Consider the following 72,089-nt stretch of genomic DNA (forward strand, 5'->3'; position numbering starts at 1 on the left):
GCGTTTTCTGCTTCTTTTGTCCACTCAAACTTCACCCCTTTTTTCAACAAACGAGTGATGGGAGTGATAGTTTTAGAAAAACTGGATATGAATCTTCGATAAAAATTGGCAAATCCCAAGAAACTCTGAATTTCTTTGACATTACTGGGAGAAGGCCAATTTTGAACAGTCAATATCTTAGCAGAGTCCATGCTCACTCCTTCAGGCGACAAAATGAATCCAAGGAACTTGACTTGTTCCCATGGAATGCACATTTTTCCAGTTTTAAATAAAGATGATGCTCCAGCAAACTTGTGAGAATGGAACGAACATGTGAAACATGTTCTTGCAAACTGTTGGAAAAAATGAGAATATCATCTATATATACCACAGCGAATCTATCAAGATATTCTTGTAAAATATCATTGACAAAATGCTGAAAAGCTGCAGGAGCGTTGCATAATCCATATGGCATCACTTGATATTCGAATAATCCATATGGAGTTCGGAAGGCGGTTTTCCACTCATCTCCAGTTGCCACTCTTATCAAATGGTATGCTCCTCGCAGTTCTAATTTGGCGTAAATTTTAGCATTCTTTACTTGATCTAGAAGAACTGACACCAAAGGCAACAGGTATAGATTCTTGATAGTCACCTGATTGAGAGCTTGATAATCTATACAATTTCTGAGTCCTCCATCCTTCTTGGAAATGAAAAACAACAGAGAGGAAACTGGAGACTGAGATGGGCGAATAAAACCTTTAGCAAGATATTGATCCAAATATTCCTTCAAATGTTGGTTCTCCGCTTCAGTCAAAGCATAAATGCGACTACACGGCAATGTTGCTCCAGGCCCCAATTCTATCTTGCAGTCATATGGTCTGCGGTGGTAATTTCTCTGCTTCCCTCTTGTCAAAAACTGTAGCTAAATCTTCATATTCCTTGGGGATTTCCATTGTTTCATTGGCGCAAATCATTGGGGAATGCGATATAAAACAGGTCGCTTGAGACTCTGTGAAAGCTCGTTCTTCCCCTTTAAAGCAATTCTCTATGCAATAGGAGGAACTCATTGTTACTGATGTTTTGCTCCAATCAATTTGAGGATTGTGCTCAGTGACCCAAGGCAGACCTACAATTAATTGAAATTGTGGGGCATCTGTTAAATTGAAAACAATTTGTTCCTGATGCCCTCCGAAGCCTCGTAACTGAATCGGTTCGGTCTCATGAGTAATTGGTCCTGAAGAGAGACTGGTACCATCAACTGATCTTACAACTTCCAAAGCTGATTTTTTGACAAATCGAATTCCCATCGTTTGAGCGTATTTGATGTCACAATAATCGCCAGTAGCTCTGGAATCAGTCATAACTGATATTCCTTGAATTTCTTTCTCAGAAGCCTTGACCGAAACAGTTTGTATCAAATGTGGTGCTGCTGACTGTAAAGTATTTGCCAGTCGCTGCTCTGCAGGAGTTGTCTTAGATTCCTCTTTCATCAGGGCAACTCCCCCTACTGATGAAGCTGTTCTTTTCCCAACAACCCAATTTTTGGCGTCTTGGGGCATTCTTTAACAAAATGTCCAGATGGACCACAGTATAAGCACAGTTGATTCTTTCTTTGTTTCTCCTTTTCTTCCTTAAACAACGGACCTCAAATGGAACTAATTTGCATTGGTTCTTCCACTGTTATCCCTTCTCCTATTCTTATATGATCACTTTTTACTCGATTAAATTTTGGCAGAAGGGGACGATATTCTCTTCTTCTTTCTGCTCTTCGTTCCGTTAGTCGATGGTCAATTTGTATCTCCAGATCAATTCATTCTGAAAACTCAGTAGGTCTATTTGGAACTTGCACCAATGCATCTTTTAACTAATCCTTCAACCCGCAATAGAATATGGCAGCTCTCTTTGCCTCTGGCCGATTGGTTTCCACTATGAGTATATTAAAATGGGCCGAATGAGCTACTAAATCTTTATTGCCTTGCTTAATTTCCAACAGCTCATTGTCTGTGGCCTGGGCTGCAGTTCGGCGATCAAATATTCTTAAAAATTCTTCGTTAAAGTTTTGAAAGTTATACAGAACTGGGTCATTTCCAGAAACAATTGGCATGGACCATGCTGCTGCGTCACCAGTCAGATAAGACAATATAAATGCCACCTTGGATTGGTCTTCAGAAAAAATGATGTGTCGATAAAGAAAATGCAATGAACATTGGGTTAAAAAAAATTGCGCTTTATTTGGATCTCCACCAAAACGCTCTGGTTGAGCTATAGGAATTATAGGGGAAACAGCATGAATTACTTGGGTAGATATGCCTGGGGACATGGAGTGGCCAGGGTCTCTGAAAATGCTGAGCTACTAGACTTGGAAGTGTTTCCTAACTCATTTATTCGCTGTATTATTTGGACTGTTTCTTCTATGGTATTATTTAATTGTTTTTGCAGCCCTTCTAATATGGTGGCTAATGCTTTTAAATCTATTACTTCTGCCATTCTGCACAGGAGGTAATCTGATTTCCCCGTAAATTAGAGAAGGCACTTCAATCTGTCAGATACCTGGAGTTGATTTCCTCAGGAGCAGAAGATTGGTCCTCTATCCCAACCCAGACTACTCACAACGAAATTAATCTCTGTATTGAGCACCCTGGAAGGGGAAAGGGGAATGGGATTCAGAGAGACTGCCTCAGAGATGATGCTTCATCAAGGTGCGGACTGCCACCTCACTGTTGGTTTAACTGGTAAACGGCACCTGAAAAATTATTGTCACAATTAACAGGGACACATTATTATATACTAATTAACTTAATAATTAATTGTTTCTAACCAGCAATGCTATAATCACTCACCCTGAGCTCTCTGGGAAATTTGCCTCTCTCTCAGTTTGTCTTACTGTTGTTATTGAAATGGAAATAAGTTTCTTAGAAAATAAACTCTCTCAGTTCAATAGAATTGTCCGCTACTTAACTGAGAAATTTCTGAGTCTTTTTTCCTCTGCGTCCTTTTCTTTTCCTTTGCTAAGAATGTTGTTATATATATATATATATATATATATATAGTTATTTATTATTTTGAATTCAGGCGAAGAGGAATGACCTTTTAGTTAACTGTCTCTTATTAGCTTCTTCGTAATGTAAATAAGCGTAAATATTGTCTGTGTAGCTTTTCATGTGTTTAGTTGGTTATATCAAGCATGCTATATTATTTGAGTCGTTAATATATTTATATTCTCTAAATGCTCTTTGAATTGTCGTTTATTTTCTTACCACAGAATTTTCATGAACCTTCAATAAAAGTTTGCTTTCAGAATTTGCTTTCTGCTTCCTGGGTTTTCGTTCGCTGTGATGCTTGTGTTTTCTTTCTTTATCAAGATGTTTGCGAAGACAAATTGTCTTCATAGAATGTTTCTTCACAGATGCACTCTCTCTCTGAACACCTGACTCCTGTCAAATCGCAGTTGAAGTGCGAAGCTCTCAAGCTTTGCGCCCGTATCCTAGCAACTAGACTAATGCAACACTAGAGCAGCAACTTCGTTGTCTGCCTAAACGGCAGACATCTTGGATTCCTGTTCTCGACTTCCTTTCTGTAAAAGTTGCAACACGACTTGGCAGATCTTCCTCCAGCCTGGACGACGCTGTCTCCACTAAGGATACTTCTTCATCTGCATTCTGATTACTTTCCTGGCACCTTTCGTAGTTATGGCATGACAGGTTTAAAGGGTCTTGACACATGCCCCTGAGAATATTACAAAAAAAATCCGATGTCTGATTCCTGCACTCTGGCATAGGGCACTGGCTTGCCCAGCTCACGCACCAATTCTGAAAAGACGCTAAATGAAGCAGGATGGGACACCAATCCTCCACAGATCTTATGATCTGTCATCTACGCTACTGCATGTAAGTGGAACCTTAAAAAATCCTGTAGCTTGGAACGAGACAATCTATCAGCTGCATTACTGTGAATTCCAGGAACATGTTTGGCTTTAATCACTTTAAGTTTCAAGCAAAGAAGGACCAAGTGTTTCATCGGTCTCAAAACCAGCATGCAAGATAACGGCACCAACCACTGACATGTTGTCAGACTAAAAGATGACACTCTTGTTGCTGATGACGTTTGACCACATTGTTACTGCCACAATAATGGGAAACAATTCTAAGAAAGCAATGTTTTTTGTCACTCCTGACTTGTGCGAAGACAGTACCTCCACCACCACACGATGGGTTAGCTAAGACTGGCCCGAAAGCAATACGGCCTGCCATATCATTTACAGACCCAGCATCTGGTTAAAGATGGGAGGAGGCCAGACTACTGTACTGTTGAAATGTGCCAAGAAACTGCACCAGACTCTTAAGTCCTCATTGTTTCTGACGACAACTGTGTGCGATGATGCTTCTGGGTGAGGCTAGCCACTGACCTAGTAGTAGACCTGAGTAATAATCGGGCCATTAGGATAATCCAAAGGGGAATATTCTACTGAACTACCAGTACTTGAAACTGGTATAGAGTCACTTTTGTATGTGACAATACTGTATCAATTGACTGATTGAAAGCAGTGAATTTCTCCAGCAGGTGGCGACACTAACCGGCTACGGAGTCAATCTGAATCCCCAGGCAAGTAATGCAGGTGGATGGGCCACCTGTCTTTTTGGACTTTAGGGGAACCCACAAATCCTGCATCAAGGCCACACAAGCTCCCAAGGCATGCCTGCATTCAGCAGAAGTAGGCAACACCATAAAGAGAAAGTGATCCGAGAGGACTTTCTATTTATGGAACCAAGGTGTTCCACTCCAGGTACAACTTGAACTGTTTGAAATAGATGCAGGACACAGCACAAGCCATTGGCATGCATATGCCATAATTATACATGTTCCTGTGTTGAAATTCCAGAAGACAATCTTCTGGGTGTGTGGACTGTGTAGGAGCATCCTGAAGACTGACTCAATGTCAGTCTTGGCAAGTAATGCTCCTGATCTCAACTTCCTCAATCTTGCCAGTGCATGGTCAACAAATGTATACCTAACTGAGCATACCTGCAGGTCTATGGCATCATTGACTGGGGACTCTTTTAGAGAAGAGAGGTTATGGATCAATTTGAACTGAAGGTGAAGCAAGGAAGGAGCCCACAACCCATCCTAAAGAGGTTGTGAACTTTCTTACTAACCACATTGGCATAAATATCAATTCATATTTGGCATTTACAGGGCTGGGATACCAAACCCCTGTAAGAAACAAAGGTACAAATCTAGTGCTGCTTTTTTGTTTGGGTATAAGTTAAGCCAAAACAGCTACTTATCTACTGGTACTGGTTTGAGTAACATGAGGATAGCTGAGCAATTTGCTAGACTCCGTGCCTTTTTCTCTAGACTTCATAATGCATTTGAATATGGGGTGTGAGGCCAGAAGGAACACATGTTTGAATTTGCAAGACCCGGCAGGGTGTCTATACAGTTTTCTATTGAAGGCCTCAGTGGATTCTTGAGATTGATTGACTCCAACCCTACATTCACCACAGTGTGGCCTCATCTGATGTCAGGATCTTCAAACTTCGCTCATCTGAACTCACAACCATAACCATGCAGTACCCCCATATTCATGATGAGCTTTGGGGGTCTTATTGGTATAAAATATCAATGACCATGCTATCTCAGACTTCTTATCTAATATTACTGTCATATAAACATTAAAACCAAACAACCAAATAACGATTTTCTTTTCAACCTTCGGCCTTTTGTCTTGAGCTGACCCTTTCCTTTATTCCTCTTTTGTCTCAAATTCCCTTCTCATAACAAAATTCCCCTTACAAATTTTCTCTTCCCTTTCTCTTCACCAAATAATTGCTAACCCCAGATATCTTGCATTTTACCACAGTTGAAAGATGCAGTCTTGCTGAACAGAACTACAATCAATTGAAATAAGGCAATATACAGAAAACGACCTGCACAAAACATGATAACTCACAATCTTGCACAAATTGCACAAAATTACAATGAATCAAGGTTATGATTAACTAGAGGCTCTGCAGCTCCCTCCCCCCAACCACCCTACCAAGCTCCATCAAGGTATATCAGGATGCAAATCTAATTCTTTTTCCAGTGCAGCTGCCCTTTCTGTTCAGTGCAAAGTGCTCCAAGAACAACGGCACCAAATGAGCTCTCGGGCACCCTACATTTTGATTGGGGGGAAAAACAGGTGCTACAGGTTATGATGGGAATTTCAGTGAGGGGGCCTTGTAAATTGGCTCACGGGGAAATGGTAATGTAGTGGTCCACACTGGACCGACTCTGCGATTTTAGGGCGGTTAGCAGTCCTCCAGAATTGGAAACCTACTAAAATAATTGAGTAAACTCACAATGAGAACATATCCAACTTTACTTAGAAAGTTTTGTGAATTGGCCCCTATAAAATTCCAATGCTGAAGAGACATGAACCAGGGAGACCAACAAAAAAATGTAAACTTTTAGCTGGTCATGAGGGGGCATTGGTAAAGTGGTTACTGGTATAGTGTTGGCTAACCCCTCACTGCAGCACGGCATGGAGCTGAGGAGTGTGCAGTCCACTTGGGGAAGAGCCAGCACATCTCTGGAAATCACATTACAATGAAAAGCAGCTGAATGAAAGAGATGATGGGGAAAAATAAAAATGATGGAGGGGATCAGGTCCTCCAATAAAAGATTTCATAAAGAAAGCACAGTAGTAAGAAGAAGTTGTGGAAAAACAAACGGTTTTGATAACAACATTTTACTATAAGAAAGACATTCTGCCTGGTGAATGTAATTTACTAAAACCTAAAAATGGCAAAACAAGGTCCAATTTCGTGTTTCATCACCTAACAATGCAATACATTATAATAAAAGAGAAAAACAAAATATTGCATATATCAGTTCTGAATAGTTACTGACTTATCCACTTTGCGATCATAAAGGTTGTAAAATGCCAGAACATGCATCCACAGTTTATTAAGTAAAACGTCCAGGCACACGTAAAGTTGCTGTCTTCAGGAGGAACAACTTATAACCCAATAAGAGGCCACCTTTGGCACAATACAGTCACTAAGAAACACATTTCTAGTTAATAAAGTGAAAGACTAGCAGTCAGGAGTGGCTCGTGGGGCTTTGTCGAGGCAGGGAGTGCGGGGGCACTTGGAGGGGTCTGAGGGGCATGGGAGAGTAGTAATAAAAAAATAAAAATTTGCTTCCCTGCTTTGCTCCTGCGCCGCTCCTCTCATGTCACTGCTGCAGGCTCCCAGCCTGCCCTGCGCCAATCCTGATGCTGCTCAGAGCAGCATCAGGATTGGCTCCTCCCATGCAGTCTGGGAGCCTGTGCAGGTTCTCTCCAGCCCAGCAACCGTGTTGCTGGGCTGGAGAAAGCCTTGTGCGCATGTGTGTTTGGCCGGCTCGAGACGGCCGGCCAAACACACATGCGCTCTGAGGGGAGTGCACAGTGCACTCCCCTCTGCTTGTCTACACTAATGTCCCACCCCTTTTACACAGAAAGGATAATACACAGGGTTTATTATCCTTTCCTTGTAAAAAGGATTTGCAGCTGTTGCTGCTGGCGCAGGGGGTGATGCTCCTCCGCCAAACGGAGAAGCCGCACCTGCTAGTAGTGTAGAACATAGTAATACGATATGTCGTAACTCCAGAATGCATTTGACTACAATTATGGCATCTATGCAATAACCTAGCCAGCCACCATTCATTGGTCTTCAACTTCTAACTATACATCAATGGTACTATTTCTACTGAGTACCCCATTCAGACCTAGTTGAATTTGCAATGCAGTAAAATCGCTGCATGGTAAATTCAACTCCATCAACTTGAGACAAGGGGCTCCATAAGTCCGTTACTGGACCTTGCGTTTTCATCCTGGTAAATGTTACCTTTCAACTCTGAGTTTAACAGGCCGGAAAGGTGAATAATTTCGCAATTACTGTGTGTTTTCCCATACAAATTCTCCCGGTTTATACCAGGATGAAGCTGAATGGATAAAAGCCCAGAAAGTGTGGTTATTTTGTAAAATTGTAATTCCAAAGTAGATTTCAGGTCTACCCTGGCCAGGCGCGGCCCGTCTTTTAGGGCGGAGGGGCCACCCCCCCACCTTTTGCCCCTCATGAAGAGTGTCTTTCAGGCTGAACAAAGGTCGGCCTGACAGAAACTGTTCATTTTCAGCTCAGACAGCCAGGAGTGAGACATGCGCGATTTGCGCAGAATCCTGGCTGCCTGAGCTGAACTTTGCTGGGCTGAGGAGGTCACAGCTCCTATGGGTGTGACCTCCTCAGCTCAGCAAATGTGCCTCGAGGCCCTCCCCTGGGTGACGAGGAAAGCGTCACCCACTGACTTTTACATGGGCGCTTCAGGTTTAAGCCCTGAAGCGCCCAGTGCGAGAGTCAATCAGTGACACTTCGTCAAAGAGTGGGGTGGGTCAGCAGTCTCACTGACCCCATCCCACTCTGTAACGAGACTGGGACTACTGCCTTCCCTCATTGGCTGACCTAAGGTCGAGGGAAGGCAGCAGTCCCAACCCTCCTGGGACCTCGAGGCTGAAGGTAAGTATGTGTGTGTGTGTGTGATGTTTTAAAATGAATGTTTGGTGCGTGCAAGTTTGAATGTTATGAGTTTGTGCGTGCGTGTGTGAAAGAATGAGTGTGTGTGAACCTTTTAAAATGAATGTTTGTTGCGTGCATGCATGTTTAAATGTTATGAGTGTTAATGGATGTGCGTGGGTGCGTGTCTGTGTGTGAAAGAATGAGTGTGTGTGTGTGTGCTTCCCCCCCACCCCCCTCCCTCCTAAAGCTGCCGGCCTCCACTGACCCTGGGACTCTCAGTGAGACCTGAATGTGAGAATTTCTAATTTCAGGGTGCAGAACTATCTTGGAATTCTGAGATGTCCCCTTTGGAATGTAGAATCACTGAAGAAAACGATGTTATCGCACCTGTTTCTGCAGGTAATGCACACATTTTGGACCTTTTCTCCACAGTCATTTTTCACAAGGTTTGATCTGGTAAATATATTTCCGGAGTCAATGTAATTCTGAAAGCTGTAATACCATAATTGAGATTCCTGAATTACTCGGAATTCCCATTTGGGCAGGAAGTCAAGATTCTGCCAAATTGGGAATGTCGAGTAATTTACAGTGAGGCCGCCAGTATTTAATCATAATCTATGACGTTATGACTTGTATTTGACACAATGTTGATTTCCCTCATACATCTATCCTGCATCATCGCATCTTGTGTCGCTATGTATAACAAATTAAATACATGAACAGATCTATCAAGAAACGGCTCCTCTTACAATCCACTAATCTGAATCTCACACTGGCATGCCTGGGTTGATTTACCTACATCTAAATTGTAGTTAAATTAGGAAAAGCCAGTGCTTCACAAGCAGCAAGCAAGACTTCAGAATAGCTTTTATTGGTAGACAACAATCAAGACCCTTAGATGTGGGCTAGCTCACAATTAGTTCTGTGTAGACCTTTAGGCTCAGTTTTCCTATACCACTCTACCCACAGGAAAGGGTAAAACTGATGAACATTAAGCTGGCATCTAGATAGATTTCTCTCTATTGGTGGTTGCTGAATGTTTTATATAAATTAGCATTACAATTTCATAGGCCCTGGAGACTCCCATTATGGATCCCATGCCTCTCTAAGTCAGCCAAGTCAATGACAAAACATCTGTTTTAAAGATCTCTGTGGGCCCACACTGGTCATGTGTACTCCAACGATGCATCATAAACATAACATTCAAGAAAACCCTGCAACTATAAAATGTCCACCATGACAACGAAAATCATACATTACAGTACTGATTCATATCACCCTCAATCATACACCAATCTAAAAATGGCAATCAGGCTAAAAAATATTAAATATATACAACGACTCACACTTGTGTATTCCCTGGTGAACGGCACAACACTCAGGTCTAACATCGCCTTCATTTGACCTGTACTACACAGGTGAAGCCACCTGTACTTCTGGAGGGTGGTCCCAAAGGGGTGGTCCCATGGTTCTGGCACCCCCGACCCAAATACCGGACCGCCAGAATGCTGTGAGACGAGGGGCTACACCCTCATGCCCTGCACTGCTAGGTGAAATGGGTTCCACGGCTTCCCATCATGGTGTAAATGTCCTTCCAGAATGATGATTGCTGCCTATCAATTTATTGCTGTCCTAAAGGTATTTGGTGAAGAGTATATCTGTCCTTCAAATCATTTGCTGTTGCGTGTCACTATCACACCATTATGGCGACCAAGAAAATGAGGTAATTTGCTCTCCCTACCAATTAGTAAGGATCCTCCAAGACCCAGATGTTGTCAATGAAGAGATCAGTCCGTAGAGCAGACAAATGGATCCCATCACAATGTAACATCTGTTTGTCTCTCATTACCTTGTGAGGAATGTATCCCAAATGACACATCCATTTGGGCATTAAGATGCCTAACAGACACATTAATGGATCTAGACTTGATGCTTGTGCCTCAGACCGGTCTCGGTATCATATGGGATCAAGTAATGAAAACCTCTGGAAATGACAAACACAACCAAGAGAACTCTTTCAAGATGCATTATCTCAACTTCTCGCTCATTTTTACCAATTCATTACCATCAAAGTGAACAACCATGAGGTTCTGTTATTTGCAGCCTAGAATATCTCTCACAGCTTTGAAACCTCACACTCCGCACCACCTGACGAAGACATTCCTTAATGCCAACCGTGAAGGCATTGAAGCTGTTTCCACTGGTACATTGCCTGTCAAACAAAGGAATGATTGATGACCCAAAAGACCTTGGAGGACATCACTATAAAGAGAAAGCAAACAGTGAAACAGAGTGAATCACAGGGTAAAATGATAACAGATATAACAATTGTGGGCTGGTGTAACGCCTACAACAAGAGGATGACCAGCACCCTAAACGATGGACCTCTTCCTGTGGGAGACCCTTGCCTGTTGCAAAGGTAGCCAGGCCTACTGTTAAAAAGTGAAATTGGATGGTTTAACCCCAGTTGTCTTAAGGGCTGAACCAAAACTGTTGTGAACTGATAAACTCAATATGCAGTCCCCGTTCGGGTAAATAAAAAACATGAAAAACATCAAATGTGCGGACTGAACTTAGTAAGTTCTCATATGAGATGAACTGGATTTGCTGGACAGCATGCAGTTCAATAAGGACACTCCTACATCATTGGCCCGTTCTTGACCTTCTCAATTTGACAACCACATTGTTGTGATACATTTGAACATTTCCAGTGCAGACCTCCTCCATGATCATACCTAGATCTTCCCACTAGCTTGCTAACCCTAAAGGCTCCATAGAAAGCAACCACAAAGGCAGCACAAAAAAGCACCACCTTGCATAGTGAGCTGCAACTTTTGTGTAGATTACTATGAATCAAGTTTATGTGTGCCAAGTGGTCTCCTGACATCCTTAGCTAACATGACCCAATTAAATAATGCTTTTCTTACCAAGAAACTGTAGCCTATGATTCACACCCTAAAAGGTCCCAAAAATCCATATGGCTGACACATGAGCCCTGGCATAAAACATTGATCTATCCTGTTTGTGCAGCACATCTGGTAAAGAAAGAATGACATGAAAGCGAAAAGGATCATTATTCTTGTGCTCCACTAAATCTGACGGTGTGGGACACCAATCCTCCACACATCTTCTGGAAATCTGCTCTGCTGCACCTGGGTGGTAACTCCAGAAATGCTGTCGCCTGGAGCGAGACAAGTCTTCAGTAGCATTATTGTACAATCTATTAACATGACTGGCTTTAAACTACACACTAAACTTCAATCAGATGAGTGCCAAATGCTTCAACAACTGCAACATCTGCCTACTGCCTACATGAAGCACTTTGAGTGTTAATTGCCGCCACCACTGATATGTTGTTGGGCCAGAAGATGACACATTTGTTCCTGAACACACCTGACTAGATTGTTACAGCCACTATTATAGGAAACAGCTCCAGAAAAGCAATATTTGTTGTCATAAGAGACTTGTGCAAGACACCAACCAATCCATCCTGCACCACCGGCTACCTAAGACTGCCCAATGCATTAGTTTACAGACCAGTGCCTGACTGGAGATGAGGAGACACATTACTACATCAGATCCTCAAGTCTTCCTTGACTTCAAAAGACAGGCTTGTGTGGTGATGTTTCTGAGTGAGACTGAACATTCACCTTGTGACTGACCTGGAGAAAAGGCGAGCCATGGGGATAATCTTAAGGTTGAAATTCAACTGGCCGACTAGTAACTGGAGCTGGTTTAAGGAGTTATTTTTTGTATGACAACGCTGCATCAATTGACTGACTACAAGCTTTAACTTTATCTGGTGTCAGGTGACACTTGCCAGTGATGACTCAATCTCAGTTCCCAGGAAAGTGATGCACTTTGAGTAACCATCTGTCTTTTCACTTGCCAGGGGGACCCACAACACCTGCCATAAGGCAAAAAAAGCACCAAGGGCTCGACTTCATTCAGTATAAATTGCCGGCACCATGTGGAGGAGCTCATCAAGGTAACAAATGACATTGAGAAATCCCATTCCTTTTGTGAATGACATTCAAGAATCCCATTTCTGAACTGAACTGCTTAAATCAGGTGCAGTATATTGCACATCACATGGGCATGTCATAATAATAAATGTTCTTGTATTGAAAGCCTGGAATCCTATAATCAACTGGGTGAATGGGGAGCCGTATAAAGGCTGACTCAATATCGGCCCCAGGGCCCAGTTCCTGAATTTCACAAAAGCATGGTCAACAGATGCATGCCTAACTGCATAAACCTATGGGGCTCTGGCATCATTGACTGGCACTGCTTTTGGAGCTGAGAGGTTATAAATCAATCTAAATTGACCAGGCCTTTTGAAAAACAATGAACAGCGGAGAACAAACCCCTCCAAACACTGTGCCACAAACAGGCCTGTGATCCTTCCTATAGAGATTTCCTAATGAAGCTGCTTATCGACGACACCTGAATGGGCTTGGGTTGAAATGTGTTTTTTGCAGTCTGGGATGGGGTAAGGAACTGTGGCACTAATTGGCAAGCCTAAACCTAAATACAAACCCTAGCTGCATCTTTATTTAGGGCATACGTTAAGCTAAGGTAGTAGCCTATAAACCCTTAGGGTGTGAGAAGCACAAGACTAAGTGGCCCAATTTCCAGGTTACTTTCCATTTCCTTTGATCTTCATTTGAACTCTGGATATGAGTCCTAGATCGTAGAAGGAACTCACATGCTTGAATTTACATGATGCAGTGGGGTGGGTGTATAATTTTCTATTAGAAGCCCAGCTGGTCCTTTTCTTTTTAACACCAGTGTGTTGGTGACAAAAAAAAAGCTGTTTTATTGTAACTGACTTGACTCTAACCATGCATTCACCTTGGTCTTATCCTATCTAATATCAGGATCTTCTGCCTTTGCTCACTGGAAATAGGGGTCATAATCTAACCACACAGTGCTCCCATAATTTTGGTGAGCTTTAAGGATCTTAATGGCCTAAAAGTTTGTTAATTCACACCTCAAACTTCTTTTGCAAAATTACTATCATAGAAACGTTAAAACCAAACAACCAATTAGTGATGTGGTGTTCAATCTTAGGGTTCTTATCTGTAGTTGAATCCTTGAAATCTTTCCGTTTTGCCTTCCACTTCCCCCACTTTGCCCAAAACAACGGAAAGTCTTCAACAAATTCCCCTTTTCAGATTTATTTCCTTCAGCTGGTACATGAGCTGCAAGCTTACCTAGCTTAGACAGGATGGTCTCCTGGCCCCCTATTCCCTTTGACAGCCATAACATTTTCCTGAAGTGTCCTCAACTTTCTTAACCTTGTCTTTAGCCGGCGGTGAGTCTTTGCTCCTAGATGCTGCCCCACCACCCTCTTCGCTCACTTGCAAGGCTTGGTAGTCACCTATTTTTGCACATCAATGATGGCAAAGCCCACACTTTCGGGTGGCGCCCATGGGGACATCAAAACTATCACTGGTGTAATGCTTGTCCGCACCCCCAGCTAACTGTGAAAGCAACAATACCACCAAACCTAGCACCCCGATGTGGTATCAGGAGTCCCTTTTTTACTGACCCCTGCTTTGTGATCCTGTGGGGTCAGTAGTGGATTAATTGGAGTCTGCTTCTGGTGCCTCTTAGAAGGTTCAGGCAGTACACCCAAGCACGGAGTTCAGTTAAACCCCTCCCAACTCCTGGTTGATGAGGGTTTTTTCTCCTTAGAAATTGGGGTGAGATCCTTGAGAGACTGGTTAATCACTTAAAGACATAACACCTCATTAGACTTGCTCTCCTTACGGTTTGATGGCCCGCTTACATCTAGGGAGGGCAGAGCTACTTTGAGAAATGGTCCAGTATTCAGGTTCTCTACCTTCCTCTGACTGAAACCACCCAAAAGGCCAGGCATCCTCCCTTTACCCCCACTCAGCCACTCCAAACACAGGTTCCTGACCCAGCAGCTTGTTTCCTGTACCTCTTCTTCACAGGAGTGTTAGTAATGGGGTCTCTAGTTTGTAGTGGTATACACCCTTGTCCAAATAGGGACCACAATCATAGTCCGGGTAAGTCACAACACAATCCAAATTATCCTGTGCCTACACTCTGGTAACTTGGCACTGAGCAAGCAGGCTTAACTTAGAACGCAATATGTAAAGTATTTGTGCAATAAATCATACAGTAACAGTGACCCTGATGTGCTGGCCTGCTGCTGTTCTTCTCTTCCTTAGTGCTTCAGTGATCTCCCAGGGGCCAGCATCAGATTTCTGAGGAAGCACTGTCCTTGGCGTGACAACCATAGCGCTTGGTAAGCGTGATATCATGGGCTGGAGCACCTTGTTGCTGCTTCCCTCAGGGGATTTGGAGCGCTTTGTTGGGAGCCATTTTTGAAGTGTGGGTAGCGCGTGCTGAGCGCTACCCTCTTGTGATATGACCTGCAGAGTGAGTGCAGTGACCATGTTAGGCCCGCACTGGTGAGGAGCAGTCAGGGAGAAAGAAGGAGTACGTCGCTGGGCAGCGTCGGCGACCAGCAAGCGCAGGCGAAGTGTGCTCCCTCTGGCCCCACCAGGGCATGCACAGACCACCACCTCTGACATCAGAGCACTGAGGGTGGCTAGGCTCTCCTCAGACGTTTTTGGGACACCGTAATCCTCTCGGCTTGGGTCAAAGATCACTCCATTGACTGGGGTAGGTGTGTGGCCGACCCCATATTGGCAGAGTGTCGAGCTCCATGTTAGCGGAGCCTGGAGACTCGCCTCAAAAGTACTGCATTTCCCCTAGTTGGGGGGGTCAAAAGCAGCCATTTCAGCCCTGTACTATTCTGTTCCCAGGGAGGCTAACATGGTCTCCCCGCCAAGGTGAGGAGTGTGTAGACTCCCCCTCCTCTCCGTATGACCAACCTTGGGGGAAGCTGCTACAGTTCCGTGGACAGGACTGGAGGGAATCCTTAACGGAGCACCCATCCCGGCTGAGCCCCCTGGTGTCCGTATTCTCCAGAGTAGTTGCATAGCTGAATCCGCGCCCTACGAAATTCACCACATTCCCAAATATGAGTGGGCAGAATGCCCAGTAACGAAGGCTAGGGGATGACTTACTGTGTCATATGGAATAGCAGCGCTGTGTCTCCTGGTGAGGCTGTAGGTGCCAATATGTATATAGTGATGTTTTTGCTGATTGCTGGATATTCTACATTTCACAATTTTATTTTGTGCCCTACAGTTTCCCTGAAGTGAGCATATTTACTGTAGTAGGTGTGTAGGTATTCCTGTACCCTAAGGTTGTGCTCATATTTACCACCTATCATATAATTGAGGTGCATCCATAGCCCGGAAAATGGACTTATGGCAGAGGATCGTCATCAGAATGAACGCAGTGGGAAACCATCCATGCACAATGGACAACATTAGGAAGAGTTGGAACAACCTAAAGGGGAAGGTACGGGCCATGGCATCACAGCACCAAATCGCTGCCATGAAGACTGCTGGTAGGCCCCTACCACCTCCCCCAGAATTATCATTGTGGGAGGAGAAGGTCTTGGCCATCCAACACCCAGAGGGGCTGATGGGAATACTAAGTGGACTGGACACTGGTAGGTCAACTACACTTCCTGGCCAACATGTACCCCTGCACAGCATGTACCTCCACCACCCTGTCACCCCCCACACCACCCTAACATGCACAAACTCACCATGGACCCAATACCCACCTTTGAATGCCACAGTTACCTACTAACACCGTTCCCTCACAGGCCCACCGAGTGCATGGATTCCCCACACTGCAGCAAGTACTACAACTTCCACAATGCTACACTCCCTACCCTTGCATGACTGCCAAATCCCCTTCACACCTCTCCACCTGCATGTAAAACTATGCCATCCCCTTCACCTACAAGAAATTGGAATGCATATCAGTACATGGCAATGACAGTAGCAAGACCAATACCAACTACTGATCAAAATAGGACCATTGCAACATTCAACTGTTACAAGCAGCAGTCAAGTAACTGTCAATGCCATTACTGCTCTTCAAATCCAGACAATGATGGCATACAATCATGTGTACTACTTGTACAATACCATCATGTAACACAATAAATCTCATTCCACAGGTCTCCCAAGTACTGCCACACAGCAGAGGATGCCAGTGACAGAAAGCCCAGCCCTGGAAGTAGGTCCAATAGAGAAGGAATCACCCGAATGTCTGGATAGGGATGATGTACATGGCCCATCAGGCATGAGTGGTCAGTCCACCACCACCAGCCTCTCCCTGCCCACAACTGAACCCCCCTCCCCTGTGGCATCCATTACACAGCAGAGCCCACCTTCCCAAACCTGTGTCCCAAGGTCACATCAAACATCAGTGTGCCCCAGAGTACATGGGCATGAGTCAACATTGCAATCTCAAGACAATGACGGTCCTGGTGTCAGTGTGAGGGGGGGCACACTGCAGCAGGGGCACAGGCACTGGGTGCAAGGGCCAATGGGAAGGCAAATCATAGGCCAAAGGCAGCAAGGGGACACGACTGGCCAGGAGGCAGTCACCAGAGTCCTGGGATCCTACCAGCAATCCCAGGACAAAATGGGCGGATACTCACCACCTTGCAGGAGATCCAAAAGCTGCAGGGGGAATACCACCAGGAGCCATGCAGCAGTGGCAGGTACTCAATGCCACCATGGTCTCCATGTTAGGGGAGTCCAAAGAACTCAACAGCATCCTGCGTACGTCTTCCACCCAACAGCAGGCTCCATTCAGTAGTCACACACCTCTGCCCTCTACATCAGCACCTTCTACTGGAATGGAGGCCCAGCAGGAGGACCCACAGGCCACAAGCACCCCTGCCCCTGCAGCTGACAAACCCCTCTGTAAAAGAGGTTGACCATCCAGGCATCCTGCAGGACATGAGAAAAAGACCAATCCCCCACCAGGAAGGGATCCCTCTCCTGAACTGTCACCCTTGTGTGCCACTGTTACACCAAGTTCCATCATCCCAAGGCTAATATATACAGGACCTGTGAAACATACAGCTGGACCACCCACTCTGATCAAACCATGTCCCCACTCCTCTGGACTGTGATGTGAAACACTCAATAAACACCAATTAGCAAAAGGTATGGTGCACGTGTCTTCATTGTTTTAAATGGCATTTCTGTTTACAAGCAGCAATTCACATATCTGGTCTACAAGAATGTCACAGTGACAGATGTAGTAGGAATCTCCAGCAGGTGTGTAAGTATGCCCATATTGTAGTAACAACCAGTGGCAAGGGTGCCAACAGGCATAACAGTAATCAGCTTGCAAACAGACGTGACCTGAAGAGGGAAAATAACATGGAATAAGGCTTAATGTTGTAAGGCATGTAGTCCATATCCATACATCCACAGTTGTAGAACAAAAACACAGAATGATTGCCACAGCAGCTATGATACCACATATGTAAGGGCCTGCATTGTCACTCACACATGTGTAGTAATGTAAAGATTTCTCATCGGTGACATCCTCTACCGAGCACCTCCTTGCATAGTCAGGAACAGGTAGTTGCCACACAGCTGCTGACAATGCAGCATGATTGGCCTACATAACAGAACAAGACTGGTAAGTGTCCCTTACATTTACCAGTCAGACTGAGGATCAAAAAACTTTGGTACAACCATAAAGATGTTTCGTCATGGCACCAGCATTTCACAAGTCATTGACAGCAATGCATTTCCACTACCCCTAATGCTAAGTCAGCTACCTTTCCAGGTCGAACACCAAGATGGAAGGCAGTAGTCTCTTCACACAGTCTCCACACACACCTTGGTGCATGCAAAATCTGAGTACAGACTAGCTTTTCCAATACATAGTCCAAGTGCACATAATATCCAAATCACGAATACCTGGTAATCATCGAAAGTAGTGATGAATCAGGTCAGTCCTGTTATCATGTGCCTCATCCTCGTCAGCCCCCTCCTCAGTATCAGAGTCACCGGCCTCAACCACTGCTCCAGCATCAATGTCCCCCTCCTCCAACAGTGGGATGTGCCTTCTGAGGGCCAGATTATGGAGCATGCAGCATGCAACAAAGATCTTGCAGACTTTCCCTGGTTGGTCTTGTATGGCTCCACCAGACACATGGAGGCAACGAAATCTAGCTTTCAAGAGGCCGAAAGTCTTCTCAATCACTGGCCTCTTCCGGCCATGTGCATCATTGTACCTGTTCTCCTCTCCTGTAGTTGGTTATCTAACAGGTGTCAGGAGCCAGGGCAGGTTGGGGTATCCGGAGTCATCTGTGTGGAAAAGGAGATATGACGATATGTAACAATGCTAGGCATAGTCCAGACTGTGTAGGGAGGGATATCAAAGTCTGACATAGACAGCAGTACACATACCTATTAGCCAGGCTCCTTTTCCCTGAAGCTGTAACATAAATGCAGGGACACAGCTGTTCCTCAGGACGTAGGAATCATGTACCGAACCAGGGAATTTCACTGTTACATATGTTATGTACTTGTCTGCAAGACACACCACTTGTACACTGAGCCGAATATGTACTCTTCCGGTTTCTGTAGACCTGTTCATTGGCCCTCAGAGGTACCAAGGTGATGTGAGTCTTATCAATGGCCCCTATTACATGTGGGACATTTAAAATATTGTAAAAGCCTGCATTAACAATGTTTAATTCAGCATGTTGTGGGAACCTTATGTACCTGTTCACATGCTTGAGTAGGGCATCCAGCATACTGTAACACCTTACTGAACTTGGGCTGTGACATCCCTGCAGCCAGTCCCACAGTCACCTGAAACGAGCCTCTTGCCAGAAAATGCAGGACTTGTGATGCCACGCTCTACCGCGGCATCCCTGCTTCGAGCCGCGGTCGGGCCGCTGCTCCGAATAGCGGAGCACAAGCATCGCCGCAGCCCGCATTTTTGTGTGTCTTCTCTCGCGGCCTGGCCCAAACAGCACATTTCATGCTCCCGGTCGCGCCGCTTGCCCAGTTGGCCTCCCTGACATTTTTACTTCATTACCTGGGGGGAATCCTCTTCTTTCTTCCTTTTTTCTTCTTCTTTTTTTCACTTTACTTCTCTTCTTCTTCTGGTGTCCATGTGCTCTTCTTCTTGGTTTACCTTTTCCCAGCATGCCTTTTTTTTCTTTTACCTTTTATACTACTACTTTTTTCCCTATTCTTTGCTATGCGGCTTTCCCAATCCAAGATGGTGTCGCTCTCTTTCATCCTGTTTGTCACTTCCTGTCTCCTGGTATATAAGCCTTTCAGTTCTCACTTTCTTTGCGTTGCAAACACTTCCGCTTGGTGGTGATCCTCGCTCCTGTTCCTTTGTGTTCTTTTTCTCTAGTTCCTGTTGCTCTTGATAGAGATTATTCCATTTGTTTTCTTTTTTCATTATTTGTTTTTCCTCTTTTTCAGCAGTTCCTGTGTAGAGGTTTTTCCCACATTTTGTTTTTTTTTCCTCTGGGACTCCTTCTGGAGGGTATGGTCTGCTTAGGCGTTTGCAGTCAAGCAGCATCGTGGCTTCTAGAAAGGGCCGCTTTATCTCGGTCAATACAGAACCAGCAGAAGACCGGGTGCTCCTTCAATTTCTTCAGCCAACGGTGGGAAGCGACATGCAGACCGTGACAGAACTGCCAACACCTGGACTGTTGGAGGGATGGAATGGGGATTTCTGAAAGCCGGCAGGAGGTCTGGTTCTAACTGGGTGACCAATTCCCTGATGGATACACAGTTCAGTTGATAGGTCATGATGATGTGGCGCTCTTTCATGGTTTCAAGATGTACTAGTGGCCGGTAAACTGACGCATTCCTCATCTCTCCATTTTGGCGGTATCTAGGCAGGGAGACAAACAACAATCTGGGCACATTTCACAATGTTGTGACCCATGTATGACACATGACAATCAGGAAGTATTGGTCATGTAAATTGGCTGTCATGTTGTAGAAAGACACATTACTGCACCCTCCATTCCTACCCAGACAATGCCTCATAATGCCATACCTGTGACAAGGGACTTGTACAGGACATGTAGTGATGTACAAACAAAGATTTTTCATGTGTTCCACTATACGGATTATCAATACAAACATATGGAGTGACAAGTGTGGTGATGTCACCTCACACCCACTACATATGTGATTGTTGACAAAATGTAACCTACATTAAGCATTTTGTGACAATATGCAGGTAAAGATGCAGTGTGAACCCAGAACAGTCATGTAAATTTCTAAAATGGCATCCTCCTGTCCTGCATGCAGAGGACAGATGAACGTGACCTCATTCTGCCGGAGGCAGTCGTCATGGCGAAAGGCGGTCGGAAACGCTGTGCAACTCCTCATTGGTTAACATTGACGTCTATGGGAAACTGGGACCAATGACGATCACTGTTGGCGCTGACGGTCATGACCGCTGCGGTCGTGACCGTCATTTTGTATGGGCAAGCTCACTTAACTCCAGGCATTCGGGCAAGGAAGACCTCCACTTTGTGTGCTGCTGTGTCCAGAATCTTGGAGCCACAATGGCACGCACTGAAGGGGATAGAGCCCCAGCCTTCACAGCTGAGGAGCTCGAAAAACTGGTGGAAGGGGTTCTATCCCTGTATGGGCGGTTGTATGGGGCTCCAGAGCAACAGGTCAGTACAACGTCCTTTGTCTCACATTTCGGGTGATGCTTGACGCGAATAACTGATGTGGGGTATTGCATGTACATGATGTGTGCGGTGTTTGGTGTATTGGCAATGTGCATGGGCCGTGTATGTTGTGTCTCACCAAAGGTTGCAGCTGTATAGGTATCATTTACATTATGTCCTCCATTTTCTCAATGTTTCCCATGCAGGTTAGCGCCCACCAGAAAAAAGGGTTGTGGAGCGCCTTTGCCAAGTTAGTGCGGATCATGGGGTCAATAGCGAGCGGAGCACTCACTGCAGGAAGCGGTGGGAGGACCTGAGACGGTGGGCCCTGGAAGACCACAGAGGCCCAGCTGGGGACGGCCTCCTAACGTGGAAGGGGTGCCTGTCCGACCCTGACCCCCATAATGACCCACATACTGGCGCTGGCCTACCCAGGGTTGGATGGGCGCTTGAGGGCAGCACAGCAGCCACAAGGGGGTTAAGTGTATGACTGACATATAGTTGGGTATGTTCATGGATTAAATTGTTAGATTAATCAATTAGTCAGTGGACAGGCATGTAGGAGTTTTCAATCAGGTGTCTAGGCTGCAGGGATGAGGTAATAGGTGATAAGTTTGGATGTGACTTGCAAGACTCTATAGTTCATGACTGCAATATGGGCTCTTGTTTTCCCGACAGGGGGCAAATGTGTGTAGTTTGTATGTGAAACGGATGTATAGGTATTTACCATTTCCTCCCTTTCTTTCGCTCCCACCTTCCTTCTCTGTCCACCTCTATCTATGTGTGCATTATCATCATCTGGTGAAGGAGAAAGGCGACCGGTGAGTGGGGATGCTTCAGCCCACGGGACCCAGGAGGCTGGCACCAGCAAAGCCGAGGGGACCAGTGGGACGGCGGACGAGAGGAGCACCACGGGGGAGGCTGGAGCTACCACGACATCTCATTCAGATCCCTCCCCTGATGGTGGCTCCCTGGCGGTGTCGGACCCAACTGGGACCATCCCAGCACCATCCTTCTCTGCCACCCCCTTACCAGCACCGCCCTCCCTGTAGCTCCCCACTCAGTTGCCTGTGCCCGCTCACCCAGGAGGGTGGGCGTCTCCTTCGCCGCAGGCACCTCTGCCCTTGCCCCAGTAAGCCCTGCTGCTCTCAAAGAGGAGGCTATTAACCTCCTGAGGTCCATCTCTGGGGGGTAGACAACCGTCATAAATGCCATCCAGGGACTGGCATCTCAGATGCAGCAGACAAATGCCTACCTGTAAGGCATTCACAGTGCCTTTTCTGGCCTACAGAGATCGTTTCAGGCTCTGGCCTCCTTGTTATTGGCAGCCAGTGCCCCTTCATCTTCTGTCCCCCCTCCACTACCTGTTCCCAATCCACAACCCCTCACCCATCCAGGGCACACCTACAGACCAGCATACACCCACTACAATAGACAAGGTGTGCAAAGACAAACACAAGCACCACAAACAAGCCCACAGGCATACGTACACACAACACACATCTACATACACAACAACAGACACTTCCCACATGGCCTCCCTTACAGTCACATCACCTCTCACACCTGCCAGCACCTCATCATCACACACTGGTCCTGCCAGCATTCTTGTCAGGCCCTCAATCACCACAACAGTAGACTCACAGGCATCCACCCCACACACCATATCCACATTCACCACGACCACCTTCTCTACCACCTGCAGGACATTCACCTCACTTGCACACACCACCCCAACACTCACTCACACATCTTCCATTCCCTCTCCCTGCATCTCTACCCCCCTCTTCCCAAGACAGAGACACACACCCACTCACCCACCCAACATACACCCACCACACACATGCACACATTGCGCACACCAGCATCCACGTACAGCACACCAACACATCACACAAGCACTCCCTCTACCTCCACTCCCATCCCTCATTCATGTGACCGCCCCTGTGAACCTAAAAAAGTCTTCCTTGTTACCCTTGACCTCTTCTCTACTCCTGTCCTACCCCGTGTTGCCCATAAACATCATGTCACCCTGCCCCTTCCAGGCCCTTCCACCTCCAACTCCTCTAGTGCCCCCTCTGGTGTTTCCCCTGCTCCTCCACCCAGCAAAAACTCTACCCCTCTCAGAGCCAAAGTCCCCCATCCCAAGCCCAAAGGGAGAAACCCCCCTTTCAAATCCAAGCCCCCCCAACACCCCCAAACCCCTAAGTTGCCTGCCTGTCCAATTGATGCCCCTATGACATGGAGGCCTATCTGCAGTCAGGACTCAAGTTGGAACCATGACATGTGGACTTCTTGTTATGTGCAGTTCCGCACGTTGGACTTGCCATTTGGAACTCTCTCTATATAGTTATTTTTAATGTTCTGTATTTTATTACATCTGCCCACATTGCTGTGGTTGGCAAGATGAGATGCTTGTCCTGCTTTCCTTCTACATGGTGGTGTGACATCTGTGTGCAACGGTGTGTGAGGTTTGTGTATGGGTTGTGTCTGTGTTGTTGAATGCGCTGGGTAATTGTGCCATGTGCATGAGTATGGGGTGTTGTGTGCATCTGTGTGTATGGTGTTGCATCTGTGGATTTCTTTGTATGTCAGTTGTACGTGACGTGGCACCTGTGTCATTGTTTGGATGTGTGATCACTGATATTGATGGTTTGTCATTGCTACATACAGCTTTTTGTGTGTGTGAATGTGTCGTGTTTCACAACGTGCCTATCTATGACTGCGTTGAAGTGTTTGTGGTCTAGTCATTGTGTGATTATGGGGTGTTAAGTATGGATGTGTATGACTGTGTTGGAGTTCTTTGTGTGCATTGTGCTGTGTGTTTGGCACATATCTGCTTGGCTTTGTGTGTGTATTGGGTACTTGGCTTTTTCGTATTTTGTGTGTGCACTGTGTGTGTAGATGTGTGTGCTGGTACGGTATGTTTGTATGCATGTGTGTGTGGCTTCGCTGTCCGTGCCAGGAGTGTGTGTTATGTGTGGGTGTGTAGCACTGCCCTTTCCTCCACTATGTGGTAGGTGTACTTACGGTTGTGGTCTTCGTCGTTGGCCTTGAAGGTGTATGGCGTGATACAACGTTGGGAGGACTTGCAGTTCGTTTGACATGGCGGCCGCGGATGCGTCTGTGTACCTAGGGGTGAGTGTCTCCTTTTGAACTTTTTGTTTCTGCCAAGATTTTTGTTGCAGTCGGCCCGCCTCGGATATCTTAGCGGTCTGGTGACTAATAATATGGTGGGCGGGACATTGGTTCCCGCCAGCCTGAAGATGGCTACTGCCGCCGGCTGTTGCTCGTTGGCGGTGGCAGTACTGGCGGTAAGTTGGCTGTGTTGCATTGGGTTCACTGCCTTAGTTGTTAGATGGCGGTCTGCACCGCCGCCCTGGTGACGGTCCGGTTACCCCTGAACCCGGAATGACCACCTAAGTGCCTTGAATCTGAAGATGAACCATGTGTGCACCCTAACCTGACAGGAGGGCATCCATTACTATTGTCTTCGATGGTATGTCTTGATGGAATCTCATTTCACAAAGCAGGTTCACTGGAAAGCACCATCAACTGAGAGACTGTGCTGTGTGCAGGGTTAGAGTTTATGTTTCTTCCCATGTGCCTCAAAACAGCCCCAATGATCCTGTAGACATTGTTCCAGAGGTCTCATATTCAGCCGCTTATTTGTTACTAGGAGATGCAAGGATGCCTTTAAACCTAGAAGAGACGGTATTTGCTGTGCTGTTGCATGGATTGTTTTCTTCAGATTGTGATATTTCCCAAGGATAGATACTTGTCACTTTTTTGAAGGAAACAGTTTTGTGTTTGCAATGTTCAAAACTGATCCCAAGAGATTGTATTGGAATGAAAGCTGATTTTCCAAATACTCTCAGACCTAATGAATGCAACTTTAATACATTCTGGAAGATTTAGTAAGAAAAAAAGCCTTCAAAAGGCCTAGCTCCAAGATCCTTTCAGCAGGAGCAAGAAAAAACATGAGGTAAGTGACACCTACAAGGTATGATGGGAGGTTGGATGTTTTATGGCCCTAAAAGGCACAGTGTCCATTCTCACTCTAGCACAGCTGCAGCCTATGGAGATATGTTGCTCTGTCCTTCCTTTTCATTCACTTTTGGAGAAAATACAAAAGGTGTGCGAAGGATGTTTCAAAGTTTCTTGCTTTCTAGAGACATTTCATAACTTGCTACAGTTATCCAGTTTTTAATGCTAACTACCTCAAAGTCCTACTTCCTCAACCCAGTCATTAAAATTAGGAAAGTCACTAATCACAGGACAGGAAACAAAACAAGAATACGTTCAGTAATCCAATCCACCTTGGGCTAGGGGCTACAGTAGCACAGCATTCCCCCAGCACTTCCTGCCTTGTGGACAAAGACCAGGACTGCTCAAGTGCTAGTTGAGCTCAAACCTCCAATGTGTATTAAAATATCTTTCCCTGCTGGGCTTGTGGAGAACTCTTGTACCGTAGAGAGAGCACCATGCTGTGATGAGTATTCGGATTTGATCCCCTAGCTGCATTTAAAGTAAGACTTTTGTTTTCTATCAAATGCATCCATATCGCAAAGACACAATTAACAATTCTGCGAGGTTGAGCTTCATTTTTATTAGGGCAGTACAACACAATTTGTCATATTATAGTTGAAGTTCTTTTTAAAGGATACCTTGTTGCAGAGATGATCGGTTTGCAGGTTTAAAGGCCAAGTCTTGAGAAGAAGGCGCTGGCTTTTTATTTGATTAAGGTAATACAGGCCTCTAGATCTTCTACTCTTAAATTGTACTCTAAATATTAAGGCACTTTTGATTCTTGGTGTACCGCGCTCAATCTTTCTTTGGTGTCTTCCTCTATTTCAGATATCTACGTTTTTTTCCTAGATGGATTTAATGAAAATCTAGCCCTTTCTACACTCAAAGTGCAATGGAAGCAGAAATGTTGCTATAGACAATGTTTTAGACCTCCATATCTTGTCCTGTCTCTCATCTTCAGTTCCACTTTGGGATCTCCCCTTGGTGTTAAAATTTTGATGGCTTGCTCCCTTTCAACTTTAGGATACTGTACACTTAAAATGTCTCACTCTTAAGATTATATTTTGGTATCAGTACTTCTGCTCGATCATTGCATAAGCTGTGTGCCTTATTGTGTTGTCCTCTTTTCCTGAGGATTTTGGATGACTCTGTTGTTTTGAGGTTTGGTGCTTGCCATTTCACCCAAAGTTAACTCAAGATTTCATATTGCTCAGGAACTTATTCTTCATGTTTCTATTCTTCTCCTTCTTCTGAACATCAATCAATGTTGTTTGTTTGTTGGACATTAAGGCCCTCATTCCGACTTCGGCGGTCTTTTACAAAGACCGCCGAAGCCGCAGGTGCCAACATACTGCCAGTGCTATGTTTGGCTCCCTATTATGACTTTTCCGCTTGATCAGCGGATGGAAACAGCGTTTCCGCCCGCTGGCCCAGCGGAACACTCACCACAACATTGAAGCCACCTCATAATTCAGGCAGTGGAATGCGTGATGGGGCTGTGCATGGGGGCATGCAGTGCCCATGCCAAGTGCAGCCTGGCGCTATCGGCGGTATTACTGTCGCAGCACTGCCACGGTCATAATGACCTCCTAAGTGTGCTATGTTTGTTTATCTCACAGAGCCAAGAAATTCAGAAAGGGAGACTCTTTGTTAGGCTTAGCCTTTCTGTAAGAAGACTTCGAAGATAACTCTGAGTCAGTGGATAAAGGAAACAATGTTTCTTTCTGAAACCCCACCCTCCCAAACTAAGGCCCTCATTACAACCCTGGCGGTAAATCCCACCAACATACCGCTGAGGCCGTGGAATTCCGCTCAGGTATTACGACCCACAGCTCGGAATCCGCCACAATACAGACACCCACACAAGTCCGCCACACTAAAGGTCAGTGATAAACTGGCGATAACAAAACCCACACCGTCACGCCAACAAGAATACGCCCACACTATCACGACCCACGAATCAATGCGGCGGTCTTTCAACTGCGGTAAACCATTGGCGGTACACACCGCCGCGCTCAAAATACACACATTTACAAAACACAACCACATTGGACAATTCAGAATACACACCTACACACACCACACCCACACACTCACACCACTATAAAACACCCACCCACATTACCCACAAACCCTTACTACCAGAAATTTGAAAGCAGGCCAGAGAGAGACACTACCTAAAACAAACACCAGCATCCACAGACACACAACACCATCACTTACACAACATCCACTCACCTCAAACAACACACACCAACACATCCCCTCACACATCACAACAGACACCACCTCACACATCACCCACACCACATCACGGCACCTCAAAGACACCCTAGGTTCTCTGAGGAGGAGCTCAGGGTCATGGTGGAGGAAATCGTCCGGGTAGAGCCACAGCTATTCGGATCACAGGTGCAGCAGACATCCATTGCAAGGAAGATGGAGCTATGGTGGAGAATTGTCGACAGGGTAAACGCAGTGGGACAGCATCCAAGAACACGGGATGACATCAGGAAGAGGTGGAACGACCTATGGGGGAAGGTGCGTTCCGTGGTCTCCAGACACCAGATTGCTGTACAGAGGACTGGCGGTGGACCCCCACCTCCTCCCCCACAACTAACAACATGGGTGAAGCAGGTCTTGGCAATACTGCATCCTGAGGGCCTCACAGGAGTAGCAGGAGGACTGGACTCTGGTAATGCCATCACATACTCCCACCCTTACCCTCACTCCCATCACCCCAACAACCCACAGATACCCCACCAACACAACCCACACATCCCAGAACCAAGCCCTGAATGTAACACCAATACATGGACACCCATCACCCAAGCATGTCTAGTACAGAGACTCACTCATGCCCCAAAATCACCAATCACACAAGGACCAAGCCAATAATGCAAGCATAGGAGTAGAGGGTCACTCACCCATTGCACACGATGGCACACACACATACAATAACTATGTATTTACACCCAAACAGGACCCCTACCCAACGTCACCGGACATGTGGTGCCAGACATATCCAGTCCCCCCACAGAAGAGGCCCACAGTGATAACAGCAGCTCTGCACGCCTGGATCAAGATGACCAGCCCGGCCCATCTGGGACCTCGGGACAGTTGGTTCCCCTGCCACTGTCACAAGCCACCACAGAGCCTCCGCCCTCAGGAAACCCCAGCGGGCCCATCCCTCTGTCCCCAGGACACGTCAATCAGCAGTGTGTCCACCACTACAGGGAACCCAGGCAAACCCACTAACACAAGACAATCAGGGACCTGAGGGCAGTGGCAGTGGGAACACGGTTCAGGGGACAGAGGCACAGGATAACGGGGAAACTGGGAGGACTGCTGTGCGACAGGGGGGGACAGGCCCAGGGAACCGACACTCCACGAGGCACTCTCCAACATCATGGGAGCTTACCATCATTCCCAGGTGACCATGGCAACGATACTGGCCGAGTTTCAGGAGACCCAGCGGCTGCAGGAGGAACACTACCTTGGGATCAGGGAGGACTTGAAGTCCATTAACACCACCATGGTCACCATTGCAGGGGTGCTGGCAGACCTTCTCAGCACCAGGAGGGACACAGTGGCACAACAAGGGGCCCCTGACACTAGTCTGGACGATGAACAGCCCTCCACCTCTGCCGGCGCTAGTGGACAGGAGGCACCACCACAGGAACAACGGGACACCAGCACCCCACCCCCTGCAGATGGAGAACCACCCCGCAAACGGTCCCTGAGATCCGGGAACAAGACAGAGAACATTGCCAAGACCCCGCCAGGAAATGAGACCCCCCTGAAGGTCACCCTTCTGTCCCACTATGTCACCCTGTCCATCCTTAAACTGCCATTGCTCCACTTCCTATGCCCCTTTGGACAATGCACCTGTGAAACAAATAGGCTGGACTCTGCCATGGACATACCTCCACCATCACTCCAGCCCATTTTACAACCCCCTCCACTTATTTGCACAGGAATAAACACACTTCAATCACAAAGTGGGGTCAGTCTATGCTTTCACAAATGTGTAATTGCAATAACTATGGAATATACCAATGTCAAATTACTTGTTCACATACCAATGTAACACAGCTGTAGGCCAGGAGTAAACAGAGCAGAGGGCACAAAGTGGGACCCAGATCTGTGAAATGGAAAGTCAATGTGACAAGTCAGGGTCCATACACTGAGTGAAAATGACAGACTTATGCTAGCTCAAACAATAGTATGAGATGTGGGAAGCAGTGACATCTTCTTACCTGTGTCTCACTGGAAGTATTGCATGATGACGTTGTTTCGGTTGTCGATATCCTTTTCTTCTCCCTCCTCTTCTTCACTGTCCACAGGCTCCACAGCTGCCACAAGACCACCATCTGGCCCATCCTCCTGCAGAAAAGGCACCTGCCGTCGCAAAGCCAGGTTGTGCAGCATACAGCAGGCCACGATTATCTGGCACACCTTCTTCGGTGAGTAGTATAAGGAGCCACCTGTCAGATGGAGGCACCGGAATCTGGCCTTCAGGAGGCCGAAGGTGCATTCGATCGCCCTCCTAGTTCGCCCATGTGCCTCATTGTAGCATTCCTCTGCCCTTGTCCTGGGATTCCTCACTGGGGTCAGTAGCCATGACAGGTTGGGGTAACCAGAGTCACCTGCAAATGTCGAGGGACAACTGTTAGACACACACTAACCCTTAGGGACAGCCCCATATCCAGACACCTATGTCAACTGTATTGGGACCTTGCCCTCACCTATTAGCCACACACGGTGCCTCTGGAGTTGCCCCATCACATAAGGGATGCTGCTATTTCTCAAAATGTAAGTGTCATGCACAGAGCCAGGATACTTGGCATTGACATGGGAGATGTACTGGTCTGCCAAACACACCATCTGCACATTCATCGAGTTTCTGTTCATTCCTGCAGGGGGTACAAATGCCACATGTGTCCCATCAATGGCACCAATGATGTTGGGGATATGTCCCAGGGCATAGAAATCACCTTTCACTGTGGGCAAATCTTCTACATGAGGGAACACGATGTAGCTGCACATGTGTTTCAGCAGGGCAGACAACACTCTGGACAACACGTTAGAGAACATTGGCTGGGACATCCCTGATGCCATGGCCACCGTTGTTTGAAAAGACCCACTGGCCAGGAAATGGAGTACAGACAGGACCTACACTAGAGGGGGGATTCCTGTGGGATGGCGGATAGATGAAATCAGGTCTGGCTCCAACTGGGCACACAGTTCCTGGATTGTTGCACGATCAAGTCTGTATGTGATTAGGATGTGTCTCTCTTCCATTGTCGACAGGTCCACCAGGAGTCTATACACCAGAGGATGCAGCCATCTCATCAGCTGCCCCAGCAGACATGCCTTAGGGAGGAGAACAGTGAGCAGAGAGTCATCCAACACTGAGGTATCACAATTTGTTATTTGCAGAAATGTTATTAAGCCGCAATGTGCCGGTATCTGTCTATATTCCCTGCCTAGATAGGTATGACACAGTTAACATCCCATGTGGCCTCCTGAAATGGTGGCTGCTTGACCTGTATGGTGGGACAAGGGGATATGAGGTAACTGTGCTGGCGTTGTAGACCGACGCGGTGGGCGGTCGAAGACCGCGGCGCTATTCTTCATTGGTTAACATTGGATCCTAGGAGCCAATGACGATGTACGCCGGCAGTGACAGTACGCACCAACGCGGACGTGACCGTCATTTTCTGTCTGTTCACTCACTTGATACCTGACCTTCATCAGGAGAGGACCTACACTGCAAGTGCTGCTGTGACCTGTGTCTGGAAGCGATGATGGCTGCAGTGTCTGTGGAAAAGGCTCCTGCCTTCACTTCGGAGGAGTTGGAGAAACTAGTGGATGGGGTCCTTCCCCAGTACACGCAACTGTACGGTCCTCCAGACAAACAGGTGAGTACACTGTGAGCATGCTGCATGGGCAATGCCTGTTTTGAGTGGTGTGGATGGAAGATACATGTGCGGATGGTGAGTGTATGTGCGTCAGGGCATGCGTCAGGGCATGGGTGGGAATTGGTGGGCTATGAGTATGACGGTCCAGATGGGTAAATAATTTGCTTTCCCCCTGTACCATTCCTCTAGGTCAGCGCCCACCAGAAGAAGGGTATTTGGCGTGCCATCACCAAGGACGTCCGGACGCTGGGGGTCTACCACAGACGGAGCACCCACTGCTGTAAAAGATGGGAGGACCTGCGCCGCTGGACCAAGAAGACGGCGGAGGCCCAGCTGGGGATGGCCTCCCAACGTGGGAGGGGTGGCCGTCGTACCATGACCCCCCTGATGTTCTGGATCCTGGCGGTGGCCTATCCGGAGTTGGATGGGCGCTTTGGGCATCACAGCAGCCACAAGGGGGTGAGTACACTCTCATTTAGCTGACTCTGCGCGCATTATGAGGTGTCCGGGTGGGGGAGGTGGGCAGTGGGTTCCCCTAGGCCAGGGCGAACTTGGTAGGCAAGGTCCCTTGTGAGGCAGGCTATGTGGCACCCCAACCCCACCAGTGGTAAGAGCCATCTACACCTAGTCAGGCTCCTGTGACTTCCAGGTGTGCAGCAATTGGTCTTAGGCCTCATACCCCATGGTCAGCTGAAATTTCTAGGAACTGTCAGTGCATGGCGCAGTGCAGAGTGCTGCTCCATGTGTGTTGTGTCCGCCAACGGTAGTGGTGTTGCATGCACTGAACATGTCTTTCTTCTGTCTCCCCCCCGCTTTTTTGTGGTCTCCCTGTTCTTGTGTTCAATAGCATCATCAGACAGAGGAGCTGCAACCCACTTGGCCCTGGAGGGTGATACAATGGAGTCTGAAGCCACCAGTGGGATGGAGGGCGAGGGGAGCTCCACGGCGGGGACAGGAGCAGACAGCAGTGACAGCAACTCCTCCTCTGATGGGAGCTCCCTTGCGGTGGCGGGCACCTCTGTGCCTACCGCATCAACAGGTACAGCCGCCACCCCCCTACCAACACTGCCCTCCCAGCAGCCCCTCAGCATGTGTCCCGTGCACGCTCACCCAGAAGGGTGGGCTTCTCCTTCGCCCCAGGCATCTCAGGCCCTGCCCCATTAAGCCCTGCTACCCCCAGTGAGGAGGCTATTGACTTCCTGAGATCCCTCACTTTTGGGCAATCTACCATTGTGAATGCCATCCAGGGTGTAGAGAGGCATTTGCAACAAACAAATGCATACCTGGAGTGCATTCATTCTGGGCAGGCAGCCCAACAGAGAGCATTTCAGGCTCTGGCCTCAGCACTGATGGCATCCATTGTCCGTGTGTCCAGCCTCCCCCCTCCAACTTCCTCCACACAGACCCAATCCCCTGTACCTAGCCTATCCCAATCACACCATCAGACCAGCATGCACACACTTCAACACACAAGAGTGGACATGGCAAACATAAGCACCACACATCCCACAGGCACTCACACAAGCACCATCCCCATGCAGACACAGCAACATCCACTGCCTCCACTGTGTCTCCCTCCTCCACGTCCTCCTCCTCCTCCCTCCCTGTCTCGTCTCCACTCACACCTGCATGCACTACATCCTCAGCCACTACCTCCATCACCAGCACGCCCATCTCCACACACCGCTCACGTGCACTCACCACCCCCACTACCATTCACACATCTCCAGTGTCCTCTCCCAGTGTGTCAGTGAGCCCTCCTCCCAAAGTACACAAACGCAGGCACACACCCACCCAACAGCCATCCACCTCACAACAGCCTCCGGCCCATGCACCTTCACCCAAATTCAGCAGACGTACACCTCCTACAACCACTACCTCTACCTCCACTCCCAAACCCCCTCCATCTTCCCATCCCAGTGTGTCTAAAAAACTCTTCCTGGCTAACCTTGACCTCTTCCCTACACCTCCCCCCCGTCCTTCCCCTAGGGCCAGGCTCTCCAGGTCCCAGCCCAGCACCTCAGCCACCACATCCCCAGGCACACTGGTGCCAGCAACTGAGGGGTCATTGAGTGCGCCACCCATCAGGGCTGCCAGTGTGCCACGTAGCGAGGGCAAGGACATTACGCCACCTGCCAAGGTGAAAAAGGTGCCCACATCCCGGAGGGAGAATCCGAAACTACCAGCCACCAAGGGCTCAGCAAAAACAAAAGGGGACAGTCGCAAGACAACTGCGGCACCATCAAAGGTGGGGAAGGGCCAAAAGCAGAAGAGCAGGTCAGGAGAGGGCATGGTGGCACCGACTGAGGGACCAGTGTCACACCTTCTGTCCACGACCACGCCAACCTTTACGGCGGCGAACACCGCTAGCTGCCCGCCACCACAACCGCCACCTGTACCGTCACCTGCAACGCCACCTGCACTGCCCCCGGCACATCTACAGCCTCAGCGACAGTCCCCAGCCTCTTCCCCAGTGGGCAGCCATCCAAGGCTGCAGGAGACGTCCTGCTTTGTCCCTCAGCAGGTGCTAACCCATGCACCGCCGCCAGCACCGCCGCCACAGACAACGCCGCAAGCACGGCCGCCACAGACACTGCCGCAAGCACCACCACCGGCCCCGTGGTGTCCTCGGACACTGGCACCACCGCTGACATGGCTACCATCCCCATTGGTCAGTCGTGTGAGGCTAGAGGAGAGTTCCTGGACCCTGGGCAGCTTCCATGAGGCATGACTTCCATCACCGTTTGCACCTGCAGGTGGAAGGCGAAGCCGCAGCAGTGTGGGGTATGTCGCTGCCTCCATGGCGTATCATGCTACCTGAACCTCGCCAATCTCGTGGCACGCACACCCAGGTGAGGGAATTGTACCGCCCACACTGCACGTGGAGCACTCTGGGCACCATGCCCCCTCCAGAACCAGTGGAGAGATACAACCACTACCTCAGTCCTTGGCAGGATGAAACACCCTGGGCACCAGGCCCCCTCCAGAACCAGTGGCGAGATACATCCACTACCTCAGTCCTTGGCAGGATGAAGCACTCTGGGCACCAGGCCCCCTCCAGAACCAGTGGAGTAGCACATCCACTACCTCAGTCCTTGGCAGGATGAAGCACTCTGGGCACCATGCCCCCTCCAGAACCAGTGGAGAGATACATCCACTACCTCAGTCCTTGGCAGGATGAAGCACTCTGAGCACCAGGCCCCCTCCAGAACCAGTGGAGTATCATATCCACTACCTCAGTCCTTGGAAAGATGAAGCACTCTGGGCACCATGCCCCCTCCAGAACCAGTGGAGAGATACATCCACTACCTCAGTCATTGGCAGGATTAAGCAATCTGGGCACCAGGCCCCCTCCAGAACCAGTGGAGTATCGCATCCACTACCTCAGTCCTTGGCAGGATGAAGCACTCTGGGCACCATGCCCCCTCCAGAACCAGTGGAGTATCACTTCCACTACCTCAGTCCTTGCCAGGATGAAGCACTCTGGGCACCATGCCCCCTCCAGAACCATTGGAGAGATACATCCACTACCTCAGTCCTTGGCAGGATGAAGCACTCTGGGTACCAGGCCGCCTCCAGAACCAGTGGAGTATCACATTCACTACCTCAGTCCTTGGCAGGATGAAGCACTGTGGGCACCATGCCCCCTCCAGAACCAGTGGAGTATCACATCCACTACCTCAGTCCTTGGCAGGATGAAGCTCCCTGGGCACCATGCCCCCTCCAGAACCAGTGGAGAGATACATCCACTACCTCAGTCCTTGGCAGGATGAAGCACTGTGGGCACCAGGCCCCCTCCAGAACCAGTGGAGAGATACATCCACTACCTCAGTTCTTGGCAGGATGAAGCACTCTGGGCACCAGGCCCCCTCCAGAACCAGTGGAGACTGTTATCCACTTGAGAGACTGTGGCTTGGCACTCCCCATGATAAAGCAGTGGGCAAACCACCCACTGGAGAGACTTGAGAGACTGTGGCTTTGCTCTCCCAGGATAGAGCAGTGGGCAAACCACCCACTGGAGAGACTTGAGAGACTGTGGCTTTGCACTCCCCAGGATAGAGCAGTGGGCAAACCACCCACTGGAGAGACTTGAGAGACTGTGGCTTTGCACTCCCCAGGATAGAGCAGTGGGCAAACCACCCACTGGAGAGACTTGAGAGACTGTGGCTTTGCACTTCCCAGGATACAGCAGTGGGCATGGAGACCCCTCGTGCAACAGTGGCGTCGTGAGTTCATCAGGCTGAGGTGCCCCCCCTCCCCCTCCACCTGAGGTGCCTGTTTCATTTCGATCTGATGCCCCAGCAGCGTTCTCTCCATTTCCAGTCAGGTATCATGTGTGGGCTTCGCCCATGCATTTTGGGCCCAGTGGTCCATGGACAATGATTGGTACACTATCCGGACTTGTGTAGTTGGTGTACATATTTGTATATACTGAATTCTGACTTTTGACTAATAGATTTTTCATGATTACAATCATTGAAATCATTTCCTTTTGTCCTTGCGTTCTTCCGGGGGATGGGGGGGATGTATATGTGATGTTGATGCATGTATTTGTGTGTATGTTGTTGTGTGAGGGTGAGGGTAGGGGTGTTGCGTGATGCGTGTGTGTGTGTCACTCTCTTTCCTCCCCCCTCCCCTGTGTTGTAGGTGCAGTACTCACCGTAGTCGCCGCTGCTGCTGTTCGTACTCCTGGTAGAAGAGGAGGTAAACCAACATAGGTAACACCTGAAGTTCGGGCTCCATGGCGTTCTGGTTCCTCGTTGGGTGTCGAGAGGTGAGTGGTTTTCGTTCTGTGTACTGTTTCCGCCGTGCTTTTGATAGCGTTGGTTCCACCCCGGAAAAGGTGCTGGATAGGCGTCTTGAAATACAGTGGGCGGTACTTTGTCTTCCGCCTGTCTGTTGGCGGTTACCGCCGTGGGGTTTGTCTCTACCGCCGTGGCGGTCGGAGTGTTAAAGTGGCTGTCTATGTTGGCGGTTTCCGCCACGGTCATAATCCCATTTTTTTTCCGCCGGCCTGTTTGCGGTATTACCGTCGCTTTAACATCGACCGCCAGGGTTGTAATGAGGGCCTAAATGTTTTGAATTTGGGCCCCCCTTCAAAACTTTAAGGTAAGGAATAGTAAAGAGGGGACTGCAGGGGTGGTTTTTTTCAGACCATTTCAGGGGTACCTTTCCTGTAGCTCATAATCCACACTAAATTTGAGACTTATAAAACAGCAAATGCATCAAACAAAAATATAAATTGACCAAAAGTCAATGTTTGCCAAAACTGGAGTGTTGTGAGCACCTCACACTCCTGGGCTGCAATTAGACTGCACCCTGCAATAATGACAGCTACGACCTTGAGTATCATGCTGTCTTGTCTGCCTGTTTCACCCCTTTCCCACCATGCCTGGCCATCACCCCAATCTTGAAACAGGCTCTCTGTCTCTTTCAGAGAAAATGAGCTCTGATATGTTGCCTCCATCTTGGAAGTGAGGCTGCCCTTGCCTAATGCTAGCAAGGAAAAGGAGCCCTTATGTCTCTTTTGCAAAGTACAGTCATAATTATGATACAGTGGGCCCCATCAACACTGCACCCACTTACATATCTATAAGTACTCTTCAAGAAGAGGGCTGTCTCCTCCACCCCTTGTTAATGACGTAAGTCCCCATCTTGCCCTGTGCCCACCCTGCCATGTCTTTGAGGGCCAAGATAAGGTGTCACCTCGGCTTCAGTTTTATCCTGCCTTAGACCCTTGCTCCTAAAATCAAAGATACACTGGTGGAGGAAGGGTGCTCTCAATCAATCAATCGTTCAATCAAACATTTATAGAGCACAGCAAATCCTCAGGGTTTTGAGGCGCTGGAGCTGTATACTGCTGAGTGGAGGAATGATCATTTGAACATCCAGGTCTTTAGTTTTCTTTTTAATTGCAGGAGTGACGGTGCAGTCCTGAGGTGCAGGGGGGGGGGGTTGTTTGAAGCCTTGGCTGCCAGATGTGATAAGGAGCGTCCTCCGCTGTTGGCTAAACGACTCCGTGGGGCGTCTGCGAGGGAGAGGGAAGCTGATCGAAGGTGTCTGGTCGGTTGATGGAACCCCAGGTGTTTGTTGATGTGACCTAATGTAAGCAAGGAAGGAAAAAAACTGTCAGCAGTGCCTGTATACCTTTTGGGTGATAAGTCATGCTCTACAAATCTAAATAACAATCTTGGGGTTTAGTTGGTCCCTCCCACCCCTGGGGCCAGGTACACTGGACCTGCAGTATCTGTGATCGCTACAGCCCTACAAAGCAGACTGTCTCCTCTGTCCACTTCTCTGGGGCCATCATTACTAGAGTTAATAAACAAAACAGCCTGCCTGCACCTTAACTCACCTCCCTGTTTCTTAGGCCCTGTTCCATATGCAGCAAGGGAGATCTGAACCCTAATGCTAGCAAAGAAAATGGGTTCCTACTCCCATTTGTGAAGTTAGAAAGTCATACTTGGGGTGCAGTGGCCCCTCATAACAATGGCTCAGTGCCATTGCACTTGCTGCACTAATGGTAATGATGGCCATTTAAAATAAATAAATTAACAAGGAGCTCCCATATTTTGTCCCGTCCCCTAGGCAACTCTCTGAAGAAGCTGTCTGGGTCCGTTTGTAAACAAAAACATTAACCTTCACAGGGCACACCTTCTCTGTGCCATCTCTTTGATGCTATCTGGGGCTCTCGCTCCCTTCATCTTTCTCCTGGGTCATTACTCTGAAGCCTTAGTGGTCCACATGATCAGAGCTCTGCATCTGAATGGGACCCTGCTGGCCTCCTCTCTGCCACCCCTCTCCTCCGTGCCATACTCATCTACTCACCTAAAAAGACATCTGCTTATAAGCTGAGGTCAAAGAGGATCTTAGTGGAACAACTTGCCCATACTTGCCCAAGGGAACATGCAAATGCTAAATACATGGTCGAAATCACACACCCAACACATATTCACTTCATACTACATAAAGACCGCAAGCAAACTAGATTATGACTTTTTTTCTCCTGGGCTATGACTCTGCAGTCACCAGGAACAATAGTCTGAAAAGGAAGGGGGTTCTTACTGATGAGGAGATGGGCCATATTGTGAAATTTACAGTAAAGACTACAAAGAACTGCATGGGCTGCTTCAATTCACCCTCAGTGAAGCACAGAAGGCTGCTTTGTGGCAGGAAGTGACAGGCTCTGTCAATGCATTGGGGGAGGAGGCACACACAACAGGGAGGCTGACCTCTCTACAGTGCACCTTCACTTCTGCAGACAACACTAATGTTATTATTTAAGAATTTAAACTCCTCTCGTTCCCTAAAACTTATTCTACCAGCTCTCAACCAACTCTATCCTTCCCCCAACCTACACTGCTTTGCAAATTCCACACACATACCCCTCAAACACACGCCTATAATAGGCTCATGTTTATATGTATTTCCTTTTATACCTTCTTCCCCTCCTACAGTCAACTACAGCTGTGACAGGATTACTCCCTAAAGTGGCAGAGCTACACATATGACCTTCTGCTACTGTCACTACCAAACTATTGGTGATTTTTATAACTTTATTTTTTGTACCTTACCTATTTTTTACATTGGTGTTTTATTTTGATGAACAACTGTACTCAACTGTGACTGGACTATTCATGTTCTTAATAATACTATGCTCTTACGCTTTCTTTTTATCCACTTTTAAGACCCCTAATTGGGTGTCTAAATTATCTCTCAGTTTGTGAGCATTAGGCTAGGCATTTCATTGGTTTCCCTCATCCCCATTGCTACTAATGTCCATGATTTATTTAATTTTTATCACGATATACTTGGTCAAATGTATTTACCTTAGTCTTGGCATTGTAATTTTCAGCACTATAATATTTTCATTATTCATTGTATTTACCTGCAGTATAGGCATCTGTGTGTCACATACTTTGTATTCAACCCCTCAACATGCCATCATCATGTGCAGCTTTGGATAGCGTATTCCTCTAAATATGTTTTTTTCTTTCCTGCTGGTTACAGTGAAACAACAGCACCTGGTGTCCACATTGCAACCAACACCACAGATCACATCACTGGACATCATGGCAGCAGCAATCAGATCCTCTACCATATGTCCTGGAACATCTGATCTTTTTATCAATTTCTCATCATTGTTAATTTCTCGTCATGTTGTGTACATTATTGCAAATGTTATTAAATTGTAATTTTAAAGTGGTTGATTGCTTATCTTTCATGTATTTGTCTCTACTTTGGCATAATTTGTGTAACAAATACCACTTTCATATTTTGAGTAATACATTCTGGTTTAACGATTCACATTTTTCTTCTCCAGCTGCTGGATCAGGAAATACTATACCAACTTCAAGCTGGTATAGCTGGTTCAAAAACTGACATCAAGGAGGTTATTCAGAAAGGAAACATCTGTGTCTGAGCTGGTGAGTTGACATTGTGGACATGTAATAATTGCATGCAAGGACCAACCCCGACCTTCATAAATTCTGAATTTAAAAAGCTATTTATTTCTCAATTTATGTGCTAAGAAAATCTGTGGAATTAATGTTGCAAACCCTTTTTTATGTATTTAAACTTTCCTAACCATCTTTTTGCACGTATTGGGGACACCGAGCCTGACAATGGTGCTAGACCACCAATAAACAGTGCACAGCAGGCAATCCAAGGAGAAAATCCAATCCTCTTCAAAGCAAGTATCTCAGCATCCAACACTGCCCAAGAGGGAGAGGATGAGAATATTGATGCCAACACATAGACATCTTCAGACAAGACCTCCTTACAGCTGGGCAACAGTTTCCTTACAAGATCACTTCTGGGAAATGCCAGACACTAGCCACTGGCTAAGCAGCCATGGATGATTGCTCTACCTACACAATAATCACCTCTACACAACCTTCAACCAACCTTTGTAGAGTCATCACACTCCTCCCATGCAGCTGTATATCCAATTTATCTTAATCATCTGAGGGAGAGGACAACCATGGTGAGGAACAGTTCTTGTCCCAATCCCCTCCACCACAATCGCTCCGATAACAACCTTCTCCATGGTGGACAACCTACTGGTCATGTGAGACAGACACATGCAGGGGTGGGGGTTAGCATGTCCAAATCCTGTCCTCTAGGAGGATTAATGTTTCCAACATTCCTCACATGCGGGTGATATATTTGCAATGAGGCAACTCCCTGTGAGTTTGTGGACCAGCTCTGGACTGCTTCAGAGGGTGACAAGCAGACCAATGCCTCGGATAATGTTGTGAAATGTAAACAAGACAGATCATCTTAATGGTTTGTGGGAAGAGATTGCAAGGAACATGCCATGACCATTAAGATGATGATAGATGCAATAACAAAAAATGTAAATGTGAATCTTCAGGCCTGAGGAATGAAAAACACTCTACAGTGGCACCACAACCCATGAAGCACACCCCAACCACAAACATACCTTTGCAACACCCCCCAAACCAGCACCTCCTCCTTAAATACCTCTACCACAATCAACAACACCAATAACTCCAGTGTTCCAGTATTGGAGGACTGATACCTAAAAAATGCCTCAGTACCTTTTCTAACTGTTTTTAAAATGTTACAAAATTATGCCTTTTTGCCACACATTACCATGACAAAAGTTAATGAAAGTCAACAAAATGTCAGTCTTTCTCTTTTTTGGATGTAATAGCCAAGAAAAGTATGTGTATTTATATATTTTTTCCTTTGTCCTCATTACTTTCCAGATGACAGTCTGGCCAAACACCATCTCAGCAGGACCCTGGAATAACTCCCAGGTCGTCGACTGCAAGGTGGGCACGACACCTCCACCACCAACAACTCAGCCATCATAAACAAACTAACAACAAGGCTCACAACCAGCATTACGTGGGCACAGTAGTAAACTACACCCCCGGTAATAAACCTTGATTTCTCAGATTCACTACCCTCATAATACTACTGTCACTGAAACACACAGTTAAAACAACATCCTTATGTATCATTCTCGAAGATCAGTGACCAACTTCACAATTAAAACTTTATATTAAAGTAACCTAAAATATTATAAGTTTTCAGTTATTTGCTGACAGTATTAGTGTTGAAAATGTAAATCTATGTGAAGCAAATTTGAAACATCTATATAACTATACATTTCAATATCATGCTATAAACTGCAATTAACAACAACACCAAAAATAAAGAATAAAGAATTAAATTGTATATAATAATCAAATAAAATACATTTTAAGAAGAATTTGAAAAAATAATAAATACTGTTCTTTGGATTGAGCAGAAAGAAGATAGGGCCAGATGTAGCAAAGTTTTTGCACGTCGCAAACAGCGAATTTCACTGTTTGCGACATGCAAAAACAACATCGCGATGCCCAATCCCCATTTTGCGAGTTGGTAACCTGGTTACCGACTCCCAAAGCTGGACTGCTTGTCGCAATTAGGAAGGGGTGTTCCCCTTCCTAATTGCGAGTCGCAGCGCAATGCTGCATTGCTTTGCGACCGCGGTCGCAAAGCAATCGCAGTTACCAACAGTGTCACACTGGTGGTAACCCATTCGCAATAGGGAAGGGGTCCCCTTGGGACCCCTTCCCCTTTGTGAATGTCAGTCAGTCAGTCAGTCAGTCAGTCAGTCAAATAACTTTATTCGGCAATTGCCATAAAAGTACAAACCAAGACACATTTCACAATCTATAAATAGTAAAATAAAACTTAAAAACCATTACTGGAAGCACCAGATGAACATCCAAACTGAAACCCCTTGACATACATAGATAGATATACTAGACATGATTAAAAATCACAAAGTCAGAAAAGTACAAATGTTGGCGTTAAAAGGATATACTATACGTACATAAAATATTTAAAAAGGAATAGGCCTTTTCCTAATGCGTAAAGAAGCTGTGACAAAGTCTAATACATGGTGACAAATTTGGATATTAGGCAACCTCTGAAGGTATAGCAGGGCTTCCTTATAATGAATAGGTCTAAAAAGACGTAACGTGGGTAAAATAAAGGCCCCTCTAGGTGCAGCATATAAAGGGCAAAAAAGAAAAAAGTGCAAAGTGCTCTGGGTTGATTTGGAGTCACAGGGACAAAGCGGTAAATCCTTTTTCCAGAAACATGGTTCAGGGAAAGCTACCTTAAAATGAATTAGATTAAGTCTAAAAAGTGTTAAAAAGGAAATTATTTTAAAACTTGAAAACCAAGACAAATAGGGTTCAAGGCATGGAACAGTCACAATCCGAGAATAAGAATCAAAAGATTTCAATTTCAGGGAACTATAAAATCTCAGCTCTGATATGTGCTTGGAATAGGTAGACTTCAAAACAGACCTAGAGTTTGTGGTTAATAGATGGGGATCATCAAACATATATCTAAGCCCTAGGTTCTCAAAGGAGTTTTGCAGAAACATAAGCCAGGGAATCCTATTTGAGTATTCCAATTGAAGACAATCAGTGATACAGTCTTGGACCAAACTTGCCATAGGATTTGACCAACATTTGATCCACAGCAGTAGGGGAGCCATAAAGACCCTGTCCTCCAAAAAGCACTGACCCAGTTCTTCATGGCAGATTATGTTTGCGGTGCATTTTGGAACCAACAATAATCTGCGCAGGAATTTATTTTCTACACTCTGAAGAGACGGTATTTTATTAAAGCCCCAGACGCCTGCCCCATAAAGGACTGATGCAGTGCATTTGGAATTATAAAGAGTTTTCAACTGAGCAGGGGGTCTGTGACCTAGTTTATTTGAAAAGCGAAAAATTGCTTCATTGTTCCTTATCAACTGTTGGAGCTTAAAATTAATGTGTGTCTTCCAGGACAAAGAAGAACTCATGTACATGCCTAGATAACAAAATTCTTTGACCTTATTAAGAGTGTGCCCTCCCATAGAAAATAGTTTAGACTTAGTGTTGCGTGGGCCACAAGTCATAACAAAAGTCTTTGGGTAATTTACTTTCAGATCCAGATTCAGCATAAAATCGTAAAATACATCCAGTAGTCCCTGTAAACCGTTTGCAGTACGGGCAATTAAAACTGCATCGTCAGCGTATAATAAAACTGGAAGGTGTCTCTGACCCATCTTCGGTATGTCCTTTGCATGTTTTAAAAGTGAATCATAGAGCCCATTTATATAAATCAGAAAGAGAAAAGGGGCTAAGATACATCCCTGCCTTACGCCCCTAGTTGACGGGATGGGGGAGGTTCTCTGCCCATGTGAGCCGACCTGAACAGAAATTGTTAGGTCTGTGTGTAGGCGTTTAATAAGCTCCAAAAGAGGCGGATCGCAGCCTAAGGCTTCCAAAATTTGCCATAACTTTGACCTATTAACCATATCAAAGGCACTGGTTAGATCAATGAAAGCCATGTGAATAGACTCTTTTTTGACTGTCACATATTTGCTGAGTATCAGCTGCAAGTTTAAAACTTGCTCAACTGTGCCTACACCAGGTCTGAAACCAAATTGAATAGGGGATAAAATATGGGCCTCGGACACCCAGTCTTCTAACCGGGACAAGATCACTCTACCTAAAATCTTTGCCGTCGAATCAATAAGAGAGATTGGTCTGTAACAGGAAGGATCTTGTCTATTACCTTTTTTAAAGATAGGAACAATAATGGCCGATTTCCATGAAAGGGGCACGTTACTGTTTACCACACTATTCAAAACATTTGTAACTAGCGGACCCCAAAGATCAATTTCTGATTTAAAAAGATCAGCGGGAACCCCATCAGGGCCGGGAGCTTTTCCCTGCCTTGATCTATTAATAGCATTTTTGACCTCGTGGAGGTCAAAAATAATGTTTGGGGCCTTAGTTTTGGAATCTAAATTGAAAAGTGCAGAAGAATTTACAAGCGAATTCTCATAGGATCCTGAACAGAAGACTTTCCTAAAATGAGTTAACCAGACATCCTCAGTAATAAGACAGTCATCGGCCAAAGAGTGGTGACCAGAAAAGTATGAGTGATTAATCACTTTCCAAAATTTAGAAGTGTCCTTCTGCTCAGATGCAGCCAAAAGATCGCCCCAGGCCCTGGACCTAATTTCTGATTTCCGTTTGTCAATGGCAGCCTTATAATCAACTCTGGCTATTTTAACTAATTGTCGGGAGAGAGGAACTGCTTTAAGTGCATCTTTGAGTTTTTTGTGGGCAGATGAACACGCGGAATCGAACCATCTGTGGGCCGCCGGCCCCTTCGCAGGCCTGTCCACCGCCAAGGCGCGTGAAATGTCAGTGCTTAAAAATTCAAATTCACGCACTATGCGGTCAGAATCTAACTGCTGGGAGAGACACATTTGAATCGAGTCCGACCTACTTCTTACAATTTCCTGGTTAAAGAGTTTTGGATCTATTTTGTCCCATTTTAAACGTATGCCACAGTTTGGATTATAAACAGTAGCAGCGCTCAAGCTTTTATTATTGGATGCCTGAATAATTTTTAGGTCCAATATAATACTAAGGGGGTTATGATCACTCGCACAGTGGGGCGTAATCTTGAATTCTTGAATTACGTAAAAATCAGAGGAGCTGATAAGTATGAAATCGATAATACTCCCCCTCAAATTCCCTGTAAAGGTTGGTATATTGCAGGCGTCAGGGGCCAATTTCTCGGTAACATGGACCAAGTCAAATTTACAAGTAAAAAGGTTTAAGGCATCTCCTTCAGATGTGTGGTTAAAATGAAATACTGACTCTCTGCCCTCAGCAGGAAAGGCACACAGGTCCATGTGTTCTTTGCTGCACAGAGGAGTGTTGAAATCGCCCACCCATATAATAATTAGGTCACTATTCTGCAAAGCATGTGAAGAATCTATAAAATCCGTTACCTCTTCCAAATGACCCATAAGGAGGCCCCGTGGAATATTGTTATAAAAGTTTAAAATAAGGATATCCTTTTGGCCACAGATAGAGACAAGGACAACCATGAAATAAAGGGAAGACCAGATTAAAGACACTTTTAAAAGCGGGAGATGTACGGAAACGAGAACTAAGAGGCCGCCACTAGCTCTCCCCATCTGGGAAGTTAATGCCGGCTGACACAAAGAGGTGAAACCGTTCAAGAGGAACGTATCTTTGGACCAGGTCTCCTGTAGACAGATTATATCGTAGGAGGAAATGAAGCTTTTCCAGTCCGAATTGTCAGATTTAGATCGCAGCCCTGCTATGTTCCAGCTAAGCAGAGTTAATGGTCTAGACACAGGACATGACATTAGAACTTTAGTATTTATAGGAGCTTTCAGGTCCAAATCAGGCTTTCCTGTGTCCCAGATACATTCAGCGTGGACATTCCCAGCCTTTGGTCTCTCCTTTTTAGAAGAGCAGGGGTGGGTCACCGATAGTCAATCGTTCACGTCAAGGTGACTGAGAGTCGAGAACCGGTTGCTAGAGGGTACATTTACCTGTAAATGAAACCTTTCAAAATCTGGTCTGCGAATACTAGAATTAGTGACAATGCGGTTTGGTAGGAGCACAGGGTCGTAAAAATGATACAGGGGATGTATTTGAATCCTGTTAGTTGACATTTTACAGTAGTCCAAATTGGTCAAAAAATTGTCTACTGAACGAGGATTAGCAAAATTTAAAACAACATAGTCTCCCTCCTCCAATACTTTGGAGTGTCCTACCCTCCTCACTCTTCGGGCCATGAGAATCTTATCATTATGAAAACAATTGGATTTGAAATTGAAGTTCAACCAGTGACCAGCTTTTCTAATTAGGGAATGGGTATCTTCTTGTTTGGAGCACTCCAGAGGAGGAACATTTGAAAGAACCAGAACGTACGGGTTGCAGGCAGGTGGTAAATGTAAAAAATCTACATGGTTAGTAAGTTTAGTAGGATCTTTGTCATGCGATCTAGAGGAATAAACTTCCCTTATCGGCCCTGATGCAGGGTTGTCAGTGAAAGGTCCTTGACCAGAGACGGTTCGTGGATCAGGCAAAAAATTGCTTACTCCTTGGGATACCAAAGTAGGGGGAGGAGTAGACTGATGTGCTGGTTCGGGGCTATGAAGTATTCCCGAGCATAAAGGACCTGGTTTTAAAAAACTAGATAAAAACCTGGTCACATCGTTACAAAAGCAATCGAGCTTCCTAGCGATCAAGGTGGAAATTTTTGCCTCAAGAGTTGCACAAAAGGATTTGAGTGTCAAGTCAATAAAACTAGAAAGATCTTCAGGAGCATCCTTGCTCGGAGGGCATTCGGGGAAGGAGACCAGGGGGATTGGTGGTTGGTCACTATGGGCCAGGGAGGTAGGTAGATTCTTATTGGGGCCCAGGGCCTTTTTTGTATTTTTGAGCTTTTTCCCGGCTCTCCTCTTCTTCAAAGGGGGAGAATCGGCCTGAGAGCAAGAGCTTTCAGGAGGAGGAATAGCTAAAAGGAGAGAAGAATTAATTTGGTCGGTTGTGGGGAGTATATCGGCGCCCAACTGGCTGGTATTCAGAGGCGAGATCAGTGATGAAGGACCAGTCCTTGGAAAAGTGGAAATATGGATGGTAGGTTCCAAGGGGGGGTGTTGAACAGTACATTGGACAGCCCCAATCCTTTCTTCTACATGTTCAAGTTCGGATTCAATGGCCCCCATCACAGAGGATAAATAACTAGTAATGGAGGACTGAAGGGAGCTGGACCCGGCTTCCCCCTTCTGAACATTAGACTTTCTTTTCCCCATATTTGGTAACAAACTCACACAATATCTGGTACAGCACCCTGATGGAGATTCCACAGGCAGAAGAAGTAGACGTTAGGGGGGGGGCCCAGCCCGGCGCGATACAGATTTAAAGGGCTCCTGCCCCTCCTCCGGTCACAGCGCGTCCCGCGACGGCGGGAGCGCGATACAAATTTAAAGGGCTCCTGCCCCTCCTCCGGTCACAGCGCTTCCCGCGACGGCGGGAGCGCGATACAGATTTAAAGGGCTCCTGCCCCTCCTCCGGTCACAGCGCTTCCCGCGACGGCGGGAGCGCGATACAGATTAAAGGGCTCCTGCCCCTCCTCCGGTCACATCGCTTCCCGCGACGGCGGGAGCGCGATACAAATTTAAAGGGCTCCTGCCCCTCCTCCGGTCACAGCGCTTCCCGCGACGGCGGGAGCGCGATACAAATTTAAAGGGCTCCTGCCCCTCCTCCGGTCACAGCGCTTCCCGCGACGGCGGGAGCGCGATACAGATTTAAAGGGCTCCTGCCCCTCCTCCGGTCACAGCGCTTCCCGCGACGGCGGGAGCGCGATACAAATTTAAAGGGCTCCTGCCCCTCCTCCGGTCACAGCGCTTCCCCTTTGTGAATGGCATGGAAAACATTTTTTCAGAGCAGGCAGTGGTCCTATTTAAAAGCAGTCACAGACATGGTGGTCTGCTGTCTCCAGCAGGCCACCATCCCTGTAAATGCTGCAAGTCGCGAGGGGGTTGCAAATTGCGACCCTCCTCATGAATATTAATGAGGTGGGCCTTTGCGACCCCCTTGCGAGTAGCAGATGGTGTCAGGGACACCATCCTGCATACTGAATTGCGACTCACAAATTGCGAGTCTCTCTGACTCGCAATTTGCGAGTCGCAATTCAGGAATTCGTACATCTGGCCCTTAGTGTCTTTGTTCAGAGGGGGTGCACAAATAATAAAAACACATGCATATATTGAACTTAGATGCCAGTATGAGACAGGTCTTAAGTAGCTTCTTAAATGGAGAAATGAAACGGAGAGAAGTGGGAAGGTTGGTCGAGGCTTTTGATGCCAAGTATGCAAAAGACTTAACTCCCGATCTAACCCTTTTGAACCTGGGGATTTGGAAGAGGTTCAGGTTGAAAGATCTCTAGCATCTGTTGGTGACCAGATTTACTGAGGGCTTCCATTGCCCTTGTGCCAAGCCCTTAACTGGGATTAACTAATCCATGGAAAGTCACATTACGTGGCTCTGTGTGGTTTAGTAAATCCAACGCAACACAAGGCAGCCCATTTTGCTATCTTGCAGCAGTAAGGTATTTCGTGGGTGGAGTGTGGGCATTCCCATACATCCACCCATTGATTCAGGCGCATTTCCAGATTTACAAAGGGACTCAGATGCCTTGAAGGATTGTGACAGTGCAGCCCCTTTAACTGAGCCGTAATATGTGTGAAGCGGGGAAGCTTTAGCACCAGTCATGCTTCTGCAATTTGTACTGTCTGCAAATGACAGAGAAGATATTTTGGCAGGCTGAGATAAAGGCTGTGTATGAAGTCAAGTTGTGAGCAAATTAGATCATGAACTACTGACTTTCTAAATTTTTGAAGTTCCAAATCTAGAAACTTTCTAAGTGCTCCCAATATTGAGAAGTAAGTGCCAGTAACTGAAAGAATTTGTGGGTGAAAAGATAATTTAGAGTTAAATTTGATTCTTAGATTTCTGCAATAATTTGCTGGAGGTGAAGGAAGGAGATGTTAATACCCTCCTCTGAGGTAGATTTGATGGCTGTCCTTTGCGGGATTGGGACCCCCTTGGGAAATGCGATTCACAGGATGGCTGGAGAAACAAGTAACATTGAAGAACTGGGAGACAGAACTACAGTAGATGTGGTGGGCTGGGGAGGCAGACAAGAAGTTATACTTGCAATCAGGAAGGTAATGAGGCTACATAAAGTACAAAGCTGTTCAGGTAACTACTTTAGAAGTATCTCGACTTCACCCATTAACTCACAGTCATGCATATAGACCCTTAACTGAACCCAAGGCCGCACTGGCTGTACTGGGGCATCATTCTTTTCCCCAGGAGGCTGGAAGGGTGGGGGGACCCTTTTATTACTGGAGGGACGGTTTTGTATCAGTGCAATAGTTTTAGGTTTAAGATCTCTATTATTGATTTTAAGCATATGTCACAAATACAACATCACCCACCTACATCCAAAGTCCGGTGGGGCATCAATGATATACAACAGGGAGAGGGAGGGTAAAAAACATGAAAGGGAGGGTCAGAGCAACCTGTGATGATTGTCTGTGGTGGTGAGCTAACTAGTAAGCCTATTATGGGGAACAAACGTAATGATTAGCAGAGTCATGTGTTATTTAATCTAGTCCCGCCCATCTAGGTTAGGCCACTGTCCTCATTAGTCAAACGAAGAATATACAAATATAAGGGGCACGTCAATTCCCTGAAATCGTCTTAAAAGGTAACAGATACAAACCCCGCCAGGTTTTATCAAAAAGCGGCAGGGAACACATTACTACCGTGGTCCATTTCTCTATTCCTAATATGTCCCACAATTTGTGTAGCCAATCTGCATATGTTGGGATTGTGTCCGAGCCCCAGCAGGAGAGCAAAAGCTGTTTGGTAGCCCCTAGTGCCAGGGTAATGGTGCGGCCTTTAGTAGATTTAAGAGGGTACATTTGTGGGTTTGGAAGCCCCAATAAGACGCAGCTGGGGAAGTACGGGACATTTGTATCGTAGATCTTGTCTATAGCTTGTAGAACATCTCATTAGAAGGAGCCAGTTTTGGGGCAATGCCACAATATATCTGTAAGAGTACCTGTCTGTCCAGGTTGTCTCCAGCACGTGTTATCGCTACCTGTCTTCCAGGTGGTGATGGGCTATTTTTAGGAACAATTCTTTAGTGGTCATGTTACTTGCTGAGACACCTGCATGGGGTAGGACGTCATCATGCCACTCACGATCTGTAAAAGTGCATTTGCATTCTACCTCCCACCTACGTAGCGCAGGGGTTATGTATGGCCAGAAGTGGAGGTGCTTAAAAAAGCATATATGTCGGAGAGGAGTTGTTTGTCAGATGTACGAGTTAGCAGCCATCTCTCAAACTGAGTAGGGGTCTACTTGCATGATGACGGATGGTGGCAAGGACACCCAGTGTTGAATGACCAGGTATTGCCAATAAGCGATTGCTGGGAGGCCTTACCCCATTTAGAGCTGTGTAAAATCCATAAGTCCATCAGTACCAAAGAGGCCACCTATTCTTTTGCAATTGGATTTTGGCCATGCTTGGTCGGAGGGCTCAGACAGAGTTGGCGGAAAGTCTGTGTTCCCTATAATCGGGGTCTGCAGAGATATAGGGTTAGATAAACCTCTCCGCGTTTGCACCTTGCCCCAGACTCAGATTGTGGCTCGCAGAATGGGGGAGATATACACTCTGGGCGGGCGGTGTACCTTCGGTAACCAGTGTACTTTCCAAATATGCACCTCTGCCACTGCCTGGTCAATAGAGCACCAATGTTTCTTGGTGCTTAGGTGGGACTACTTCACCATATAAACAGTTGGGCAGCTTGGTAGTAGCTCACCAGGTGCCGGACGGCCAACCCTCCCTCAGCCTGTGGGAGGTAAGCTTGCCTTCTTGCCGTCCCAGATGAACTCCCAAATGAGACTTTGTGGTTTGTCCAGTAACTTGGGGGGAGGTTGTAATGGCAAGGTCTGCATGACATAGCACTTCTGGCAGAAGCGTCATCATGACTGTTGCCAGATGACCTAGCCAAGAGAGGCCATGGCCCTTCCACCTAGTCAAGTGCGAGTGAGCATCTTCAAGAAGTGTGCTGTAATTATGCTCTGCATGGATGCTGGCGTAGTGTATATTTGTAGGCCCAGATATTTCCCCCCATGTTTAGCCCAGGTAAATGGGATGGCGGAATCCGGCAGTGTTCTATCTACCTCAGGCACAGTGAGATTCAAATGGACGATTTGTGCAAATTGGTTTCAATTCTGGATACTGCCCCAAAGTTCGCTAGTTCCTCCATAACGGCTGGAAGTGACACCAGAGGCCGAGACAGAAGAAGTAATACATCTTCAGCGTAGAGCACCAGTTTATGTGTTCTACCCCCATAGGTATGCCCAATATACGCGGGTGGCGGCGTACTTGCTCAGCGAACAGTTCCATGTATAGGGCAAATAGTAAAGACGACAGGGGGCAACCCTGTTGCATGCCCCTGCAGATAGAAAATTGTCAGGACAGAGTTCCATCCACACGCACCATGGCCTTGGGTGATTCATAACTGTATTGGATCCATCCACAAAACCGTGGGCCCAACCCACATCGAGCCAAAACCGTGTATAGATATTGCCAATGCACATGGTCAATGACCTTCTCTGCATCAATAGACAGAAGAACTGGCATTTGGGAGCAGTGAGTCATGTCCAAGAGAAGAAAGAGGCGCTTGGTATTGTTGCTGCAGGTTCTTTCAGGGATAAACATGGTCTTATCAGGTCCTGCATATATAGGCCAAGCCTCTTAACCAGAATGCCCATAATTATCTTTGCATTCACATTCAGTATGAAAATGGGAGGATAGGAGGAGCAAAGCCGGAGATCCTTCCCCAGTTTAGGGATGACATAATTGTATCCAGTTGCACTGTGTGAGTGAGGGAGCCAGAGGCACTACAATCATTATATAGCCATGCCAGCACGGGGCCAGTAGTGTCCCAAATGTTTTATAATATTCCGCTCCATATCCATTGTGTCCTGGTGTTTTACCCAGCCGAAGATGCTCTATTGCCAAAAGTAGCTCAGTCAGGGTTATATCTTTATCTAAGCAGGCGCTAGCTTTCGAGGGGATTTGAGTCAGGGGGACCAAGTCCAAATATGCCTCAATGTCATCAGGACCAAGCCCATCTGCTGCATAAAGGTTAGCATAGAATGATTCAAATTCTCTAAGGATCGCTCTTTCCGACAAGTCGGGGTACCATCAGGAAGTCTTAACTCTTCAACTCTCCGCTGCACTTCTTGGGAGTGGAGAGGGTGGGCCAGGAGACTTCCCGCCTTATTCCCTCCATCATAATACTTTTTGATCATCCGCAATAAGGCTTACTCTTCCCTGTCCATGTCCAAAGTCTCAGTTGTTTGTGAGTTACATTGAGCCGTCTTCTGGTTGCTAATGATCCTGTGTGCCTAAGCGAAGCTTCGAGTTCCCTCAGTGTATCCTCTAACTGTCGACGTTTATTGTGTCTATCTGTGTTGAAGCGTGCTGCAATGGCAATTAACTGGCTTCTCACCACTGTTTGAAGGTCTCCACTGTAGTGTAATGGTGGTCATCAGTGTGTTGTTTGTAGCCACAAAAGTCTCTATTGTGGCACTAATTCCAGAAAGTATGTTATCATACGTGAGAAGTTTGGTATTAAGACACCAGGATCGCAGGACGGACCTGAAAGTAGGAAGGGTGAAGCTCAAAGTGATGGGGGAGTGATCTGAGACCACCACTACTCCAGTCTCTATCAGTGACGCCACACTGGTGATGCATGGTGATGTGAGAAAAAGATCTATACAAACGTAAGTTTGATGCACTGCAGAGAAAAAGGTAACATTCCTATCTGTGGGGTGTTCCAGACACCAAACGTCCATCAGGCCTACCTCTGTTAGCCATTGCCGAGTGTTATTAGACAGTGCACCAGTCTGTCCATGTCATTGGATAGATCTATCCGCCTGAGAGTCAGGGACAATGTTAAATTCGCCTCTTATAATAATGTTGACATCTGATGTAGTAAGAATTCTTCCAAGTGCATCTTTAAGAAAGCTTTCCTGATGGTTATTAGGGGCATAGATATTTGCCACTGTGTATCTAGTCCTTGTGTGTCATCATGTAAGGAGAGAAGCCTCCCTGGTATCTCAGCTTGTGTTTATACCACCCTCCCCAGAAAGTGAGTTGCCACTAAGATAGCCACCCCAACCCATTTCCCAGGTCCTGAGGAATGATATTGGCCGCCATACTACTTAGACCTCAATTGTTTCCAATCCGCCCATAACAGATGTGTTTCCTGTATAAGGCATATGCCACTTTTGGTTTCTCGGAGAAGGGTTACCTGCAGATAGTGTCAGCATGAAGTGTATGCTTAGAGGAAAGAGGTAAACAAGTAACCAAACATAAAAACAATTCCCCATCTGGGATCAGAGTGAAATGTGCAAGGGTGGGTCCATATTGATGGACCAAGTTGTTAGTTCATTGTCCAGTAGAAGGAGGTGGAGCTCTGCTGCCCACACTGCAACCAACAGCAGGAGACACCCATTGGTGATCCTGGGTTGTCAGTGTGGTATTCATGGGCCTCCATGGCAAAAATGCCCCCCATGTATCGTAGGCAGTCAAGGTAAGGAGGTGCGAAAAGTTACTGGTAGTCTGTGTCTGCCTCCAACGCACTGTCCTCGTTCTGCAAGCAACGGATTAGTGCAACTCTTTCTTTCCAGATCTCAACCTCTGAGGGCTTGTGTGGTTTACCTTTTTGTGGTCAGGCTTTGTGTTTTGCGGCAGTGCTCTGCGGTGTGTGTGGCCAGCTCCTAGGTCAACTCCTGTGGCTTAGGATCGCCCAAATGCGACGGCATGTCCAGCAGCGAGTGGGCTTCCTCCAGCATACGGATGCTTGCATCTCATTATTCCAAACAAATTGTAGAGAGAAAGGGTGTCCCCACTTATATCGAATCCCCTTCTCCCGGAGGAAATCAGTCACGGGACAAAGGGACCGGCGGCGTTGCAATGTCACTGAGGAAAGGTCCTGGACTAAGCCTACTTTGAGATCCTCAAAGTCAATTGTTTTCTGGTTGCGAACTGCTGACAAGATGGCCTTTCTTTGTTTATAGTAGTGGAGACAAGTGAGGGTGTCCTGTGCTTGGTCTGAGGAGCGGGCTGGCCAGCCAGTCCTATGGGTACAGTTAAGTAGTATGTCCTGATCTTTAAGTGCTCGGGCCACCTGGCGAAAGAGGCGGACCACAAACTCCTCAAGACTCCCCGATACCGCCTGTCGGACTCCTTTGATACAGATGTTGGAGCGCCGAGATTGGTTCTCCAAATCCCTCAGATGATTCTGAGATTTCTGGTTTCTGTCATGCAATGCAAGGATTTCCTATCGGTGATGGTCTAATTCCTCTTCACATCCATCGTGTGTCGGCTCCAGTGAATTGACCCAAGTCAGCAGTCTTTTCTTTAGATATGGCTATCTTTTTTGATGGGGTCTTGGTGAAGAGGTCTTTGAGGAACCCCCTTTTTTGTTATGACATTGTGAGGCCATTATAATTGAGGGTAAGGTCTTGTTTTGGGGTGAGGGGATAACAGGCTCAAGTCCAGGAAGAGCAAGGTGTTGCCGACACCTTCAGGGCAGGCAGTTACAGCCCCCAGGCCTCTTTTCGCGTTCACTTGCTGGTCTAGATCCACTTGCTGCGCACCTTTAAATAAAAGTTTTTGGGCGCATCGGCCTCATTGCAAGCGACTGCGCAGCGAGGCCTCAGCGCAGGGTCCGGCAGTAAAAGTCACTATCAATTATCTCACATGCGCTGGCGCGGCCCCAGGGACTACATGTGAGATCAGGATCCTTGGGCAACCATCGTTCACCAGTATGTCTGCACTGTAGGGAGTACGAGGTGCCAGCACTAATGTAATGCAAAGTAGCACTGGTACCGGTCAGTCCCCCATTATGCCCCGAACACCAGTTCCCCCCTCGTACCTCGGAACTCCTCAGGGTAAGGGTATACACACCGCTATAAACAGACAAGGTCTAAACTGTGCTGGTGTACTAAGTCTGGCCACCATCAGGGTCTTCCGTCCGGGTGTGATGTGTCACTGTCACTGGGGGGGAAGGGTGACGGGCTGGAATCAACACTGCGGCAGTCACCATAAGGCTGTCTGATGCAGCGGATTAGCTGGAGCCCCAACTGCTTCTGCTGCTGGTGCCTCTTCACCAAGTCTGAGTGTTTTGTCAACTGAGGGGCTCCTCTCCAGGTCTGCGGCTACTGGGACTCATATGACCGCCATATCAGGAGCACTGTGGTCGGCCCGAACAGATCGCAGTATTGGCTGTGTTCTCGCCTGCTGCAGCACTGCAGGGGGTTCCTCTGGAGTCAGCTTGTCCCCGGGGTCTCAGCAAGCAATGGATCACCCCGGAAATGCTGCAATGGTGATCCAATCCGCTCCCAGTCAGTCCTCAGCAGCGGAGCTCCGGAGAGAGACGCTCCTACTCGGGAGCCATCTTGGCCATACCCCAGTGCAAAAGTTTTAAAAGCACTGCAGACTTCCTTGTATAGCCAACACTTTTTAGGCACCAATAAAAGCGACATGATAACTCTGGTGATTAATGTACCTGCTGGAGAGCGATCAGAGTTTTGGCAGTTTTGACTCATCTAAAGTATGCAGAACACAGAACAGTAGTTTATGTACAAAGTTCAGTGAGATACTGTTTTTGTCACAGAGATTCTTTTGTTACTGTGCACTTCATAAATTACAATCATAATTTAGCACTGTTAGCTGTGAACTGCCATCAAAGAGCTGCATGGAAACTGCATAGTACAGGTTACAAATTTATGTTTTTCCAGCCTTTGATTATCCTAATTTTGCTAAAAAGGGGTTTGTTTGGGTAGAAATAAATTATTAGTAAAGTCAACCCTAACTACTGTGCTATGTTCTTAATCCTATGTTTATGCTTCCCCAGGCCAAGTATTCTTAAAGAATGCCTACCAGTAGGGAATGACATGTGAATGCTACACCTTCTACTGCCCTTTGTCTTATACACTGATTTACATAAGTATGATCCATTGTCTCTGTATGTGTGTGTGATGTAAAGTGCTCCAACACCCTACACTGGTAAGAGAGTGATATAAAACAAATTAAAATTACACAAAGGAGTGCGGGGTTCACTTATTGTTAAGGAGCTATCAACAGGGGGAGTTATCCCCCGCGGCTCTGAGACCTTACTAGGTGAAACAGTATTGTTAAATGCTGCGGAGAGTCATGTGTTGTAGGTGAGGACGAAAAGTGTTCTTTACGGACTAGGTGGTCTCACACGCTATAAAGTGCCATGCTTCATCATTTGACCACCTAGCCCCTCCCAGGTAGGACAGTGTCCCAGGTAGGGGTCTTCAACCCATTTTGTTTGGACCATAACCTACCACTCATCCTTAGTGACTTCCTACATGGAGCCATGGTCCCGCACGGTTCACTACATTGTTTGCTCTTTTCTCACTCCCCTCTCTTCACTTCCACCAGCACAAGTAGTTAAGTCACAGGAATATACTGTTAAAACATGGGCGTTGTCACCCGTCATTGCTGATCCACATAAGCTATGGTTTTCCTGGTTGGGGAACATTCTGCTCTGTGTGCTACCATAATCATGGCTTGGAATTGTCTGAAATGCATGCAGAGTAAGAGTGGCCCTGTCCAAACCGAGATATTGGATTTCATCGCTAGGAAAAGGATTCAAGAGTTGAATAAAGGAACTTAGAACCAGATATGTTACAGATCACGCTGTCTGAAAGAAAGGTAATAAGGGAGCAAGGCCCCCCATCTAGGGCACCTTCCACTCCCACAATGAGGTCACCCTGACAGGACCTCTGTTAGTTGGAGTAATATGGAGGAGAGCGACAGCAAAATTTCACCTCAGGCCTTCAGTGCTGGAATTATTTTATTGACTAGCGACACAAATGGATGAGATAATCCTGGCAAAGGCAAGTTTTTTTAAATTACTCCTAGCATGCTGACTATCACAGGAAATAGGCATTGTTAGAAATCCACTTCATTGTTATTACAATTTAAATATAAATAAATCTCTAATGCAAGATGTATTTTACCTACTAAGCTTAATGTAGATGTTTAATGGATAAGTGAAAAAATATAGCCTATTGGATAGTTAAAGTTACACAGGGTATGTCTTACATACACATATGTTGCCAAAATTAAAATGTTACATATGTGCAGTAACAAAATGGACCATTTCTCTACCTGACATGAAATACTGTTTCAGTCTAATCCATTTGTTAAGGTGCAATGAAAAGCTGTCTCCTCCTCTCTGCATGAATTAGCGCGCTTAGTATAAATATGCCATTTCTACATCAAGGAGCTGTGGAAGAAAACTCTCTCTCTCTCATAAAAAGAAGCCTCTCCCACACCTTAAAATCTGGAAAAAAATCTTGAAATTGAGGTGACTTTGAGTTCTCAATATCTACTGTATTTTTACTGTGTTTTTAAGTTGAAAACCATCTGTGATCCTATGCAGTTTCTACACTCACATCTCTAATAACATAACCCATTCCCTTCCCTAGAAGCGAGTAATTTATCCAGATTGTCATAATCGTTTTGCCAACCTCTTAACTGATACCAGAAAATCTGACCTCATTCCTTCTTTACATCACGCACATCATTGCTCACAGCTTAGGTGAGTACCTCCACCTGACCTATTGTAAATATTCAGTGCAAGCCAAGACCATTGGGCCTTGGTCCACTGAGACACCAGAACCCACCCCAAAGAGCGTCGGCTGTTGACGGCCTCAGTTTCCATAATAAAACCAACTCTCGTCATTGAGGCCCAAGTCTTCGAACAGGCTCAGGACATTTAGAAGAAGCCACACTGTGGGCTAATTATTTCAGGCTCTTTGATCAACAAATATGAGGCAACCAAAGACAAACCGGTTTTTGTCTTTGGGAATACTCCAGCACAAGGCTGTTGCAGAGATCACAAGTCAGTGACATGCAAGGGTTCCTTATCTCATACAGACAAAAAAGCAAAACGTGCAACACCAAAAGAATATGCTTCATTAGGAGAAGCTAAGGCCACTGTTATTATAGTGAATTACACGCTATACCTCTGGTTCAGTGATTACATTTTCTTGATCAAAACTATGCCATAGAGTAAATTCTGTCAGGTCCGGTAGCTCGTGGACTAACACCCCCCTTTCTAAAATCAGTGTTTGACCTCATGATCACAGGTTAGAAGCCTCATGGGTCCACTCACCTTTTCCTCAATACATGTTTTTATTCAGCCCCAAGGAGGGGATGAGTGCTTTACAAATACACATTATGTTATGACTACAAATTTAGGTTAAACATGGACAAAGAAGCGACTGAACAAAAACTGTTATGCCTTGTGGCATTGTTGACAGTGCCCAAGGGATCCTTCCATATGATGTCCGCACAAATGAAATATTTAGACCTACACCAGACATGTAGGAAAAAGTAACTGACCTAAGGCTTCATGGGAAGAATCAGTTTGGTCACCAGTGAGATACTCACACCTAATTAATGTGCCATCTATGTGGCAACAGTCTTCACACAGTCTTTTTTACTGATGGCTAAGACATTACAGGCAGTCGCGGCCCACTTTGCTCAAAAGGAACGGGGCGGGTGCAGCACGTGGGCGGGGCACCTAAAATTTAATAAAATTAAAATAAAAAAAAAAACACTTACCTTTCCGGCGCAGTCCCGCACCGTGCTCCTCTTCCCTGCTGGATGCACACAGGCACAGGCTCCCAGCCTGCCCTGCGGCCAATCCTGATGCTGCTCAAAGCAGCATCAGGTTAGGCTAGTAGCGCCCTGGCTTAGCGCTCCCTGGCAGACTGGGCGCCTGTGCAGGCTCTCTCCAGCCCAGTAAGCCTATCGCGTGTGTGTGTTTGGCCGGCCTGAGCCAGCCAGCCAAACATAGATGCGCAGTGACGGGGAGTGTTGAGCACTCCCCCCCTCACAGCTCCTCATCCCAGGTGCCACGCTCCTTTCACAACAAGAAGATAATAAACATAATTTATTTTCCCCTCGTGGTGAAAGTTTTGCAGCTTCTGCTGCTGGTGGTGGGGGCAACGCTCCTCCGCCTTAACAGAGGAGCCGCCCCTGATTACAAGGTAAACTATCCACAGCAACCGTTTGCTTCAAGCATCCAGCAGGAGATTTTTCTTTCTTGGAGTTGGTATTACAGCCAAAGAGAAGACACTCAGCAGATAAATTAAACCACTCTCCTAGGAGCCTATAGAGACTACAATTTCTCAAAGACTTCTACTGATCTCCCATCTTCCTATTTCAGGAGGCTCATTCCGTTCCAGTGGAGAGAATGCCTTCACACCTCTATCACCAAATGGTACAAATCATCATGATGCATGATTTATCTTGATGGTATGGAAAGGCTGTGCTCTCCACATCCACCAGCTGCCTTCATCCAGACTGCCACTACCGCAGGCGCAGTCCTATAAATCTTCACAGGAGTTCAATAACTCATCCCTTTAAAAGCAATAGCGCTATAATCATCATCATAAAAATGTGGCAGGGATAGTTCTCCCAAAACTTACTGGTAAGAGAAGCAGAGGGTCTTCTCTATCAGTCAGATACTGACTTTCCAGCACATGCAGGGTTTTTACTTCTATATATGAGTGAGGCAAGAATACAAGCCGAAAGTACTTCTGCTTCTTGGTGGAATACCAAACTACCAATACAGGATACTGTGTTTGAATTAATTGTACATCAGGATCGTGGCTCTAGGGGTACCATTCTAAGGCTGCAGATCATTTACTCTACAACGTTTAGGATAACTACTTATTTTTTATCTCTAATGTATGTTATTTATACATTTTTATATAGTGCAGCGTGCATAATTGTCCTGATTCTGGTTACCTGCAAGAGAGTATATCTTGAAGAGAGGATTCGTCTACAAAGCTAGGAATCCAGCAATTTAGAATTAATGGATGTGCAGCTTTTTTTTCTGAAGGCAGGGAGATTGGTGGAGATTAGTATAAGCTGTGATGGGTTGTTCCTTAGGTGCAGGCCTGTCACAGAGCAACTCATAACTTCTCACATCTTGCATTCTGATTTAGGGACCATGAGGAGACTAAGGTCATTTGAGCAGAGGTGTCAAGGTGGTATGTATCTCACTTATTTGCCTTGTAAGTATGTTGCTGCTGATGCTGCTGGACATTGAAAGGTAAGACAGAGTATTTTGAAGGTGGCTTTGTCATTCACTGGTAGCTAATGAAGTATTCCTGTGGTGATAGGTGTTATGGGTTTTTTCCTAGCCTAAAGATTAAGGTGGTCATTCTGACCGCGGCGGTCGGCGGTCGCCGCCCGCCAAGCGATTCCTGCGAAAGACCGCGGCGGCCATTATGGCTTTCCCGCGGGGCCGGCGGGTGACCGCCAGAAGACCGCCGGCCGGCCCAACGGGAAAGCCCCTACAACATTGAAGCCGGCTCGGAATGGAGCCGGCGGAGTTGCAGGGGTGCGACGGGTGCAGTGGCACCCGTCGTGATGTTCACTGTCTGCAAAGCAGACAGTGAAAATCTTTGTGGGGCCCTGTTAGGGGGCCCCTGCACTGCCCATGCCAATGGCATGGACAGTGCAGGGGCCCCCAGGGGCCCCACGGCACCCGTTCCCGCCATCCTCCACCAGAAACAGGCTGGCGGGAAGGCGGTCGGAATCCCCATGGCGGTGCTGCAAGCAGCGCCGCCCTGGCAGATACCCTGGGCCAGCGGGAAACCGGCGGGAAACCGCCGGCTCCCCTTTTCTGACTGCGGCTTTACCGCCGCGGTCAGAATCGCCTAGGAAGCACCGCCAGCCTGTTGGCGGTGCTTCCGCCGCCCTCCGCCATGGCGGTCATGGACCGCCAGGGTCAGAATGACCCCCTAAGTGCATTGAAGCATTTTGTGCTTTCTGAAGTGTCTTGATTTGGAAGGATGGTAGTTCATTGTAGAAGGAGTTGCCATAGTCAAGGTAGGAGTTGACCAAAGCGCCAACTACATAAGCATGGTGTCTGAGGAGCAATTTAAGTTGGTGGAAAGAACTTCGGGCCACATGTAGGTAGCTTTTTGTGGTGCACAAACCCAGTTTTGTGATTCGGTAACCTGGTTACCGAATCGCAAAACGGGTGTGCGACTCGCAATTAGGAAGGGGTGTTCCCTTCCTAATTGCAACTCACAGTGCAATGTAGGATTGTTTTGTGACCGCGAACGCGGTCGCAAAACAATCGCAGTTAGCACCCATTTCAAATGGGTGCTAACCCATTCGCAAAAGGGAAGGGGTCCCATGGGACCCCTTCCCTGTTGTGAATGTCACTGAAAACATTTGCCTGCTCTGAAAAAATGAAACGAAACCGTTTCATTTTTTGTTTTTGTAATGCATCTCGTTTTCCTTTAGGGAAAACGGGCTGCATTACAAAAAAAAAAAAACTGCTTTATTGAAAAGCAGTCACAGACATGGTGGTCTGCTGTCCGCAGCAGGCCACCATCCCTGTGAGGGCCGCCATTCTCAAGGGGGTCACAAATTGCGACCCACCTTATGAATATTCATGAGGTGGGCATTTGCGACATCCTTGCGAATCGCTAACAGTGTCATGGACACTGCTGTGCATAAGGTTTTGCGACTCGCAAATTGTGAGTCGCAAAACCAAACGTACATACATGTGGCCCTTAACCACTTATCCTGATTTGGGATTTTATGCTGAGGTCAGCGTCCTTGAATATGTCAAGGTGTTTGACCTTATTTCTGACTGTGATCGTGCTACTGAGGAAAGTTGGAGTGCACCAGATTGAGTTATTTTTTGTATTGTTACTTTTACGTTTTAGCTTCTTCTGACTCATCCAGGTTTCAATTGCCTTAAGACTATTTGAGAGATTAGAGAATTGGTTCCCTTGCCTTTAACTTGCCATCTGTATATTGTCTGCCTAATCAATGATCATTGAGGGCGATAGCCTAATCTAGCCTGCTGGTAACCACTAGAACACTATTTGATCTTGGATTTTCAGTGAACTATATATAAAATCAACCAAATTCTGGACTCTGGAATTTCAAATATCCTACCGGTAACCACAGCCAGGCAGAAGGTCTACCACCTCTTAGAAAACAGTAGCATAGTTCGTGTACACGGGTCTAATGTGAAAGGGAAGTTCTGTATTTCGTTCCTCAGATCTTTCTGTTTCCAGAAGGTGCCAGGAAATTAGGGAAAGGCATGGGGGGCACTGTCATTCCTGTTGCTCCAGCTCGGTCTCAACAAACTATGCTCCCAGTATTCCTAGACTTTCCTCACAGGGCAATCGTCTTCCTCCCTCAGATCAAGAACCACCTATTCGTTAAGACTGAGGCCACAGTACAGTACCCTTCTATACCATAAGTCAAAAGGAGGGCCTGATTCCTGAAGAGGTACCAGGGTAGAATATAGTAATGAGTTGCTGTTTGGGGCCTTGCCATACATAGAATACCAACATGCAAACATGCTTAATATCAGGGGTATTTCCAGACGTCTTGCTGAATTAAGCATCCAGGTGGAGACCTGCAAGACCTACATCATGTCAAACACTTTTTAACATTTGGAGGCAGCTATTCTGGCAGAGATGCAGCTAAAGTCAGCATTACTACATGGATTTCTTATCGCACCTCCCACTACTATTCTTTTCGTGAGACAGACTCTCCCTCCAGTCTTATGACACACTCCACCAAAAGGTAAGGAGACTTGAAAGGTCCGTTACTCCTACTTTATAGGCATAATCACAATCAATACAATTCTGCTAACCCAGTGATACTCAAAGGTGCCTCATGCACCACCCCTGACCTTTACATGATGGGCCCACCTCCTCAACAGCAGCACTGGGCTGCTTTTTACTCAACTCAGCACTAACAAAAATGTCAAATGAACAGGCATTTATTTAAATGTTAATTGAATGAATGAAGTTAAACAAAGGAAGTAACTAGGTTGTCCTGCATTGCTTAAATGTAGGAACAGCTGCATTTTTAAAGACATCTGGCAGCAAAAGTATAAACATTTTATAAAGTCTCTTCAGAATTCAAAAATTGTATTTCATTAACTTGCAGAACCCTTTCACCATAATACATCAAATCATATCAATGATTTGAGAAGACTTTTTTGAAGAGGTTATTTTCAAACATGAATTTAGAAACATTCAATCCCCACCCCCCAACCTGACAATGATGCCAATAGTGAACAAAGAGGCAAGTCAGTTGTTATGTGTACCCTTTGGGTGGCCAGGGTTGGTATCATACATGAACAGTACTATAGTTTACTATATCAAACACAGGAGAAGGTTTGGTGCAGCCCGCATCCTGAAGTTATGTATTTCCAGGTCCTCTTTATGTAATAATGAAAAAAGCAGGGAAAGTGAAATAAAGCAATTACCCAGGATCACACAAGTTGGTAAAGTAGGAAGCCGGGAATAATCCCAGGTTTTCTGGCTTCACATTGTGCAATTCAGCCACTAGAAGCATATGCATCGCTTCCCCCACACCCATCTTACCGCAAACCCCACAACTCCGTGAAACCACCCTTCCCCCTGGTGCACATACCACTACACTGCTGGCATCAATGCGGCCCTAAGTCAAATCACAGACCACTCTTTTTGGCCCCTGGGAAAATGACGCGAGTACCCATGTCACCTAACCCATCTGCCATAAGCATTTATGAACCCCCCTCATATGGCTTTATATCTCATATATAGATAATTTCAAGGACCAGGAGAAACTAATTCCCTAGAGCGGTAAGTTTAATCTTCTCGAGACTGCAAAATCACAACAAAGTGTTTTTTGTAAAGGTATCCAAAAAGTATAGATATTAGGACGGAAATGTCCCCTGCATGGCTCTGGGAGCATGCACTTTTCTTCTGTGTTAGACTATCAAGTGTAATAGTTTGCGACCTCAACTTGCAGTTCTGCCTTAAAGAGGGGCATCCAAAGGGGACCCTACTTTTGAAAGTGACTACTGTCTCCACACTGTGTTTAAAATGACTGGCAATAGTGTTAGCACTTAATCACAGAGGAAAGGGTAGGCCGTTGTTGCCTGTCACCTGCAGCGTTAGAGATTCCTACTATTATTACATAATAAAAAGTCTTCCTACTCCCCCAACTGGGTCTTTCATTCTCAATGTCCAGGACATGGAGGGTGTATTTTTACTCTCTATGTATGATGTATTATGAGCCTGGAGTGTGTGTGTTGAACTTGAATGATAGCAGGAATCCATTTTGGAACACTTGTATTTGGATGTCTGACAAAACAGAAAATTGAGAGAAGCGTGCTCAGATCCTTTGGTCTTTTGGTGATTGAGGGAAGATCTCCCCGCTGAAGTGAGCCAGGCTTCAGTTGCTGTAGTGTTGTAGTGACCTCCTCTTGGAAGTGCAAAATCAGCCCCTGACATCTTCCTTCTTCTATTTTCTCAGAGGTGTTACTGCAGTTTTATGTAGTAGCTGAACGGGAAGGTTCCTACCTATTTTGCAGCTTTGTTTCATATTCCCTGTCAGTGCGCACTCCACTCCACCACTCTCTATCTGTGGGTCTTGTAGATATAAAGATTATGGCTGGGACAGCCATGTATGAAACACAAAAGAACCTCAACAATGTCTGTAAAACGAAACAGTGAGGGACTCTAAAATTCAGTCAGTTATTCACTGAGCTATAGGGTTGGGTTGCCAGACTGCCAGCTTCCTTACCAAGTTAGGATCAGACTTGGAGGTCCTGAACTCTGCTAGAAGTGCTGCTTGGTTTAGCTTATGATGGAGAAAACTACTTTGGAAGGAAGTGTCAGGAGTGTACTCTTAGAGAAATAAATACTCTTCAGCAGTGGAGATCACGGTCTAGTGGCCTGCTATGCAAGAGAGACTCGAGAATCCTCTCTACATCACCGCTGCGAATCCAAGGTGAGGAACAGCCTTACAAGGAACTGTGGTGAATCCCTCTCAGCGTGTGCCCCTGCTCCCCCACACGACTATGTGCATGAATGTTTGTCCTCCCTGGCCAGACAGAGTTCATTGGTGCTGCCAGTGAGGTCTCAGTTTCCAACTCCACAAGCAGCATCTAAACCGTTCAGTAGTTGCAGAGATATTCCTGATTGTGCCAAATCCCCTGCTGCTCTGTGGGTTCCTTGGATGCAAGGAAACTTCATCACGTTTGACAGGCTCTTACGTTTGGCCCATATTAGTGTATGGCATCAGAAAAACATTAACTGCAATTGCTTGGTTACAGGTTTCATGGTTTTAAATTACTTGAGCGGTTTCAGAACATTCATTGTTGTCCCACTTTCACAACCAGGCCTGGCGATCCTGGTGCCAGTCACTAGTGTCATTTTTGTCCTCCATTAGACTCTCACTCTGAGACTCAACTCCTTGATGTTCCACTGCTGGTGCAGCGCTGGGCTCCCTGATTTCCTTGGGCAGGTGTTTTTAGGCTCAAAGATCGCTGCAGATGTCAGGAGGGACTGGAATGAATGGGACAATTTTCTAAAGGGTTTTAGTGAATCTGTAGTAATGCCAGCTCCCAGGGTGCTCGGACCTTTCTAGTTATTTCTATGACAAGATCAAGCGGATTTATCTTCATTTCTCCCTTCTACCCACTCCAGACTCTCTGGACTACACTAGCATGCCCTCCTCCACATTTTCGGGGACAGCCATGCCTCTTATAACAAAAAAGGTCATGAGAACCATGAAAGAGTTTGAATGGATCTGTACTATAGCCAGCTCACGGCGTGTTGAGAAAAAAGATGGGTTTGCTAAGTGCTGCAAACAGAAGTGTGTATTCTGGGGACAGTCCTGGCAGGAAATCTTGTAAGACATATCCATAAGAGTATGTCAGGATTCGTAATGAATGTAACTTTCCTACAAGTATTCCCAATGAAGGGGACCTGCAAGTGTTAGCTAGCCACTTCCAAGGCAGGTGGGACATTTTTAGGTCTGACAGAATGCCTCCGGTTGAGTTGATCAATTATCACCACACTATATACAAAATGGAGGTCAGCTATTGAGGATGAGGGTTCTCAGCTGTCTTAAAAATAAAACTTTTTAGGACTAAATGTGATCCTAGAATTATCACTGTCAATGCTTTGCCACGTTCTATGGTGCAGGAATTTCATACCCAGATGGAGCAGAGGAGATGACACCATTCCCTACAAGTACTATGGAGTCTTGGTACCCAATCATGTCCAATCTCAGCTCTGCCAATAAAGCACCAAAGACCAGGAGACCTTCAAGCACCACTTTCCTTGTGCCCCTTAGCGCCCCCCTACCGCCACCATGTATGTGCCGTATTTAAAATACTATCTGGCTTTCTGGATTTTTTTTCAGAAAGCCACTTGATTGCTCTATATTGCCGATGGGTTAATGTGTTTCCTTTTCGCAACACCTCATAGTTTGTGGTATGTTAGCGGCTTACACAACTTGTCTCTTGGTGGAGTCAGCGCTCTTTGCTAAGGCAGAAGCAGCACAGGATCTATAAAATATAGTATCTGAATTAAAAAGATCATTTGCTCTGGGCAAACTAGAGAAGACATAACGCAGCTACCAGGGATCTATTCCTCACATTGAGAGACAGTTTTGCTTGAGGTAGCATCATGCTTGACATTTTACAGAGCCTCTAGGGTAGGTTAACTGGTAGCTAGGGGAAAGGGACATATTTTGGAGCCTATAGTTGCCTCGTGTGAGCTTTGCGTATTCAGTCTAAGTATGTTTGCACCATTAGACAAAGGACAGTAGCAGCTAGGCTATAACCCTGGAGAAGGCTAGAGGGTATTCATGCTGCCACGTGTTAGCAGTGACTGGCTTCTTTCTTGGCCCTGGGAACTAAAATCCTGTTACGTGTTCCATCAACTCCAACTCTAAAGATGAGGCTTCCATCCTTCACATAAGGGAAACGACATGGCAAGTTTTGGTCATCAGGATCTAAAGGTATTTCTGTTCACTGAGTTATGCCCGATGGCACCTGTGATGCCGGAGACTCTGTTGCCTTTTGGCATACCATTCCACAGAAGGCATAGGGATGCATAGGTACACATTGCACCCACATAAAGGCTATAAACTTTGATCCAGCACCTAAATATCTTCATGGCAAAACTCTTGAGAACTGTATATCTGAAGTGCATGCCTCATAATTTATTAAATGGAAATAGGGCTTTCCACCTATAGAGTCCTTCCTACTACCTTTCACTTTGATTCTGCTGTATGCACATTGCCACTTTGCCGGATACCACTGTTACTGTCTCTGTAAAACACTAGTACATGATTTTTATTACAAAGTCTTTGTTTTGCATTTAAGGATTTTTTTGTTGAACAAATTAAAATTTTCTTTTGTGTTTGCTACGGCGTCATTTTGTCTAGTGCTGATTAAGCAGTCTAGTCGTTATGGGGGGATTTAGATATAAATGGAGGTAGCAAGTTCACCTCTCTGAGAGTCTGCTGCATTTTTCCTCTTTGCTGTTGTTCTTTGCTATTTTGCCAGATGTCATTGTTTTATTGTCTGTGTGAAACGCTACTAAGATTTGTTTTAATTCATCTGGGGGCGATTGTTTATTACAAAGACTTTCTTCTGTGTTAAGGGGTGTTTTTTGCACAAACAAAGTATTTATTTTGTGTTTACAGTGGTGGCCATTCTGACTATTGCCAGCTGAGGAGTCTAGTCATTTTGGGAGGAATTAGATATGAATGGAGGCAGTAGTCTATGCAGTGGGCGCATACGGAGGATGCCCCAGCAACATGCCAAAGCCGAGCAAAAAGCAAGCCTGTCTGCACCATGGCTGGACCATGTCCAGCACCTAGAAACCTGGATCTTGAGGCCTTCGGGCATCCACGGATATGGCTGAGCTATTCTACTCCCAAATTGCTTAATCTAACCCTGATTTGCCCTCACCTCTCTGCATACTAGGCTCCTCCTCCTTCACCAAAGGCACTTTCTCCTGCCCCCACTGCCACTTCACATGTTTGATCCCTACATCCTACTCAGACTCCAAACACTACTCGCTCTAAGACTCTGCTACCCCCTCCACCATTTGCACACTCTGTTCCAACTAAGATTCCATAACCTTTTTCTTTAAAATGCCTCCTTGTTAATACCCGCTCTCTAGCCAAACACACAGAAGCAGTCTGGAGTATAATTGTTGCAAATACCCAAGTCTTGCTTAACCCTATCTTTGTCCCGAATATAGCCTCTGCAATTTCTTTCAGGTGCAACACAATCATAGGAGAGAATTCCTAAACTTGGAGGTGCAGTGGCTATCTGTTACCAGTCTACCCTGAACTGACCTATTATTTCAGCAAATATCAGTGATGGATTGAGTATCTTAATTTTAAAATCAGCCCTCCCAAATCCCGGTCTTGGGGGGGATTTAGATATATTGACCCACTTGACTGAGGTATAGCTTTAGTTCCAACTTTATGGAATTCATTTTACCTCTTGCTCTGACCTTTCAATCATACATGGTCCTTGAGGACCTGAACTTTCACCTGGAAGGCGCTTCTATACCTGACTTCATAAACCTCTTAGATGACCTAGAAATGCTGGGCCTCTCCCCACATGTTGCACATATGAAGGAGCCACCCATCTTGCAGGCTCCTTACTTGACACTATGATCACCAACCTTTCTCACATTATGGTACTGAACCCTCTATCGATTACATGGACAGATCATTTTTAATCAACTTCAATATCCCCTTCTTTCATCCTAACAGTGCACCCACACATAATCTTAATACACGTTGGTGGAACAAAATCTCCATGGATAGTTGGAACTCAGAGCTTAACAAATTCCCTCTGATTCTTTTCACCGAACTGTCTACTGTCATCACTTGCTTCAACACCTGGCTTACAAATGTTGCTAATACCATGACCTACTAATGACATATGACACACTCCACATCAGAGTGTACCCGACATGCTAGTTGGTATAGAGAGGACCTCAGGCAGCTTTAATGCTTTTACAATCAACTTGAGCGGCACTGTCGTAGCGCAAATTACACTCATGATAAATGCAATTTAAGTCAGCGCTCCATAATTATCACCAGTGCCTGAGACAGACCAGGCACCTTTCCTTTTCCTGGATCTATGAAAGAAACAATTTCACTAAGGATATGTTCACCCTGGTAAAGGAATTTACCACTCCCTCTGCCTCTTCCTACTCCATCACCCCATTCCAGGACCTCTTCTCTAACCTTTCTAGTTAATACTTCTATGATAAGATCAAGTGGATTTATGTTAATATCTCCCTGCAACATGCTCTAGACTCTCTGGACTTCATTAGTTTGCCCTCCTCAACCCCTTTGGGGCAGCTATGCCCAGCCTGACTCAAGAGGTCACAAGGACTCTCCTTTTGGTTAAATTTAGCTCCCTCCTTGACCCCTCTCTTGGTCATGAACTTGGTCCTACACACACCATCCTTTTTAACCTATTGCTATTGACTGTTGCTTACACCAGAGGAAGGAAACATGTCATGGTCTTGCTGTTGCTTAAAAAGCCTTCTGCTGATCCTATGACCTTGCCTAACTGTAACCTATCTCCCTTTTTCCTTACCCAAAGTCCTTCAAAAACTCATCAGCTACTTTCATATGATGTATGTCTGCAGTTGCAGAGTGGTTGAGCGGTAACTGCCTGATGCTAGATGTTAAGAAAATCAAGTCTGTCCTATTTGTTTGCGATATCTATCTCCGGCCCTCTGCCTGGTGGTCCCCTAACCTTGGCCCTTTCCCTTAGACCTCGCAAACTGCCTAATTCTGGGCATCATTGTTGACAATCAGTTTTCTATTGTGAACCAAGTTACTGCAGTGTCTGCCTGTTGCTCTAACACATTAAAAATGCTCAGAAATCTTTTTAAGTAGCTCCAGAACGCACTAAAAATGGTGACCTAACCACTCATTACCAGTAGACTGGACTATGAATATTCCCTCTATGTTGGTATTGCAGTATGTCTTATCAAGACACTTCATGTAATCTAGTCACAGCCGCTACGCTTGTTCTCAGATTGCTTCCTGTTACACTGTTGTTGCCAACATGCATAATCTTCATAGGCTGTCTGCTCATAGTTGCTCCCTCCCCAAGCTTCTTACTCATACCTACAAACTTTCACAACCTTGGTCATTCCCGCGTTAGCAGTTGTATACACTTCTGTGCTCCTACTTCGCTACATTTTTCACCTACTTGCTCGCCAGCCGTGCATCTACACTAGTGCTAGACTTAGAGGGCACCCCTTTTTCATTACTGCCTCCCAATGAATAGGAGTCGGAACAATGCATGGTGGAACCATGCATGCCTAAACAACGTGGTCGGAACAACGACCGCGTTATTACGATGAATGCCTTTACCACGAATGCCTTAACAACGATTTTTTGTTGTAAAGGCATTCCTGGAAAAGGCATGCGTGAACGGCATGCATGGTTCCAGCATGGGACTCCCCCACCCCAACCCCCCCACCCCTAACACAATCGTACCCACCCCCACCCCTAAAAACAATTGTACCACTACCCCAACCCCACTCCTAAAACTTAAACTACCCCAACCCCCCACCCCTGCCCCTAAAACTACCACGACCCCCTAAACCCCCCAAAACCTAAACTACCCTGACCCCCACCCGCCCCTAAAACTATCACGACCGCCTACCCCCTAAAACCTAAACTACCCCGACCTCCCCACCCCCACCCCTAAAAACTAAAAATACCCTGACCCCCACCCCACCCCTAAACCTAAACTACCCTGACCCCCACCCCAAAAACTAAAAATACCCCAACCCCCACCCCTAAAACTACCATGACCCCACCCCAAAACCTAAACTACCCCGACCCCTCCTAAAACCTAAACTACTCCGACCTCCACCCCCGCTGCTAAAAACTAAAAATACCCCGACCCCGCCCCTAAACCTAAACTACCCAGACCCCCAGCCCCGCCCCTAAACTAAAAATGCCCGACCCCCCCCACCCCTGCCCCTAAACCTAAACCACCCCAACTCTCCACTCACAAAAACTAAAAATACCCCGACCCCACCACCCCCCCTAAACCTAAACCACCCCACCCTTCCACCCCCAAAAACTAAAAATACCCCGACCCTAAAACTTAAAGTGCCCCGACCCTGCCCTTAAACCTAAACCACCCCGACCCCCCACCCCAAAAACTAAAAATACCCGACCCCCACCGCCACCCCTAAAACTAAAATAGCCCCAATGCCCCCTACCCGCCCCTTAACTTAAACCACCCCGACCCCCAACCTCAAAGACTAACAATACCCGACCCCCCGCCCCGAAAACTAAAAATGTCCCAATCCCCCCACCCCACCCCTAAACCACCCCAATTCCCCACCCCAAAAAACAAAAAATGCCCCAACCCTGCCCCTAAAACAGCCCCAGCCCCACTTACCTGATCACATCTTCCAACTAAGACGACTTCCTTCTTCTGTGCCTTAACCACGCATGTGTGTGGTTAAGGCACCGAACAAGAAAGTCGTGGTTAACAAAAGCGTTGTTCCACTTTCGTTGTTCGGGAGTCGTGGGTGGGGATGTTTCCCCCTTCCAGTGCTTGTAATAGGTTTCCTCTCTCTACTCGTTCCGATGGATCGCTCTCAGAATTTATGATGGAACTTAAAACCCGGTTGTTCTAACTAGCTTAGTTTCAAAACAGGATACCCTTATGAGTTAGATGTGCATGTTACAAGCACAAATAACATAACACAACTTCTCCCTGTTGGGAACTGTTTTGTGGCCTTCACACTGAATCAGTAGTTCAGGGGTGGGATACCAAATAACCCTTAGGTTGTTTTATTCTTGCAGCACACCAGAACAGAACAGGTATTATTGATTGTATTTTACTTCAGGAGAGGGTTGGGGAAAACTCACTCGCTTCTGCTGCTAGTTTGCATGCTCCACAGGGCACCGCATGTGCTGCCAATGAGCTGCAGGATGAATAGGTCTGCATCAAAGGTCCAGAATTTGGCATGTAAGCCCGTGGTCATCTCAGAACAGACATCTGGTGGTCTTCTGAAGAACGTGAGCAAGGTTAATAATTATTTTCAAATTTGGGCCAATATCCGGTAGGAAACTCAAGATTTGGATAGAAGGAAAAATGGTTATTGTTGGTAACTCAATAAGCAGATGATATGCCATGAGAAAGATACAAGAAATGTTGATAATCATAGGGCTACCGGATGGTTAATTTTTGTGCCATGCATTGTAGTGTTTTTTAAATCACTTTTATTATATACTTTTGGATACAATGAATTATAATTACCCCCAGGTCAGTCCAGTCCTCGCTCCATTCATTACTCATAGAGATAAATCCTATCTCCATGACAGAAAGAAAAAAAAACACAAGGAATGCTGGAACCCCTACTCCACACTCTCCCACCGGGAGAACTTAATACGTATTTACCCAGCATTCGTTCTGTTCTTTTTCTCTCTGCGGCAGAATGGCACAAGGACTGGAGGGAGCTGCTCCTGCAGGGCTGGAGTGGCGTCAGAGTTCTGCTGTCCATCCTCCGGCTGGGAGGGGAGGTTGGTGTTGGAGAATCCGCCTCCCTGCCTGCTGGGCTTGCAGGGAGTCGCATGCTGCTGACAGCGGGACTTCTGTGGTCTTCATGGAACTTGTTTCCCGGGCTGCAGGGC

This window comes from Pleurodeles waltl, chromosome 1_2, assembly GCF_031143425.1.
Source record: "Pleurodeles waltl isolate 20211129_DDA chromosome 1_2, aPleWal1.hap1.20221129, whole genome shotgun sequence".
Classification (NCBI taxonomy): Eukaryota; Metazoa; Chordata; class Amphibia; order Caudata; family Salamandridae; genus Pleurodeles; species Pleurodeles waltl.